The 72,089-nt window shown below is 41.6% G+C and overlaps 1 protein-coding gene across 2 annotated transcripts; it reads right to left on the bottom strand.

Moving 5' to 3' along the window:
* Positions 1–18,074: 18,074 nt before the first annotated feature.
* Positions 18,075–61,479, bottom strand: RAD23B (RAD23 homolog B, nucleotide excision repair protein). Of its 2 annotated transcripts, none has more exons than XM_065946547.1 (10): positions 61,010–61,479; positions 44,491–44,572; positions 41,328–41,407; positions 38,789–39,057; positions 35,179–35,234; positions 31,012–31,139; positions 28,058–28,190; positions 26,355–26,482; positions 25,477–25,647; positions 18,075–20,557 (listed from the first exon to the last, which is right to left on the bottom strand). In XM_065946547.1, exons 1-10 carry the CDS (start codon positions 61,073–61,075, stop codon positions 20,444–20,446), a joined length of 1,227 nt encoding a protein of 408 aa, XP_065802619.1. In that variant the 5' UTR covers positions 61,076–61,479; the 3' UTR covers positions 18,075–20,443. The 2 variants fall into 2 exon arrangements, with proteins under 2 accessions (XP_065802619.1, XP_065802620.1); XM_065946548.1 differs by lacking the exon at positions 61,010–61,479 and adding an exon at positions 45,215–45,266.
* Between the last annotated feature and the right edge of the window lie 10,610 nt (positions 61,480–72,089).

Genomic DNA, 72,089 nt, shown 5'->3' with positions numbered 1-72,089 from the left:
CAGATGTACCCAGGTGTGTATGCATTCCTGCTAAGGCCACAGAGATCCCCTTCCACGACCACAGAAGAGTTCCAGTTTTATTTCCCCACCTGCACCCTAACTCCTGCTTCTGCAAATCCTGAGGTCCTCCACCGTCAACTGGGCCATCACAGTGGATTTTTAGGGCCTACCAGCAGGGTAGAGCCACTGCGAAGCTTTACTCCCAGGGGCACGGGGACCCAACTGTCCCCACCTGCAGCAGCTGGGACACCCAGCAGAGAGGCCAGGTGTGTGCCCTCACAGACTCATTTGCCAAGGCAGCTCCTCTGGCAGTGAGATGCGGATGTGGCAGGAAGTAAACGCCATTGCGGACACCCCCCTCCCCCCACCCCATCACTAACGGAGCTTGCCCTCACCCCTGATGGCCAGCGAGAGCGGGCAGGGGTGACCCCTGCTGCCCCAGCCCCGGCCTCTCTGGAGGACCCCAGGTGCGCCTTCAGCTGACAAAGCAGAGTGGGAGAGCGGGGAGAGGAAGGGGTTTCCTGCGAGCTGGGCCGGGACCCGCCAATCAGACCCTGTCTCGGCAGCTGGGTCTCTCGTGGAGCTCATTTGCATAATTTGGCTCAATATTTACCGAGCCAACCTCATTTTCTGGGCTGTCTCTACGGCCGACAGCTGGGGAAGGCTGCAATTACGGCATTACAGGCGCACAGGGAAGCCTCCGCGAGCGCACACCGAGACGCAGCTTCCAAAGAAACGCGGCCCTGGGGAGCCCCCGCCGCGGCTACCCCACATCTCTGCAGCTGGGGCTCTGCCTGGGCCGCATCTGCAAGCCCGCTCCACCCAGACCCAGCCGACAACCACAGCGACGTGGGCCCCAGCGACAACAACTGTTACTTTTTATGAAGCTAATCCTAAGAGCTGACCGCGGCTGGGGCTTAGGTGCAGGCCCCGAGCTAGAGTGCCTCGGTGGAATTTCTCACTTAATCCTCACTGCCGCCCTGGGAGGCAATGAATCAGTGAGGACTGTTTCAGGCCACCGGGCAGACAACAGGAGACTTTGTTAGCCCAGGGGGAGCCCCCGCTTCAGGCACAGCCGGGTTCAAGATGAAGAAGACATCATCAAGACTCTTTTTCTCCAAGGAACTGCTGGCGTCACCCAAGAAGGCTCCCCACTGCGGCAACTCCAGACCTGCCCTTACCCAGTCCGGTGGGCTGGAAGTCTGAGCGCAGCTGCCAGAGTCCCTGAGACTCACTCGGACTGGACAGGCAGGGAAATTTACTTTTCAAGGGAGGCCCTCCGTGGTCCAGAGAGGAACAACGGGAGAACAGGGAAGGATCCAGGGCAGACAGGCAAAGGGCCGGCATATTGGTCCATAACTCACTGAACCTGCCCTGGAACGCGGGTTCTTTAGGGCAGGGAGGGGCCCATCATATTTACTCCCCATCACCTAGAAGTGTCTCTAGACAGGAGACGCTCTCAGTAAATATCAACTGATTGAGGTTGATTCCTGTTTCTTGAGGGACTGGAACATATTTGAGGCTTAGTTTAGACAGCCATTGTGTGGATAAAAATAGCCATTCAAGTTGGACTGCCATGATTAAATGAGAAAATATAAGCAAAGATGCCTAAAAATACAACACACAGGGGCTCCATAAAAGACTGTAGACTTCAAAGACTCATCGGTTTTCCAATTGTACTTGGCCACGGTAATCTGACTCAGATGGACAATGATTTCCTACAGGCTACTTGTGTCTCCTGATACAATAGTTTTAAAAAATAATAGCACTAGGGTTGGGGGGAAGAGAGAAATAGGTGAAGGAGATTAAGAGGCACACACACTTTCAGTTACTGAATAAGTGAATCAAGGAGATGAAATGTGGAAATATAGTCCATAATTATGTACTAATGTTTTTGTATGGTGACAGATGGTAGCAAGACTTATAGTGACCATTTTGAAATGTACAGAAATATCAGATCACTGTGTTGTGTACCAGGGACTAACACACTGTTGTAGCCCAATGATAATTCAAAAACAACAAACAAACTCATAGAAAAAGTGATCAGATTCATTGTCACCAGAGGTGGAGTTGGGGGTGGGGGAATTAAATGGAGGCGGTCAAAACGTACAAATTTTCAGCTATAAGATATCTAAGTACTGTGACATAATGAACAGCACGATAAATATAATTAACACTGCTGTATGTTATATATGAAAATTGTTAAGATAGTAAATCATAATAGTCCTCACCACAAAGAAAAATTTTTTTCTTTTCTAATTTAAAATTTTTTAAAAATTTAATTTTGTATCTACATGAGATGGTGTTCATTAAACTTATTGTGATAATCATTTCATGATGTCTATAAGCCAAATCATCATCATGCTATACACCTTAAACTTGTAAGTGCCATATGTCACTTATGTCAATAAAACTGAAAGGAAAATAATAGCACAAGTCATTTTTAGCATGCTTTGCCATTTACAATGCACCTTTACAATAATGTTCTCATTTGATTCTCTTGAAACATTCATGTTTAGATCCTGATGAAGGTGAAAGAGGAGAGTGAAAAAATTGGTTTAAAACTCAATATTCAAAAAACTTAGGTCATGGCTTCTGGTCCCATCGCAAACAGAAGGGGTAAAAGTAGAAGTGACAGACTTTATTTATTTATTTATTTTTTTGACAGACTTTATTTTCTTGGGCTCCAAAGTCGCTGCAGACAGTGACTGCATCCATGAAATTAAAAGATGTTTGATCCTTGGAAGGAAAGCTATGACAAACCTAGACAGCATATTAAAAAGCAAAGACATCACTTTGCCAACAAAGGTCTGTATAGTCAAAGCTATGGTTTTTCCAGTAATCATGTATACGTGTCAGAGTTGGATCACAAAAAAGGCTGAGCACCGAAGAACTGATGCTTTCAAATTGTGATGCTGGAGAAGGACTCTTGAGAGTCACTTGGACCACAAGGAGATCAAACCAGTCAACACTAAAGGAAATCAACCCTGAATATTCATTGGAAGGACTGATGTTGAAGCTGAAACTCCAATACTTTGGCCACCTGATGTGAAGAGCCAACTCATTGGAAAAGACCCTGATGATGGGAAAGATTGAAGGCAAAAAGGAGATGAGGGTGACAGAGAATGAGATGGTTAGATAGCATAACCAACTCAATGGACATGAATTTGAGCAAACTCTGGGTGATAGTGAAGGACAAGGAAGCCTGGCTTGCTTAGTCCATGGGTTCACAAAGAGTCTGGACACAACTTAGCGACTGAACAACGACAAACAAAACCTCCATGTGAAGACGATAACACCTAATATTTGTTGAGAGTTTATCCATGCCAAGCATGGTTCTAGGTGCATGGTTCTAGATGCTCTGCATTTGTCCATTCCCTTCATCTTCACAAGGGCCCTCTAAAGTGGGTGTTATTCTTCCCACATCACAGATGAGGAAAGTGAGGCACAGAGAGGTTAAGTAACATGACGATGGTCACACAGCTGATAAACAGCAGAGACTCATATCATCTGGCTTCGGCCTACCGTATTTAACCACTAAGCAAGATGCTGTTTTAGTGAGTTCCATGACAAAACTGGACCTGAAATAATGCAGTGGCCTCGCAAGCAGTAAGTAGCCAAGCTTGGAAGCGAGTGCAAGTAATCTGCACCTTTCCCACTTCCCAGTCAGTAAAGCTCAATCTCTTTCCTTCCATAGTATAAAGGTGGGTGCTCAGAGCACCCCAGTTCTCAGGGGGCAGCCACTGTGGGACTCCAGACCCAGAAGCGCCAGCCAGCAGGCACCCGGGAGGTCCGCGGGCTGGCTGAGTGGTGTGGGCAGGAGAACAGGGATCCCCTACTTCATTCCTTCTTGCTTCACACCAGACCTCAGGGCCAGGGAGGCCGGGTGCTGGGCACACCTGGAGCCAAGCCCGAAGCAGCTCTGGGCGCCCCGATAAGGCACCCACCCCCACACACACCGGAGAGCACCAGGAAGCATCCGAGGGGCAAATCACAACAAGCATCTCACCCAACTGGGCCTGGTGGGAGTTTTTTCCATTAGAAAACAGTGAACTAGTCAGCGTGCCCACACACACAGCTGGGGCGGCGAGCGGCACCTGAAGGGCTCGTGGCCACACAGCCTCTGTGGGAACAGCATGCAGGAGGGCCGCCGGGTCAAAAGTTTACACCGGAGAGTCCAAACCTCAGGGACGCTGAAGGCAAGGTGGCATCTCAGATCTGACCTGGGAGCCGTGAAAGGGTATCAGTGGAAATCCGCCTAAAGCCAGTGATTTAATCATTCGTGATGTGCTAATTCCTCAGCTGTGAAGATTGTACCGTGGTTGTGTACGATGTTGACATCAGGGAGCATTAAGAGGAGGATAGACAGGAGCTCTCTGAGTTACCATTTTCTGAAATTTTAAAATTATTCAAGTTTTGTCAAATTTAAAAAAAAAATTCTGCAGAGGGACTCTCAACCCCTTCGCATGCTCTGCAGCCTAAGTCATTTCCGCTTTTTGGGCCTCAGTTTCTTCATGAGCGCACACAAATATGGGGATAAGGATGGCCCCGCCCCAGAGTATAAAGAGCCCTGAGCCTCATCCGGCCCCGTAAATACGAACAAACGTGGGCTGTTGTAATTATGCACTCAGTCTGCCTTCAGCCACAGATGACATTTCCAGGACTGCCCCCAGATTCCCCTTCACGGAAGGACTTGCTGCCGAGCTGTAGAGAGCAGCCCTTCCTGGGGGCGGCCACACCTGCTGGCCGGTGATGCAGGGGGCTGCGGCCCAGGCACTCATCAGACGTGGGACAGCCCTGCCCAGCGAGGCTGGCTCCAGGCTCCCTGCGGACTGCTGCAGGCTTCCTCAGGCTGCTTCGCAGTTGCCTCCCTCCTCTGCTGATCCCCAACAAATCTCTCGCTCCCTGAACTCCACTTCAGTGCTTGCTTCTGGGAATCTTACCTGCGGCAGCTGGTCCCAGGAGTGGTCCAAGAAAGCAGGGAGATAAATGGGGCTCGGACTGCCTGAGTCCCCACTCCGCTGGCAAGGAGGAGCCCATCACTGGTGGAAGGAGAAGCATGGACAGGCGCCAACATAAGGTGGCTATCGACTGATGAATGGGTCCCGCACCTGTGGGTGGCGTGTGCGGGCAGGCCGTGAATGTAACGGGCATGTGAGATTGGGGGTGGGGTGGCGAGTAATCGTAACTTTAAAAATGACGGTAATCAGGGCTTCCCTGGTGGTCCAGGAGTTAAGAATCTGCCTGCCGATGCAGGAGACACGGGTTTGTCCCCTAATCTGGGATGATCCTACATGCCACGGGGCAACTAAGACTGTGTGCTGCAACTGTTAAGCCCATGCTCTAGAGCCGGGGAGCCGCAGTTGCTGAGTCCCACGTGCTGCAACCACTGAAGCGCGGATGCCCTGGAGCTGGCGTTCTGCAGAAAGAGCAGCCTCTGCGATGAGAAGCCTGCTCACCACAACGAGAGAAAGCCTGCCTCCAGCAAGGAAGACCCCGCGCAGCCACAAGGAAATAAATAATACAGAAAAAAACTTAAGGGGAAAAAAAAGATGACAGTATTAAGCGGCTATCACCAAGTATAAGTTGGCCCAAAGGTTGGTGTGGGTTTTTCTGGAATGTGTTTTGGAAAACCTGAATGAACCTTTGGGCCCAGCCAATACTATGGATTCTCCCACTGAAAGATAAGGAAGAGCTCAGGCCTCCTGGCAGCCAGTGGAAAGGCAGGAATGGAAGGGCTTCTGCAGTTGCACACAAGCCGAGGTGCATCTTCTATCCGGGAGATATAATAGTCTGAGCGCCTGAAATTCAAAGACAGTGCACTGCTCCACTAGGGCAAGTCCAGTTAGGCCGGGGTAAAGGCCTGGGATCCCGACCTTTGGGAGAGGCACACCTGCGGAGAGGCCCTGAATGTTTCAAGTCCCTAGACTCCACGTACCCTCCGGGCCAGAAGCCTGGTCCAGCCCACCGGCTCCACCCAAGGCAGTACATTGGCTCCTTCTTACAAGGCAACACATGCACCTCTATCCTTCTGGGATTGCCTTGTGAAGACGATGCTCACATTCCTTTTACCAGTGTTTTTTCCCCCTCGTAACATCCAAAATCTTTTTCATAACAAGGCAGGATCTGAGGTTAGTTCCTAGAGCCTTAGCTGGTGCATTGGCCTCCGGTGTTCTTGAACTTCTGGCCCTTGGAGCACTTGTTGGGTTTGGTGTGGCCGCATCGGTTCCCAGGGCCCTTGGAAGGACCAGGGAGTGGGGGGGGCTGCAATCCAGGGGCGCGTGGCGTCACCTCGGGTGACGGTGAAGATGGAGCCCCTCACCAGCCTCTTCCTGGGGGGTGCGGCTGCCCCCCATGAGGGGGCCAACCTTTGGTGTGGGTGCCTACACACATGCACAGCATCTGTCACAGTGGCTTGTCCTCCTGGCTGGAGAGCCTCATCTTCTGGATTATCTGCAACCAGGACAGTGGCAGCGAGTTGCTGCCACTCGTTAACAACCTCTAGCACAAGCTGGTTGAAGGTAGAGTTGGTTCCTCTGGAGCAGAAACTGCAGCTGGACGAGCTTTTTGGTTCTCCTTGGGCAGATGTCCACTCCCATGATGGCGTCTCTTGTTCAGACAGGTCCCTAAACCATCCTTTAATTAATTTTCAGCTTTCTCTTTTACATTTAAGTCTTAGTCAGCTGAAGATGGCTTCCCAGTTGGCACTAGTGGTAAAGAACCTGACCGCCAATGCAGGAGACATAAGAGTCCTGGGTTTCATCCCTGGGTTGAGAAGATCCCCTGGAAGAGGGCATGGCAACCCACTCCAGTGTTCTTGCCTGGAGAATCCCATGGACAGAGGAGCCTGGTGGGCTACAGTCCATGGGGTCACAAAGAGTCCAACGTGACTAAAGCAAGTGAGCACCCACGCAGCTGAAGACAGGTACGCATACATGTAAGATGACTTTATTTTTGTCCAGATAGAAGCCAGTCTCCCTAGAAGCATTCACTAAAGATTCCATCCTCTGTCCACTGATTTTGGTGTCTTCCCTCACATGCCAAGCTCTCCTGTGTTCCTAGATCTGCTGCAGGATTTCTGGCTTTGTTCCGTTTGTCTACTTTCTCCTGAGTTACTTCTTAGGCTGTGGCTTTGTAATACATCTTATCACTGTTAAGTGAGGTCGGTGTAAATAATAATTATTATCAATACATATGAGGGCACTTGGACTCAGAATATTTGAGTGAGTTGGCTAAGATCACAGGACTAATTAGTGGCCAAATTAGGATTCGAACCCACATTTGCTTTCCTGGTGGCTCAGCTGGTAAAGTATCTGCCTGCAGTGCGGGAGACCTGGGTTCCATCCCTGGGTTGAGAAGATCTCCCGGGGAAGGGAACGGCCACCACTCCAGTATTTGACCTGGAGAATTCCATGGCCTCTGTAGCCCATGGGGTCACAAAGAGTCAAACATGACTGAGTGACTTTTATTCACTTGGGTTATTTCAAAGACTGGGATCTTTTTACTCCACAAGGCTGTCCTCAGAGTTCCCAGGGAGCAGAAGGGGTTGGTTGGGATGGTGTTTTGACTACACTGATTTCATGCTTCCTACCTCAGAGAAGATTGTCTTCCTTCCCAGAAGCAACTGACATTTCCTTTTGCTCCTGGAACCAGAGACAAGCCACATTACCTGCCATTGTCTTCCCTTGGGAGCACCCAGCAGGGCAAAGAGGACCAGTTCCAAGCTCGGGACCCAGAGAAAGCTCCCACTTTAGTGGGCAGTGGGCTCCTGGCTTCCTGTACTGTGGCTGTAAGGAAGGGCTGAGAAGCCATATAATTATCTTTATTTCTTTGAAAATAGATCTGACCATAGCTGTCTCCTTTGCTAAAAACAAAATAAATAAATAACCCTCCCCCCCCACCCCCATTAAGAAAAAAACAAAACCTACAGTGGTTCAATGAAGCAAGAGGGCGCAGACTTGTTTTTTCTTTCTGTGTTTCTTTTTAGTTATTAACTCTATCTTTTTCCATAGTAGAATTATACAGAAGCCTCAAATGTAAAACATCAAAGTGTAGCTTTAGAGGCGGCTGGTCTGTTCAGCCTCCTCCTTGTGTCTGGCATACAGTAGGTGCTCGGTCAATACTTATGGCTGCAGGGGCATCAGGCTGAAGAATCCCCATGGTTAAGAGAGGGCCATCAGTTCAGCCAGAAAGTGACACGTAGACTGGGTCAGGGCCAGACAGAAGGGAGCAGAGGGCTTCAGGTGGTGTCACAGGTCAGCCTGGGATGTCTCCGTCACAGCGCCTAGGAGAAGGCTGGAAGATCTTGTCTGTGTGTGGCTGGGTTTTGAAGGTGAACAGGTTGATTCTTCTAAAGGGAGGATTTTTCTCCACCCTCACCCCACTCCATGTACTGACTGTAACATAAATCTGAAAGAGAAACAGACAAAAAAAAAAAAAAAAGAAAAACCATCTGACTCTAAATCCTAAGAGCTTTGCCTGGGTTCCTCCCTCTGGGCATGCCATAGGAGGGCAAGTTACAAGAGCATCTCAGATGAAGGCAATCACACTGTCTCCTCAACCCCAGTGCTCAGACAGACAGAAAATCAGCATGAAGGGGGACATGAGGGTGGCCTGGAGACAGGTCCCCATCCTCCCTGGGCTATGTTCTAGTTATGTCACCTTCTCTGAGCCTCAGCTTCTCATCCACATGGCAGGATTAAATGAGTCAATGTAGATAAAGCCTAGTGCCCATGGCCCTGTAGGTTTAGTTCCCTTCTGTCCTTTCCCCTACACAGAGAACCACAGCGTTCCTTGGGGCAACAGAGGGCCACTAGGGGATGCCTTTTCTAGACCAGCATCTCCCCTACTCCTCCCTTGAGCTGGATTCCCCACAGGTGACTTCATCTCTTCCAGGACACGGAGATGCAACCTGCGGGGTTCGTCTCCATCCTCCCACCTGAAACACTGCATAGCGCTCCCTCACCACAAGGGGGCGTGTCAGGGCACGGTGGAGAGCCCGTCCTGGCATCTCCCCATCACTCAACGTGGGCTTTCCATGTTACGTTCCCCCTCCAACGCCAGGGCATCCCTCCTTCCACCCCAAACCTGAAGCAGGGCTCCAAAGCACAGTTCCTTCCAGTTCCCAAGGTGTGGGTGCCGAGCTCCTACTGCTGCTGATTGACTTGGCAATTTTGCTTTGGCTTTGACGTGATGTCCATAAAACAATCGTGCAAATGAAGTTAGGGTCAGATAAGCAGTGAGCGCACTGCACGTTCAGAGAGTAGAACGAGTGAGCAGCCCTCTGCCGGCTCCTGGGCAAGTACGCCTTCCCAGAGCTTGTGCTACTGAAGCGGGTTTTAAAGGTGGGAAAGGAGTTCAGATGAGAAGAGAGGAATATGGAGAATTTCTAGGCAGAGTGACCAGCACGTGTAAGTGTGTGTTCAGGTGTGGAAAGCTTGGATAATGGAGTCGTGCTGCATGTGGTGGAGAGGCAGGGAGACGGGCTGGAGGCATCTGCTGAAGCCAGCCTGTAAAGGGCACGGAAAGCCAATCAGAGGAGTTCAGCCTGCATTACCCTGAGAGCGAATGGAAGGCAATTGGCAGACAGACAGCATACAAGCCTCAGGTATCAGCATCCCCACCATGTCTGCAGCAGACAGGAGGAAATCTTTCACCAACATGAAAGTGAGTATCCCATATAGTGTGTTTGGGGTCATTTAACAAGTCTAAAGTGGAAAAACCATTATCTAACACAGCAGTTCTCAAACTTTCTGGTCTTGAGACCTCTTCTCCCTCTTAAAAACTGAGAAACCCCAGAGTTTTTCTTTGTGTCGGTTAGATCTATCAATACTTAATAAGAAATTAAAATTGAGAAGTTCTAAAAGTTCATTCATTTTTTTAAAAAGATTTCTTTTGATGTGGACGATTTTTAAAGTCTTTCTTGAATTTGTTACAATATTGCTTCTGTAGTTTATGTTTTGGTTTTTTGGCCATCAAGGCATGTGGGATCCTAACTCTGTGACCACGGATCAAATCCACACCTCTTGCATTGGAAGGCAAAGTCTTAACCACTGGGCTGCCAGGGAAGTCTCCCAAAGTTAATTCATTTAAAATAAACCTACTACATGTTATTTTTAATCTTTGTGAAAAATAACGCTTTAAGACATCAGTGACAGGAATGGTGGTGTGTTTGATTTTTGCAAACCTCTCTGTTACCTGGCTTAGCGGAAGACAGCTGGCTTCCCACAACTTCTCCCTCATTCCATCTGCTGTTATGTCACATTCCATGCAACCCCTGGGAAACTCGACGATGTACCTGTGTGTGTCAATAGACGCCTGGAAAGCAGTCTTCAGGCCACATTTTAAGAACTGCTAAGCAAATCATCAGAGGAGCAAATTGCTGTCGAAACAGCAAGGAGGATTTTTTTTTTTAAATCACAGGAAGGAAAGAAGCTTAATTCAGGAGATAGGAAGAGGTCAGGATGAAAAGAAAGCAACATCACCCGTGTTTGCCTCCTGGCTCTGCACTTGGTAACTGTGTAGCTTTGGCCTGACTGAAACCTCAGTGAAAGTGAAAGTGAAGTCGCTCTCCCTGATTCTTTGCGACCTCATGGACTGTAGCCCACCAGGCTCCTCCATCCATGGAATTTTCTAGGCAAGAGTACTGGAGTGGGTTGCCCTTTCCTTCTCCAGGGGACCTTCCCGCGTCTCCCGCATTGCCGGCAGACGCTTTACCGTCTGAGCCACTAGGGAATCCCTGAAACCTCAGTTAATCCATCTGTAAATTGGCGATAACACTAGTATAGGTAAAGCATGCAGCACAGGGTGAGACACTTGGACTTGTAAAGGTTATCCACCTTCTCTTGGGCCTAAAGAGGACTCTCTGAAAACAGCTTTTGTTCAGTAGCTAGTAGTAGTATATACATATACACATATATATATACACACACATATATATAAGCCTGGGGTAGGCTGTTTATGCTTCTGTAACATGGGTCAGATGTGGACTCCAAGCACATGGGTATCTTGAAAACTTCGGTATTATTAACACAGCTGCCCAAACCAAGGCCACAGTGTACTGTGGCTGTCAAACCAGCAAGCTCAAATTCAGTCAGCATTAACGGAGATATCATGCACAGAACAAGGGAGGTAAGATCTCCTCTAGCAGTTTGCACCGCTTACACCCTCCCTCAAGTATTGTGTTTATCAGCATAACATCGTCATGTGTGCTGTGTTTAGTCGCTCAGTCACGTCCAATTCTTTGCGGCCTCATGGGCTGCAGCCCGCCAGGCTCCTCTGTCCGTGGGGATTCTCCAGGCGAGAATACTGGAGTGGGTTGCCATCCCCTTCTCCAGGGGCATCTTCTCAACCCAGGGATTGAACCCAGGTTTCCCACATTGCAGGCAGATTCTTTAACATTGGCATAACTCATTCCAAGTGAGGGATTCTTTTTTTTTTCAGCATGGAGGAGACTTGGCCAAAGGGCCAGGGTGGGAGGTGGTCTGGGAGACACGATCACTCTTCTCAAAGACCTGAGAGGCTGGCACATGGACTCAGGGTGACCCCTAGAAGTGAACCAGGCCCTGAGGATTGCCCACCCCCTGGACAGGTAGAGGGGTAGAGGGGAGAGGGGAGCTTGACAATCCTGGGGTGTCTGAAATGCAGAAGTCTGAGCTGGCAGTAGCGAGGGCCACACCGCTAGAAGTGTTCAAGTGGAGGCTGGAGATGAGGCATGACAGAGGCCCGGCTGCTTGGTCACTGGGTGGCACCTGCAGGCCCGTTCCTGAGGTCCTATGCCACTGGCAGGAGACAGTCAGAGGAAATCTAAAAGACACACAGTGTCCCTAGGGATGGGTGAGACGGGCAGTGGGCAATTTTTCTGGGTTCTCTGCCAAACTTGATTCAGAGATGAGACATAGCTGCCAATGCCTTGGCCTAGAAACGAACAGGAGAAAAGTCAGCATTGCTCAGAAACGGCGTGTAGACATGAACACCTTATGTGCATCTGTTGCCAATGGTTGCGCCACGTTGACCAGCTGAATGGGAAGGCCACCAGCCCCCCTGGGAACGCTGAGCTGCTAACAGTGGAGAGAGGACCCAGGCACCCCGGGATCAAGGAGGCGCACCTAGCACCATAATCACTCAGCCACTCTGTCCTCCAGGCGCCACGCCTCACGTTGCAGAAAGGCAAAAGAACTCCCAGCCTCCAGGACAGGCAGTCTGCAACCACATCAGAAAACAGCCCTGGCCTCGGGAAAGGTGTTCTCCCATGTACTCTCTCCCTTGACCCCTACTAGCAAGCTCTGAGGTGGGCTTTGCTTTACAGGAGGAAAGCGGGACCCATGGCTGAAGTCACAGAGCTGGCATGGGGTGTGAAGACAGAAATCCAGGCCTGACTCCAAGCCCAGATCTTCAGGTCCCTCTGACCTGCCCCAGCCTGGGATTCTTTGGACTGCAGCTGTCGGTCTGCTCTGTTTATGTCTCAGAGGCGGACCCATCTGGAATCTGTCAACTGAATCCTGCTGCCCCTACTACCAGCCAGCTCACTGTATTATGTGTCAGGTCTTCAGAATCTGGTGCCAAGTTCCCTGGGCTGAGGAGAGAAAAACAGAGCAGGCTCTGAGACTCTGTTCTTTGACCCTAAACTTCTTAAGTTAGCTTTTAGAACTGAAGGGATGACAGACCCGGTAAGGATGAACCTGGAGCCCTAGGAAAAACGACAAAGGTTGTCCCAGTTATTTGTACATTGCCTGTTTATCCATGCAGTGCTGACCGGCACCTCCACCCTTCACTCGTTCTGAGGATACAGAGATGAAAGACACAGGCACAGACTTGAAAGAGCTCGTCAGATGCCTGCTCATTCACTGTATAGTCTAATGGGTGACACAGACAATTTCAATCCAGGATCTCCACCTTCAGAGTAGATACAAGTTGCTGAAGGAATAGAGAGAAGAGTTCTCTGGCTCAAATTGAAGGGAAAAGGGGTTCGTGGGCAAATGGGGTCTTGTATGGTTTTGAACACTGAGGAATCAGTAAAAGAGGTGGGAACAATGCCAAACCAAAGGCTTGCCTGGCCTTAGGCAACTGCTCATTAGTTGCTGAATGAATGAATGAGGGTAGCAGCGTGTGCCAACACAAAGACACAACAGAGCACAATTCTGGGGGGAGCCATGAATAGCCCAGCCTGTGGCCGCACTCCCCTCCACTCGTCTGCCCCTCCTGCCGTCTCCCCGACCACCACTAGCACCTGAAACTCACACTTAGGCAGCTGAGTGGCTAAGCAGATTGTTTATATACAGAGGGGGTGACAAATAAGCAAACATACTGAACATAACAGCAGTTACGCCTCTCAGTGTCCAAGAAAGGAGTTGGGAATAATGAAAGGGAGAAGCCAGAATGAACCTTGTGGTGCTGGACCAGTATTAATGGTTACCGCTGTGGCCAGGCACAACATCCGTCATCAAGTCTACACATAAATGCTGGAGGCGGAGGAGAGTGAAGGGAACTCCGACTTTGTTGGTGGGAATATAAATCGGTGCAGCCACTATGGAAAACAGTAGGTAGTTTCCTTAAAAAAACTGAAAATAGAGTTGCTATATGATCCAGCAATCCCACTCCTGGGCATATACCAGAAAAAACTAATTAAAAAAGATACACACCACTGAAAAAAAAAAAAAAAAAAAAAAAGATACACACACCTCAATATTCATAGCAGCATTTACAATAGCCAAGACATGGAAGCAACTTAAATGTTTATCAACAGAGGAATGGATAAAGAAGATATGGTATACATACACACACAAATAAATATTACTCAGCCATAAAAAGAATGAAATAATGCCATTATACACAGAGATGACAAATTAGCAAACATACTGAACATAATGGCAGTTAAGAAAAGATAATGCCATTTGCAGCAACATGGATAAACCAAGAGATTATCATACTAAGTGAAGTCAGTCAGAAAGAAAAAGACATACTATTTATATGTGGAACCTAAAACATGATACAAATGAACTTACTCACAAAAAGAAAACCGACTCACAGACACAGAAAACAAATTTTTGGTTACCAAAAGTGAAGGGGTGGTGGGGTGGGGGGAGGGAGAAATTAAGAGTGTGGGATGAACAGATATGACTACTACATTTTGGAAAATAGTAGAATGGGAAATATGAAAAAGTATATATAAAATATATTACATGTATGTGTATACATATATTCCTGAATCATTTTGCTGCACACCAGAACATAACCCAACACTGTAAATCAACTGTACTTCAGTGAACTAAAGGGAGACGATAACGTGTTAAAAAAAGGCGGGGGAGGGGGAATACCAGTGTGAACTCATGTTCAATATCCGTATGTAGGCATAGGAATACAGATGTAATGTTTGCATATGTGTATTTATTTTCTACATGTCTACTGAAATGCTTAGGAGCAGTGAGACTCCAGTAACAATTAAGCACACCTGTAACAAAGTTTTGGTCTCTACATACAATCTGCATGAAAGGGAGCCAGAGCTTCTTGGAGAAAATGGCAAATTCCAGGGCTGGTGCAGAGAATACCCGGGTTGGTCAAAAAAAGTTCACTCAGGTTTTCCCAACTATCTGGCCAACCCAATACAAGAGCCTGAAATATATTATTGTGTGAGAAAGTAAGGAAGTACTCAAAAGAGTGATAAGGATATGCCAAACACAGACACTAGCTTTACGAACAAAAACAATGGGACAGTGACTTCCCTTGCAGTCCAGTGGTTGAGATTCATTTTCCAGTGCAGGTGGAGGGGGTTCAATCCCTGGTCGGGGAGCTAAAAGATCCCACAAGCCGCATGGCCCAAAACACCAAAGCATAAAACAGAAACAATATTATAACAAATTAAAGACTTTAAAAATGGTCCACATCCAAAAAAATAAATCTTAGGAAAAAACAGGATAATCTGAGCATCAATATAGTGACAGTTATGGACTATATACCAGTGAATAAAATAGGAATACAGTCCATACAGGAATGCAGATTACAAATGAGGTAAAGAGTACAGATGAGCCAGAATACAGGTGAATACTTATTAATAAAAAAAGAAATTATGTCATTTGGAAAGGGCATAGCAGCACTTTTTCCAAAAATGCATAATCTGAGTCTAGTCATGAGGAAACACCAAATGTAAATCGAGGGACATTGCATAAGACAAGCACCCTGTAATCTTAAAAAAAAAAAAAAAGTTAAGCTCCTAAACATCAAGGAAGGACTGTGAAAGAGTATAGACTGGAAACCAACTTAATGCAGTGTATCATTCTCGACTGAAGCCTTCTTCTATGGCAGATATTACTTGGACAACTGCAAAACTTAAGTGGGTTTGGGGAAGTAATGGGTGGGTTTAATTGGGAGCTTTTGTGCTATTCCCACAATTTTCTGTAAGTCTGAAACTGTGTAAGGATGAAGAAATTAAGGTTCTTTGCAAAAATGCAAACATAGCATAAAATTTATAACCCCAAAATTTAAGATACAAAATTATTTTAAAGTGGAGATAAATATTACCTTAAATGATATCAAACAAGTAGAAGCAACCTTATTGACCAAAAAGAAATTTGAAGACAAAAACGAAACCAAAGAAAACACCACAAAATGCCACCATCAACAAATAGGACTAAAATGCGAAAAAAAAAACTGCAAAGAAAAACAAAAAAATCACTTCAGGGTTCATAAAAGCATCCCCTGCCACACACACAAATTCTAACCTTAAGCAGTTCTAAGGCATAGACCCACCAGCCCCATTTCATTCTCATCCAATTTTTAACCAATTTTGAGGTAACTTATAGTGTTCTCATCTGCTATTGTTGGCAAATAAAACCCAGCTGACTTCTGTGATTTACTGCCAGACACTCTAAGAAGAATTTTGAGACCAATTTGGACTTTGTCATAGAGATGGTGGATGTAACAAAACTCAGGATGCACAGCAAATATCCTTTGAGACTTAAGGTTGCAGTCCAACAAGCAGTTCTGGCAGACACAGGCTTTAAGTGTGAAAGCCCATCTAGAGCTGGTCAAAATGTAGAAGTACTCGGTTTTCATCACAGAAAACCTAATAGTTGAAACACTGGAGAAAAATGGCGAGGCTCCTTGGGAGGCCAACCTCGCCAGGTACCTGAAGACCACCTCATGGTCTGAAGAGAAACACCATCTACAAACATCTGTAACTCATTGAGCCAGGTGAGGAGAGAGGATGAAAGCCTACTAGCGCAACAAGAATAGAAAATAAGTTTGCATGAGACAGGAGGCAGGTCTGTGCTCCAGCTATGCTGTACCTGTTGAAGGATCCATTAGTATTCAGTCTCTGTCATAGTAAACCGTGCTCAATGGCAAAGATCATCACGTTTCCATTCACTGTGGAATCCACAGCACCACATGAAACAAATTCGTCATCAGTGGTTTCTTTGGTCCTCCTAGCCTCCTCTTTACAGTGCAAATCCTTCTTGAGGGACCACGTTTGTCATATTAACTATACGATAGGGAAGGCCTTTTATAACCCATTTGTCATTATTTGGTGTGGCTCCCCAAACGTTGGTGCACGTTGCCGTCTCTTCCCTAGCGAGTCCAAGCTTTGCTCCCTGCCTCTGTCACTGCTGCCCCCACCCCCAAACCACCCACACAGTTCAGGTTCAACTGCTCACTCTCTCCCTCCAGGGTTTCATCCACTCTTCTAGCTGTAGTTATAAGATCCCCCCTTTCATGGACCCAAGTCTGATCCCAGGGCCCAAGCATTCCCAGATGCATTCATTTGACTTTTCTGTTCTGAATGAGTCATCACTATGCAAAGTGCTTCTGACACCGCTTAGTGCTGAATTTTGGACTTCTCTGGTGACTCAGATGGTTAAGAGTCTGCGTGCAATGCAGGAGACTCAGGATTGACCCCCTGGGTAGGGAAGATTCTCTTGGAGAAGGGAAGAGCTACCCACTCCAGTATGCCTGCCTGGAGAATTCCATGGTCAGAGGAAACTGGTGGGCTACAGGCCAGGGGGTAGCAAAGGGTTGGACACAACTGAGAATAGCACTTTCACTTACTCACTTGGTGCTTTATTTAGTTATCTTACTAAAGCACGAGAAATAGTATAGCAATAGCAAAGAATAATTTTAGACATCACATACACGCTAGACTAGCATACCAGGCGCTCCTCCCTGTGATAATGAATATGTGGGGGTGATATACACCTCTGAAAGACCCCATGACGGTCACCAACAAAGCAAACTGAAGTTAAGACCTCAAGAGGCCAAGAATGACACATAAAAGGGGGAAAAGCATCACAATTTAACATGTGATGGGCCCAGTTGCAATCTAAGACAAGGATGGAACTTTCTGTAAAGGGCCAGATGGTATTTAGGTTTTGCTGGTCAGTGTTTGTTGCAAAGTAGTCAACAGCAAAAACTTCTTTAGCGCAAAAAGTGGCTGCTTATAGATAAGATGTAAATAAAGGAGCATTGCTGTGTCCCAACAAAACTATTTACGGACACTGGGATTGGAATCTCAATTTTCACCTTTTTGTAAACAAAACACTAAAAACTGTAAAGGCCATTCTTAGCTCATGGCTCATACAACAGGCAACGAGCCAGATCTGGCTCATGAGACTGCAGTTTGCTGGTCCCTGGCTTAGAACAAAGTGGAACAAAATGGACAGTGGGAAGTCAACTGGAAGAACACATTGTACCTGAGCCGCACAGCTAGGCAGCTCAGCAGAACACAGATGTGGTCAGAAGGACTCCTGCAAACTGCTTGCTTTTGAATACTTTGTAGCCATCTCAGGCTGGCTGATGTTAACAAAAAAAAAAAAAAAAAGGTTTGGAAAAAAGAGAACTCCCTGAAATCTCTAAAGCCCCCATAAACTCTGTTATATACATTCTAGGAAGTGTCGATCTCTGTGTTGATGTTTTTTCACTGTGAACACAAACAGGAGACCCAATAAAATCGACCTAGTGCCGGGCATCCCACACCCTAATTCACCTGAAGAAAACAGAAGGTTCAGTGATGGGGCACTGTCACTTTCCAATCTAAGATTCTATACAGTAAAATCATTATAAGAAATGAGAAATGCCATGTTGGATATATTGAAAATATTTTATAATTAATTCTCTAGAATCCTAGCCATTGAATACAGGAGGAAAAACAAATCATATGGTGGAACACTTCAGTATTTTTAAACAATGTAAAAATATATTTGACTAGATGGCAATTAAGAATTTAACAAGTATAAACTTAAGCTTCTTCAGGTTTTCCACAGAGCAACTAAACAATCAATAGATTTCAAGAGACAGATGACAGAATACCTCAAACGCAAAATTCCAAAGTCATGTAGCCACTTAGATTAAGAGATTTACCAAATGTTTGTAAATTAAAAGATAACAGCAAAAGGTCACATAAAGCCTATTTCTTTCATGGTGTCATGGCTGATTCTTTCCGCAGATCAACAGAGCACTGTAAAGAATGGTCAGAACTTGGCCTGAATTGTCTTCTGGTAATTATTAATCCCACTATTTGTAGTTTTGCTGTCCAAGGACAAAAGCTCCATGTGATCGATCACCTCCTGTTGTCACTTTCCAGAGAAAAGAAGAGGTGGCTGCTGGTTGCTTTTTTCTCTCCTTTTCTAGTTTTCACTATGCTCTAAGCAATTAAGTAGCAGATAAAATATCATCTAAATAAATGAATACTCCATTATCTCACCAGAAATGCCATCCCACTTCCCAACTCATTGGTCTACCTTGAAAGATGAACATATTTACAAATCCTCATTTTATTCTGAGACATTTTTGCACAATCCATTATAAAACATACAGGTAATACAAAGTCCAAAGGTCTTGTTGTGTTTATGGAATAAACACATGAAGATTAAACTACATGATTAACATGGGAAAAAAATCATAATTCTGTTTATTTTCATAAGAGATAGGTTACGAGTGCATGGTGTAAAAGCTTAGAAGTCATCACCAAACTGTGCTAAGGATTATTAAGAGATTATGCAGGATGAAATCTGTGCAAATTCATCTTCTTAACTCAGTATATAGAAAAAAAATTATTTCTTTAGTCTTTTTAATATTCAGGAAAACAGAGCTCGGGAAAAAGAAAAAGTAGACACCTGCCCCCTCTTCATGATCAAATAACAATGCCAACAAAGGAGATTCCAAAGAAAAAAGCTGAGATGAAAAAAATCCAAATAAAAGCCAACACTGCTATTAAGATTTTTCTTTTAATATGCCATGAGATATCTTGATTGTATATTTTCCAAAGTACTATTCCAGCCGCATCTCCCAACCCTTCCAAAAGATTTCGTCAGTCTTTCCAATGCAATAATAGATGCTGGATTGTAGTTCTGTCCACCTTCTCTTTTCAAAAGCAAAATAATCCTAATGACTTTAATGGTCATACATTCTTATCTAATAAGGAAAAAACATTTACAAATATCAGAAACCCAGTTTTGAGACATTTGCATTAATCTTGAACTGAATCAGCATTCTGTGGGTTTTTAAAAAGGCAGCAGTTGGAATTCACGACTTGCTGACAAACACATTTCTGCTGAGGGAAGGGGAAGACAGGGAGAGTGGATGCTGCATTTCTTCATTGGCCCCAAAGTGCTAACTCCACAAAGGGATACATCAAAAGCAAACATGCAACCGTGGTTTTTATAACTTTTTACTGCAATATAACAATGAAGTAAACAGTAATTAGGCAGCTACCAATTTACCCCCCAAAATAAACCAAAAAAAAAAAAATGTAAACAGAAAATAACTCTGCCTAGACTTGTACAGCTTCGCAAATCATGTTAGAAGGGTCTCACATTCAATGATCAAGAAATTTAAAATAGCAGTTAATTATTTTCATCTTAAGAAAACGTTCCCCATCTCCCCCCTTCAACCCCAAGTATGTATCAGGAAAGAATGGCCTTTCTTACACATTAATTTTATACTTATTTGAAGCAGCAACAATAACCATCAATAATTTGGCATTTCCATTTACAGTCACTCCCATTTTTTTTTTTCCAATTTCACAAAGCCATTATCCAGTGTTGCCATAAAATAGGGACTGTAGATTCTAGGTAGCAAAGATTCTTTCTGAAACCAATGTTAAGTCAAAGAAATATAAAGCAGGGCATTACACTAAATTTCTGGATCTAGTACACTAAAAAGAGTGAAACCTAGGAAAAGTTACCTACTGTTTTATAGAAGAAATAAAGACCTGCAGAAGCTGATTTTTGGTTGTATTTTACACACTGTGTGGATCTGCGGCATCTGCTGACCGAAGCAGACATGCACTGTATATATCCCTGCCCGATATCCTAGGTCCCTCCCCCCAACCCCCGACAATCTACTACCTTATACCAAGTATTGTGGATATGAGCCCAAGTCATCCCAGACAATCCAGTGAACAAAGTTAGTGTAATGCACTGGTGTGAAGTGTGAGATAAAAAAAAAGTCCCTTTCAATCTTCATCAAAGTTTTGCTGTAGAAGAAAATTGGCAGCCAAGTTCTCATTCTTCTCACAAGCAAAATATGCTTGTATCACAAGTCCTTCAGGAAATCCTAATGCCTTTAACTGAAAGAAAAGAAAGAAAACATATTATGGAGTCATCATGTTTGAAAACATGCTATAGAGGATGCAACAAAGCTTAAGAATGTTACATGAACTCATTCCTTTCTGACAGTGGAGCTGCTGTACCATTCAAGGGGAGAGACAGGACTTGGGCCCTTTGCTGCAGCCACTCACAGACTCTCTGCTCCTGGTTAGAGCTTGAAGGCCAAACAGACACTCTGATAACACTCACTGCCAGTAACACCAGAAATCAGCCACTGTGGTAGTTTAAAAATAAATGACCCTACAGCAATCTGTAAATCAGATGGCGAAGCTATGGATGAGAGCAACCTGAAGTGGAGGTGAATTTAACTACCTAATCCAATTATTTGTTTAAAAAAAAAAAAAGCCACATTCTTATTTAGGGTCAAATATCACTCTTAACCTCCTTGCTTTATGAAACGCTTTATACTACAAAAATGGGTGGTCAATTATTAGTAATATTACACAACATACTTTTGAAATCAAGACATACAGTATTGTTTTTATCTGCTTAATTTTTCTAGCATTTTAAATGGTGATATGATCCATTTAATTTTATTTTCCGAGTCTATTGAAAATCACTTGTGACTCAACAATCACCGCTTTTAAAAGCTTTTCAACACTCAGGTGAATTAACCTAATCCCCCAGGTACCATACTTTTTTTCTTGCATTAGACTATATGAAGAAAGGGCCTTTAAAAACCGGGCGAAAGTCCTAATTCAAGAACGATTATGTTCATCCATGAAAGGAGAAGAAACTCAAAAATGATTTTGTTACTTAGGTCTTGTCCAGATTAAAGCTGGGCTAGCTGAAATAAAAGGCAGATAGGGCACAATCAAACCATATGCTTTACAGTAAGACACACAATTTAGATTCAAAGACACAAGTACGCTGAAAGTAAAGGATGGAAAAAGATACATACCATGCAAATAACTACACAAAAAGAGAGCTGAAGTGGCTATATTAATATCAGACATAATAGACTTTAAGATTAAAATTGTTACTAAAAGACATTTTATGATGATAAAACAATCAGAAAGACTTCAAATGCAACAACAGCTGGAGACTTCAATACCCCCAAGTTCTAAAATGGGTAAGAGAAGGCAGAAGACAAGCAAGTAGAAAATCTGAAAAAATACTATAAACCAACCAGACCTAACAGACACTTACAGAACACTGAACAACGGCAAATTACACACCCTTCTCAAGTATACACTGAACATCCTCCACAAAGATTGTGTCAGGTCGAAAAACAAGCCCCAATGAATTTATAAGGATTAAAATTACACAAATTACGTTCTCTGACCACAATGGAATGAACTTAGAAATCAATAAAAGAAGGATATTTGGGAAATTCATAAATATGGAAATTGATAAAACCCTAATCTACAGATCAAAAAAATGACAAAATTAGAAAATACTCTAAGATGAATGAAAATAAAACATCAATACACTAAAATTTATGGCATGTTGCTGTAGCTGTTCTTGCTGAAGTTTCTGGTTGTAAATACTTACAGGTATACCTCAGAGATACTGCAGGTTCGGTTACAAAATACTGCTATAAAGCAAATATGGCAATAAAACAGGTCACAAGAATTTTTGCTTTTCCAATGCATGTAAGTTATATTTACACTCTACTGTAGTCTGTTAGGTGTGCAGCAGCAGCATGTCTAAAAACCAATGTATATACCTTAATTTAAAAATACTTTATTGCCAGAAGATGCTAAACATCATCTTGACAGTCAAAAACCTTTAGTTGGTAAAAAAGGAATTAACTGCAAAATATAACGAAGTGAGGCACAATAAAACAAGGTATGTTATGTAATAAGAGATAGTAAATCAATAATCGAAGTTCACCTTAAGAAACTAAGGGGGAAAAAAAGAGGAAACTAAATCTAAAGCAAACAGAAGGAAATAAAATAGAGACTAGAAAAATACAGAATCAACAAAACCAAAAATTCTTGTTTTCCTTTAAATCAACAACACTGACAAACCTTTACTGAAATGACAAAAAAAGAAACCCCGAGAATTCAAATGACTAAAATCAGAAATAAATGTGGGAACATTATCATTACTTTTTATAGAAATGAAAGCAACAATAAGGGAATACTAAGAACAGCTGTATGCCAACAAATTAAGACAACGTGTATCAAACAGACAAATTTCTAAAAAAAAAAAAACCACCCTGACTCAAGGGGAAAAAAAAAACAGAAAACCTGAACAAATCCTATGACAAGAGGCTTAATTAATAATCACAAAACTTCCCCAAAAGCCAGGCCCAGATAACTTCACTGGTGAACTGTACCAGCAATTTAAAGAAGAATTAACACCAATTCTTCACTAACTCTTCCGAAGGAGAGAAAAGGAGGGAACACACTCCATAAGACCAGTACGAGCCTGACACCAAAACCAGACCAGGACACCACGAGGAAACTACAGGCCAGTACTCCTCCTTATGCATGAAGACGCAGAAATCCTCAACACACCACTGGCAGACCAACTCCAGCAACACGTAAGAGCATTAAACACCACGACCATAGAGGAGTCATCTCAGGAATGCAAGGTTGAGCCAACACAGAAAAATCAATCAGCACAGCAAAGGATACTGATAGAAAAAGGGACACAATCACATGATCATCTCAGTCAACACACAATCTGACAAAATCTCACATCCTTTGTGATAAAAACACCCACTGTAATAGAAATAGAAGAGAGCTTCCTCAACCTGATGAAAGGAATCTAATGAAACCCACAGCTAACATCAAACTTAATGGTGAAAGACTTAATACTTCATGTTCCTCTAGTATCTGGAACAAGATAAGGATGCTGGCTCTTATCACTGGTATTCAACAATAGAGGAGGTCCTAGCAGGACAATTAAGCAAATAAATATATATACATAATATGTAAATAATAACAAAGAAAGGACATCTGAATTGAAAAAGTAAAACTATGTCTACCTTCAAATGATCTTACATATAGAAAAACTAAGGAACACACACAAACTAAGAATTAACAAATGAGTTCAGGAAGGTACACAAAATTGTGTTTTGGTATACAAAACTGCACAAAACACAAAATTGCATCTCCATATAACAATGAACAATCCAAAAACTGAAATTAAGAAAACAATTCTAGGGACTTCCCCAATGGTCCAGTGGTTAAGACTCTGTGCTTCCAATGCAGGCGTCATGGGTTTGATTCCTGGTCAGTGAACTAAGATCCCACATGTGTTGGTGTGGCCAAAAATAAATAAATAAACAAAAAGAACACAATTCTGTTTATAACAGTGTCAAAGAATAAAAATACTTAGAAATAAATTTAGCAAAAGAAGTACAAACTGAAGATTAAAAAATTTCTGAAGGAAATTCAATATGGAAAGACATCCCATTCCATGTTCATGGCTTGGTAAAGACTTAATATTGCCAACACGGCAACATCCCCAAATTCATCCACTGAAAAAAAAAAAAAAAAAAACCCCAAAACACAAACACAATTATCTATCAAAATCCCATCTGGTTTTCTTTATGGAGAAATTGGGAAAGCTAGTATTAAAATTGATATGAAAATGCAAGGGATCCAGAATAAGCCAAAATATTGGGAAAGAAGAAAAAATATGGAGTGCTCACATTTCCCAATTTGAAAGCTTATAAAGGAATAATCAAGACAACAAAGGATTGGCATAAGGATAAACATACGACCAATGGAACAGAATTGAAAGTCCAGAAATAAACAATCATATTTATGGTCAACTTATTTTCAACAAGGATGCCAAGATAATTTAAAAAGCAATATTTTCAATAAACAGTGCTGGGCAACTGAATATTATACAGGCGAAACATATCAATCTAGACTCCTACACCTCACACTATAAACAAAAAGCTAATTCAAAATGGAGCATAGACATTTTTCATTATGTAAATTTAATAAGAGCTATAAAACTCTTTGGGGAAAACAGAGGCTCAAGTCTTCTGACCTTGGGTAAGGCAATGTTCTCTTGTACGACACCAAAAGCAAAAGCAACAAAAAGAAAATTTCTCCAACACAGAAATCAAGAACTAACAGTCTCAAAAAGAAAAAAAAAAAGTTACTATAGAACAAGTGAAGCAATTGTCTACTGTCACTTCTATTATTTGAGGGGGTAAAACAGCACAATATATAAAGTATCTTTTAAGAAATACTAGTTATAAACCTTGAACATTTATATGCTTATGTCATAAAGACAAATTAAAGTTCAGATGGTTTTCTAAGTATTAAGTTATTTAATATGCAATTTCTCTGATTTCTACCTCAAAACACTGTAAGGTAAGACAGGGCTAGTACTATGATTCTCTATTTACATGGGGCCCAGAGAAGATGACTGCCTAGTCACAGTATCATAAAAACTGGGCTATTGCAATGGCACAGCCTGTATGGGTTGACCTGATCGGGGTGAAGAGGGACTCAGAATATCAGATTCTGACATTCACTATACATATTTTATATAATCCACACACATATTTATATTTAGAAACAGTGAAATAAAATTTGAAATATAAATTTAAAAAAGGATAATCTTGAATTGAGCATATACTTTTTTCTTCTTAAATTTTAAAACATCAATGAAATCTTTAGCTTGATATATTTATAACAATTTCATGCTAGACTGGTATTCAATGGTGGTCCTTGGGCCTCACAAAGAACCTGATGGAGAGCAGGGCTGAGAAGAGACTGCCTCCACTGCAATCCCTACATGAGTAATGCTCTATTTGGCTCCGTGCAATAGGAGCTATCTTCCACGATGGAAATACTCTATATCTAGGCTACCCAATGCAGGAGCCACTAACCCCAGTGACTACTGAGCATTTGCAACATGGCGAGTGTGACCAGGAACTGAATTTTTAGGTTTCACTTAAACTCACCCTTTCTATAGCTTCTTTCTCCTGAGGCGTTACTTGAATGTAGTTCATGTGACCACTTCCAGCTTCTGCGATGCCGCCACTGCCACCTCCTCCCCCTCCTCCTTGACCACCAGCTTCCTGAACTGGTTCATTTAACATCTGAATAAAATGCTCCTGATGCTGGCTAATTTGCTGCAGTGATTTAAAGAACACAAGAACAACACATTGATATAAAGCCACCAGAGAAGCTCCTTCCAGGAAAATAAGAAGTCTAATACAAATAAGAGAGAAAGCTACAACTCTGCAATTGCATTATTTTAGAATGATTCTGGATTAGTCAGTCTTTGGAAGGATGTGATTTCTTGCACATTAAAGAAACTCAGTATTTCTGAGGGAGGTAAACAGTGAAGAATTAAAAGAATTCAAATTCTCTTTCATAAACACTCCACCTCCCATTACTATTAAAAAACTACTTGATGGCTAAAAGAAAAAACAAATTATATATGTCTATATATTTGCATCTTCCACAACTAGCAGGCAGTAGAATGCTACTCGAAATTCAAATACTTCATGACCTGAACAATAATATAAGCCCACAGGTATGTTTTCTAAGAGGCAGCGCACCTCTAGTGATAAACTTGAGAAAGAGAGATTTAGAAAATTAAACATTCCTTTTTGCGAGTTTCTGATATTCTTTAATAAAGTGTTTCCCAAACTTAGTATTTGACTAAATTAACCCCACCCCACCCCCAATTCTCTTTTTATGAGTACCTCTATAACATTCTCCTGAGGGTAGCTTGGAAGAAGAGTTTATACACCTGGCAGAGGCGAAGGAGTGCTCACTGACCTCTACAAAACTAATACATCCTAACCATTTTTGAAACTGATTAAACAGTCACCTGAAGTAACTGAGGATTTTCTCGACCTATCTGTTGTAGCAATGCTGGAAGCAGGGAAGGATTCTGTTGAATAATTTGTCTCATCTGTTGAAACTGAGGCTGATTCCGTAAAAATTCAAGAGGGTGTCCTAAAATAAACATGAACATTTTTAAACAAAAATAACAAACATAATTTAGACAGCAAACACTGTGAAGAAAAAAAATGATTTGGGTTCTAAGATGTACATAAAATGAAGTAAGTAATGACAATCTTCAAATTGTACCAACTTGCAAGTCTTATACTGCAGAAGTTATTCCTACTAGCTCAGGTAGAGAGTGGGTTTGCCAGGTGATACTAGTGGTAAAGAACCTGCCTGCCAATGCAAGAGACATAAGAGATGCAGGTTCAACCCTGGGTTGGGAAGATCCCCTGGAGGAAGGCATAGCAACTCACTCTAGTATTCCTGCCCGGAGCGTCCCATGGACAGAGGAGCCTGGCGCGCTACGGTCCATGGTGTTGCAAAGACATGCCTGAAGCGCCTCAGCCCAGCACAGCACACAATGCAGAGAGAACAGAATACTGAAAGAATGACGTTTTCCTACAAGTGCCTTGGGCACTCAACTTATCAAATAATACTGGGAACCTGTGCCGGGCATATACCCTATAAAAAGTATTAAAAGTTGTTTCTGATGCTCGAAAGTTCCTAAGAAATATACATACCAAAGCTAAGAAACACAAAAAAAACCCTACCATTTTTAATTGTATACAAAAGAATTATGCTTTTGAGGTTATGAAGATTAGTGGGAATTTGTACCTTGTCATCTCTTGAATTATTCAAGACAATCATTCAAATTAAAATGGCCACAGAGCATGGTTATTTACTCTTTTTTGTGTAACACTAGTTTTACAGAAGAAAACAAGACTCAGAAATTAAGTTATCCAATAAGTGCCACTGAACGGGACAGCACCCCAACCCTGAACCAAAGCTCTGCTTCCTCCATTTCCATGCTGAATCTCAGGAAATGAAAGCTTATCCTCTGGGAGACTGTACAGAAAGTGCCTAGGGATTTTTATCAACCAGAGCTGACTGCCATAAATAGAGCTAGGAAATATATAAAAGAATGATCTCTTCAAAATTAACAGTTTGAATTCTTTATCAATTTTACAGAAGAAAGAATGAAAAGAGAACATGCCCAGGCCTATCACAGGCTCTAGACTTTGCTTTCTAGTCAAACCTTTGCCAACGCCAAGTGTGGGTGCTGGTCAGTAAAGATACCTGAATTCAAGTTTTGCTTTCACCTCTAGATACAAGATATTAAATATACTAGGTTTTACTTTCTTGGTTCTATAATAACTATTGAGATCCTACTGGCTTTGGAATTATATTTTATGATATTTATAAGGAGAGAAAGAGACAAGGTGCGCAAACCATTCTGAATGCCTTCAGAATATAACACTAAATACAAGCCAGGAAGCACCTCTTCCTTAGAATGAGCTAAAGAGAATATGTCCTTTACCAAAACTGCAGCGATGAAGTTTAATATAAGAGCATCTTTTATATCCACGTAGTACAGTTTCTTCTGGGCCCTTCTCTAACACTAAAAGAGATGTTAAGAATTATGATGCTCTGAGAATGAACCTCACCTCAAAAGTATTTCAGGTTAAATTATTTTACACTGAAGATTCATAGCCGTTTCTTCCCCATCAAAAGATTCCCCTTTACCTCCAGAACTCGCGGTTGTAGTTGCTGCTGTCGTAGTCGCTGCGGCTGCAGCCACTGAAGACTGAGGGGCCCCAGTACCAGCTGCCGGAGGCGGGTCGGCCACAGCCTGGCTTTCTCTATCTCCAGGAATTCCCTGTGACATAGTTTCCAAGCTTTAGAACAGTTCATCATTCAAAGTTACTCAGCTAAATATTACACAGAATAAGGGACTATTCAATATCCTTGTCTAATTTCTAAAAGCATCAAACAGATGTCTGCTTCAATTCAAAGTAAAGGATAAAGACAAACAAAATCTGCACATATTCAAATTAGAAACGGCCTCAACGTGGTGTGGACGAATCCGTATTGCTGTTATACATAGCAGCACTGACCAACGGAACTCTTCATTACGGACACCTCTGTATTTATGTTGTCCAATAAAAACATCCATTAGCCACAAGCAGCTACTGAGATCTTGAAATGTGGCTAATGGTACTAAGACACTTAAAGAGTAAGTATTAACTTACTTGTACTTAAGAGTACTCAGTAGCTACCTGACTAGACAGTGTAGATCTAAGACATAAACTAGGGAATTTTATTAATTTAAAAAAAATAAATAAATCATGAAATGATGTTTATACAGCAACACATTAATATCTAACACCAAAGTATCAGGCAAGATCCTAAACTTGCATATAATACTGTCTAACATTAAAAAGCTAATTATTTAAATTTTCAAAATATCAACACAAATCTTATTAAGACATATCTGACTTTTTAGTTCAGTGGTTAAGACTCTGCACTTTCACTGCGAAGGGCATGGGTTCAATCCCTGGTCAGGAAACTAAAATCTCACAAGCTGTGTGGTATGGCCCAAAAGAAAGAAAGAAAGAAGTAAATGGGTATAAAAGACTCTAACTTTTGAGTGATAATTTTTCTAAGTTTGTGGCATTTATCTTCTGAAGTTATTACAACTTAAAACTGCACTAAGATTTTTGGAATATCCTATTTTGATAAAAATGATTTATAAGACTTCTCATATATAGCTTATCAGATCTTTATGCAATCTTTATAGGTTTTGGAAGAAGAATAGAGGAGAAAATATTGTATATGAATATGAGATGGTTACAGTAATCACTTCCATTTCCCAGTAAATCAGAAGCCAAAATCGTAAACATATAAAGAATGAAGGACAATAAATAGCAGGATAATAACTGCTGTATTATATGTTCCCTCTAGGTACTGCGAACCACCCACCAATTCAAACTCTTAAATGAGGAGCTATCAAGTGTGGTCAAACTACATACAGATCAAAGGTCCAAAAGCCTCCATCAAATTCTCAAACAAGTTAGTTAAAGTAAAAAGTTAATCACCACTGCTACAGATCTACCTCAAATTCTCACACACAGTATTTAGCTTTTTGTTAGGTCATTACTTCTTTCTATACGCTCACTTTCACTTACATAATCATCAAAAACTAGCAAGAGTTAAAAGCATCAAAACAGATGCCTGCTTCAATTGAAAGTAAAGAATAACTGTTTCATGAACCTCTCATCTATTCATTTGCATTTGATGCTAAATAGCAGCAACTGTGAAAATAGTAATTCATTTTTTAAACCTCAAGGTTTCAAACCTACTGGGTCAAAATATTTGATGACACCATTAAAATTATGCAGAATTCCAAAATCAGGTATAAATTAAAGCCATTCTATAAAAGGAAAGGCAATGCTTTTATGTAATACATGTTTTTTGGGGGAGGGATGAGGGGCAACCACAAACAGATCCACAATAACTATCAATCCAGTATGATTTCTCAATTTCAAACTGATAACTAAATGAACTGTCAGTATTTTACAGACTTTCAAGAGGACAATGGGAAAAAGAATTCAAAAGATAAAATGATATGTTAAGATTTTCTGAACCTCATGCCAATAAACAGGAAATGACTGGAGGAGAAGCAGTTATCTGCTCATGCCGGGGACTCTTCCGAAACTGCTCTCTGAAAAGGAGCTTCTACCAGAAGCACAACTAGAAACAAGGAATGGATTCAACTGTGAACGGTATTCTCCAAGGAGTTAGGATCTGAGATGATGTTTAGTGTAATTCAGACTTTTGATAATATTCTAACAGACCAAAGACAATTATAGACTAAAATCTTAAGACTAAAAGTTAATCCAATATTATTGCAAACTTTGCTTTTGGTCTGTGTCACATCTGTACAACAGACATTCATTGTCATAAATATCAAGGGTTTCAGTCCATGCCCTTAACAATCTATTTCTCAAAAACTTTTACTAGTAGAGGAGTCTACAACCTAAAATTTTCCCTAAATCCTTGTGAAAATCTGGGATCTGAGTTGTCCAGATAAATCAGATTATCTGAACTTTTCAGCAAAATCTCCCAATTTTCAAAAACTACCTAGAACTAATTACAAAAATTTACATAGTAAAAAATTTGACTTGGACTTTCAACTTGAAACTTTCACTCTACACAGTACATCCAGGATCATGTTTGGCAGGCCAAAAAGCTACTCAAATGCTGGATTCAATTAGTTTTAAAACCTGCTCCACCCCCAGCCCTTTAACACACAGCTCTCATCCTTACAGGATGGTGTAACTGGGTTAGACACTACTACTCCAACTGGATAGCCAATTTTAAAATTCATTTAGGTCACATTTTCTGATTCAAAGTCTTATCACCATCTTTTAGAAGACATTATACTTTATTAACAGAAAATGTTAATGCACTAAGAAAAGTACTGGGTTGACCAAAAAGTTTGCTCTGACTTTTGCATAAGATGTAACAGAAAATCCCAAAAGAACTTTTGGAAAACCCAATCAACGTCAAGAAAAGCATTATGCAAGTTAGCATACATCATTATTATCTTATGAACTGCTATTGTTTCTTTAAAATTTCTGTTTCTTTGAGATTTCATTCTTAAACAACTAGAACAAAGAAAGCAAAATGCTTCTCACCATTAAGAGATACTCCACGGCTCTGTCAGGGTTGTTGAAACTGGCTCTCAGGGCTGCAATTACTTGCTCTCGTTCATAGCCCATTGACATGATCTCAGTTACCATATTCTCGTAAGACTGACCTGTCACTAAAAAAAGATGTGTGTGTGTGGATGGAAGAAGGGAAAGGGGAAAAGAGAAAGAAAACTTAATAAACAAACATCCGCCACATAATTTCAGTGTGTATTATGTATACACTGTCAGGCACTACAATGTTAGGAATACATTGATGAGTAACTGAAACACATACACAACTACTACAACATGCATGCGGTAGGTAGAATAGCTCACCTCCTCCCATCCTCAGAAACTATAAATAAGTCAGGTTACAAGGCAAAGGGGAACTGAGGTTGCTAATCAGCTGACTTTAAGATAGGGAAATTATCCTGGATTACCTGGGTGGGTCCAATGTAGGGATAAGGGTCCTTAAAAGCAGGAGGGAAGCAGATGAGAGGGTCAGAGAAATAAGTGGGGGCAAGTTAGAGAAAAAAGCAGGGGCAGAGATGCTATGTGCTTCTCTGAAGACAGAGGAAGGAGCTATGGCCAAGGTATGTGGTCAGTCTCCTAGAAGTTGCAAAGGACACAGAGCAGATTCTCCCCTAGAGGCTCCAGCAAGGAATGCAGCTCTGGTTTCAGCCCAATGATTTAGTCCCTTTATTTTAGTCCAGTGAGCTCCACATCAGACTTCTAGCCTACAGTAAGGTAATATAATAAAAATATCAAGCACAAAGGTAACACAAACATAAAACAGAATTAGGAAGTCAAGGCTGGCATCCTGGAAGAGGACACAGATGAACTGATTTTTGAAATCGAGAAGCAGGGACATTTCAAGCAATCAATTGTACTGTAGTAAGTTGTTTTCCTTGACACCTTTTACTATCAAAGTGGAGGGGGAAAAGGGGTTGGAAGCGAGAAAGTCAGAATGTCTCATACCATATAAAATGGTACAATTATCTCTGTAAATCATTTCCCAGAGATCTCTCCAACCCCAACTCACTCTTCATGGAAATGTCAGACAACACTGATTTAAAGCAAGTTTTCCTAACACCTAGTGATGATGAGCATCTTTTTATACTTCCGTTGAACTTTTGTATATATCTTCTTTGTTGAAATATCTGTTCAAGTCCTTTGCCCATTTAAAATTTTTTTTTTTTTACTTTTTACTATTGAGTTGTATGAGTTCTTTATATATCAAGGATGTTAACCTATCATATACATATATATGGCTGCAAGTATTTTCTTGCCATTCCATAAGCTGTCTTTTTACTTTGTTGATGGCAAACTTTTCAATGAAGTTCTAACAGCTATGAAAGTATAGCTTAAAAAACTAAGTATCACTGAGCAAATTCAATATTTGGTATCTTGTTTAATGACTTTTCCCTTCCTATTCCATTAAGTACTTAAGCTATTTCAATTTTTTAATTACCCACTGATACAATTCTAGCACAAAGCATTCAAGTGTCAATATACTTTCAGTAATCTAGTTCTCAGATACAGAAAACAGTATCAATAATAAAATTAAGTGCTGTGGAGTATCAGAACTATACTATTTTAACATAGTATTTCTCACTCAATTCTCACAAGAACTCTGTAAGAAAAGTTTACTTTCCCCTCCTTTTAAACATAATGAGGCTAAGGCTTATTAGAAAGAGTAACAGTTTGATCAGCGGCTATTAAGGCATGGTGCAGACACAAACACAAGCTGTCTAGACCCTAGAGCTCCCACACCTAATCCGTAATGCCATGCCTTCTAATTAGTCAAGTTATAAAAACTCAAACAGAAGTGTCTACATGCACGCTGGGTACATTTTAGATCCTAAAGGTAAGAGATAAATGACTCCTAGGAAAATTAGGGATAATGGACAACATCAGACAGAGCTAATGAGACTGAAGAAATAGTGATGAAGAAAATGTGATTACGAATGAATTCTGAACTTATCATCTAGGATAGGAGGTGTTGTGAAAGGAACAATGACCTCATTAGACCTGGCTTTTTAGAAACTCCATTGTGGCAAGAAATAGACCAGTTGAGAGAATAATACTAGAATACTAGAGCATCAGGAAGGTAGGGACGTGTGAGCTGAGGCAATTAAGTGGTAGGAGAAACAAAGATTTCAAAGACTTTAGGAAGGAGGTCAACAGGACTCCTAGTCTCACTGGCCAAGAGAGAAAGAGGTCAAGGTTGATGCTAATACGTTGGCAGAGCGTGGATGACGATGGAAGCAAGAAAGGAACAAGAGAGAAGAATCAGAGGAATAAAAAATTTGTCAATTTTGAATCTAAGGAGTTTATGGAAGTTAAAGTTTTTCCAGCTGGCAGCTTAAAGAATGAGACTCGGAAGTCAAGAGGGATATACGTACTGGAGTTTTAATTTTGAGAATCCTTAAAAGTACAGTTGACCCTTGAACAATGTAGGCTTGAACTGTGTAGGTCCACAAATAATCGGATAACTGTATTTCTAGCATACTTTTATATGACCCATGGCTGGCTAAATCTGCAGATGCATAACTATGGATAGAGGCCTGTCCATAAAGTTATAGATGCATTTTTGACTACACAGAATTGATGGCCCTAACCCCTGTGTTATTCACGGGTCAACTGTGTGTGGGTGGTATTTACAATTCCCATGGTCTGAACTTTGAACTATGACCTAGAGCAGAATCCTAGAAAAAACCCCACACATTTAAGAGCCAGGTAAGACAGAAAGAGTTAACCAGGAAACCTGAGGAAGGAACAGTCAGAGATACAGTTCAGAAAAGAGAGGTGTCACAGAAGCCAAAGAGGCAACATTTAAAGAAGTAGGGTATCAACGTAAAGACTGGATGAATTAAAGATTAAAGGGTAAAGGGATCCTGAGACTGTAACGGCAGTTATAAGAGATGCAGATATGAAAAGGGAAGACACCACCACCAGAGACCACAGCAGGAGCAACTAGAGGTGTGCATTCCTGGGCTCCTGCCAGGCAGCGTCAACGCATTCCAACTGACGCATAACAGCAACAACCAGAGCCTCCAACAGCATCGGGGGAAGTGCAGGCCGGTTCCAGCTCTGAGGCTACAGAGCATTTTACACATCCCTGGGTAATCTTGAGCTGTTCCAGAACCTCTGTAACCATTTCCTAAGATTAAGCTTTTACTGTTTGAAATAGTGTGATTTCTGTTTTCCTGCTTGCTGGACACTAACCTCATACTCAGATGGTGGCAGAGTAATCCCAGAAAAGTCCTCACAGGTATGAAGGTGGGTTTGGTACATCCAGGTGATCTTAGGTTGATTAAACAACTATTTTGCACCTATGTGCTATGGGCAACTAGCCAGCTTTTTACATGGCAATCAGGGCATCACAGAGTTCAAGCTCAATTAGGTCAGAGGGCCAACCCCGTATCTTATGCGATACTACTGCTGTTGGAACCTTGCTGCTGCAGCAGCTACACAGGGAATCCAGAAGCCCACACTCTACGGACGCTACCATTCCCACCTGCTCCCAGTCCTCCACCTCCCTCCCACTGCCCGTAGTACAGAAGAGCACCAGAGGGCTGGAGCGGGGTTGCCAGCGAACAGACCAATAATGAGCGCTTACAGCAGGCACTGTACCAGGGACAGTCACAGCGGGAAAATGGGCAAAAAATCCAAAACTCATTTTGACAGATGTAAGTGTGAAGAGAAGATGGAAAGACATTACTCAACAGGTAAAAAGTCAGGATAAAAAGGCATTTTCACTGTAAGTACAATACAAGCAACAAGATGCGGATGGGGACCTACAGGGCTACAAATTGGAATAAAGGCTGGAGGAGAATAAAGACGAAATGTGAGACAGATTTCATAACATCTTACTCTCATTTCAAAGACACTTCATAATAAACCTATACACAGATTAAACTTCATTTTAAAACCCATATTTGGAAAATGGAAAATGTATCTGCTTTAAAGAAAGAAGTATGCTTAACTCTTAACAGCACAATTTAAATGATTCAATATATAGAACATTAACTTACAAAGTCTTCAGTAACACCAATTATCTAAATCATTTAACTACCTGACTATAAACAACCATGAACATGAATACTTTCATGATCTAGAGAAATGAAACCTCTTCCCTCTTACAAAGTAGTTTACTACGTAGACACTTACCAAGTGCACTTGTTGCATCTTCAAAAAGGTTTGACCGAGAAGAATCACCTGATGTACTGCAAAATGTTTTTAGAAAATCATGTATCAGAAAGTATGTAAAATTTACCTTAAAGCTTAGCAACTGTCCAATTTGTACAGACTCTTTGATTTTAATTAAATGTATAAGTCTGGCTATAGTGTTTAAAAAGGCTTCCAGATTAAAATCCAAAGCTTTATCCACAACATTTATGGCTTGGGAAGAATTTTAATACTCATTCTGCTCTGCAAATCCATCATTTAAAGAACTTACAAAAGTTAAATAATCTGTTTAAGTCAAAACAGTCAAAGAAATACCAAAAGTTGTATGTGATAAACAGCACATGTAGAAACTGCATTTGGTTGGAAAGGCCTGGGAAGGCTTTATACAGTAGAATTTCATTTAGCTCTTATAGTTAGGTTCTGAACACAGAAAAATACTGCAAGATAGTATTCAAACAAGGAACACAGCATTAAAAACATGCAGAGGTGGGACAGACCCGAGCTGTAACCAAGTTTTAAACCAGTTTAAAAGGACTAAGTTTCCATGGGACTTCCTCGGTGGCCCAGTGGCTAAGACTCCATGCCCCCAATGCAAGGGGCTGGGTTTGATCCCTGCCAGGGAACTAGATCCCACATGCCCTAGGATGCAACCAAATCATATTAAAAAAAAAAAAGCAACAGAGGCATTTTCTGATCTCCCAAATATATTAAAAAAACAAAAGGACTAAGTTTCTGTTAGGCAACTAAAGAAGATGAGCCTAGAAAACAAAGTAGACACAAATACAATAATGAAAAACCAGGAAGAGAAGGCCAAAGAAAAATGAGGTTCACAAAACTGGTAAAGACAGCAGTTAGCAATTTAAATTACAACATACACAAACACAATATATACATATACCTGTGTCCCAATTTTACAAACGAAACTCAGTAGACTTCAGTTCTGAGAAAACCCTACAGCACAGCAAGACAACGGAAATACCTAACTTTGAATTCACAAATTACTTTGTAAGCTTCAGTCAGTTCTTCCCCAATACAATGAGGTCCAGCAATAGTACCCTTGTATTCCCCGGGTGCTGTGGGCAGGGTTACTGCTGCCAAGTGCCTGGCATCCTAACACTCAACATGATTGGTAAGTGTAAAACAATCATTTGGTATAATTTTCAACGTACCTTCATTAACTAATGTGTAGAAGGCAAAACTTCAAAATGAAGTTTTTGAACTCTAGTTCAACACTATATACACATATACATATATGGGAAAAAACTCTCCTGCCCTGGACCCCTACCCAGAGACAACCACTACTAGTAGTTTCTATATATTCACTTGTGTCTTACTGTTGTGTTTTGGAATAAACGCATGTCAGAAGAACTACGATTGCCTCAGTTTTTCCCAGAGAGGCATGACATTCCATTTAATTGATCAAATCAAACTAGTAAGAATCTGTTTGGTTTCCAATCTTTAAATTCTTTCTGTACTCAAGATTTATTAATCATTTCTTTCATGACTTTTTTGCATTAACATTGTTTTTCCCATGGTCTCCTCTAGTTTATGATTTCACTTCTGCATTAAATCTTTCTCTATTTAAAATTTACTCTTTTTTCTTTGTGCCACACTGTGCAGTATATTCCCCCACCAGTTAATCAAACCCATGCTGCGTGCAGAGCCGTAATAACTAAACCACAAGGGAAGTCCCTAAAACTGATTTTTTATAAGATGATCTCCAGGTGGCTAGACATTTACCCCATCAGCATTTCCCAGAGTGGTCTGAAATTATTCTTATCTCATATTAAGTCCTTGTATGTATATGGGTCTGTTTCTAGACTACTATTTCACCAAGTAGCCCTTCTAATAAGAGCCATTCTAAATTTCTAATCACTACCATGCATAATACGTTTTATTATGTGGCAGAATTAATTAGACCCCTCATTATTCTTTTATAGAACAATTTGTGCTGTTTTTGCATATTTTTTTCTTTTTAAACCTTACAGATAACACTGATATACTGTTTACTGCCACTGCTAAGTCACTTCAGTTGTGTCTGACTCTGTGCGACCCCATCCCTGGGATTCTCCAGGCAAGAACACTGGAGTGGGTTGCCATTTCCTTCTCCAGTGCATAAAAGTGAAAAGTGAAAGTGAAGTCGCTCAGTCGTGTCCGACTCTTCGGGACCCCATGGACTGCAGCCTACCAGGCTCCTCTGTCCATGGGATTTTCCAGGCAAGAGCACTGGAGTGGGGTGCCATTGCCTTCTCCGAGATACTGTTTAACCACCATTCAAATCCTGATTCTGCCTCAGCACTCCTCCCCTTCCCCGCGGAAACCATCTCATCAGTTAGCGTGATGTCCCCCTGCCACTGTCTCTCTGCACATTAGCATGCTCACCTACAGAAAACATCAATGTTGTCACGTGGTTTTTGTTTGGTTTATGGTTACTGACTCTACTGGTCTGCAATCTGCTTTTCACTTGATAACAAAGCCTTGAAACCACATTCATTTAATATACATATATACTGCATACTTTACCTGGCCTACAGTACTGGATATTAGAGCTTCTTAAACTTTAGGAAGCCTAAGAATTCACCAGGGTTACTATTTAGTTGTTCAAGTCGTATCTGACTCTTTGAGACCCCATGGACTGCGGCATGCCAGACTTCCCTGTCTTTCACTATATCCCTAGGGGACTCTACTAGAATTCACTAGTAGAGCTTCTTAAAAACAGACTTCGAGGATCCACGAGTACAGAATCCTGATTTATAGAGGTCTGGGGTGGAGCCGAAGAATTAATTTCAGAGTAACTCCCAGTGATGTTGATGCTGCCTGTTTACTACCACACTATGGAGAATCCCATGGACAGAGGAGCCTGGCAAGCTATAATCCATGGGGTTGCAAAGAGTTGGACATGACTGAGCAACTATCACTCAATATGAATAAGCCCAGTTCTCTAATATGAACAAGTAACAAGTCAAGTCATGCTCTTACTAATGGAATTTAAGTTAGTTCCAATTTGTCCTCAATTACAAGCAATACAGTCCCTGTGCACAAATTTGATTTCTCTACAGTAGATATCAAGAAGTGGAATTTGCACTGTAATATGTAGTCTTTACTGTCATCCACACTTTACAGATGAGGAAAAATCCAAAGACGTTAATTTCTTTTCTAAGGTTGCTGCTGCTGCTAAGTCGCATCCGACCGTGTGCGACCCCATAGATGGCAGCCCACCAGGCTCCCCTGTCCCTGGGATTCTCCAGGCAAGAACACTGCAGTGGGCTGCCATTTCCTTCTCCATTTCTAAGGTTAAGACCAAACAAATATCAGACCCGAACACAATACTATGTAGCAACTGGAAAAACTTACTGATATTCAGGAAAGATGTTGATGACAAATGTGACAACAGTCAAATAATATACAACAAATAATGACCAAGGGACAATGTCAAGTTGTTTATATGTCAAGCTATAATATACTGTCAGGTTATTTTATAATTCTTATTCTTTTGCATCATTTGTATTTCCTAACTTTTCTATACAAAAGTTTTTTTCCTTTCTCCCTAGGAGAAAACAAAAATCCAATTGTCCTAGAGTCCAGTTCTTACCTGTCAGTTGATGTTGGGGTAGTGGCCACTGGCGTTTCTACCGGCCTCTCTGCAGGCTTCTCTTGTTTCGTTGCACTGGCAGGTGCAGGTTCAGAAGATGCTATCGTTGATGCTGGAGTGACAGACGCAGGCGTGGGAGTGGGAGCCAAAGTGGGGGCAGGGGCTGGGGCCTGAGTCACAGCCGGTGCTGTGGAGGAACTGACTGTGGTAGTGGTGGCAGAATTTGATTGCTGAGTTGGAGCTGGTGCTGGTGTTGTCACTGCTTTGGGCTAAACACATTACAAAGCAAAATGCATTATGATAAAATACTACATTATTACCTGACCTCTGGATGTTATAAACAAACATAACAATACTAATACAAATTTGTAGATTTAAAACAATTTTGTAAGGTGACATAATGAGTAATCAACAGCAGCAATCTGAATCACCATTTATGTTACACTTTCAAAGCTGGTAAGTGCATATATATCAACTATCAATCTCAATTAGTTCTAGTCAATGGTTTCAGTCTTAAGATCATTATGAAAAAGAACCAAAAAAGCAAATATTTTAAAACATAAAGAATGTATATATCCAAAATAACTAAATAAATAAACAAAAGAAACACATAATTCACCCCCAAACTTCATAATTAAAGTTTCTTGGTTACAACTTCAAAGTATTTATCATCATTTGAAAGCATTATGAAAATAACTTCCTTGAAATTAAAGTATAAACAGAAGTATGATTAATGAACATGCCAGATAATCTGCTGTATTTTAGAAGAGGGAAGAAAATCCCAATGTTGACCAGAAGCCAACGGATTTAAGTACAAAGAGACTAACACTACTTTTGAGATGTATACATAGTTAAACAGAGGCCCAATAAAGTTATAACTGCATGCTCAGTACTTTCTGAACTAAAATCAGAGCCGTAAGTATTCCCACCAAGCAAAAAGCCAGTTACATATGAGTAAAAATCATACTATATGAGTTTTATCTTTCTCCGAAGGCCTATTAATGCTCACAATCTACTTAGTTCATAACTTCCCTAAGGTAAAAAGGTAACTGATTTGCTGGAAGATGAGATTAAAATTCAACATAGTTGCCCCAAGTATAAATCAACAAACTGTAAATGAGTTGGATTTGTGTCTTACTCTAACTGAGCTAGTATAGAGTGTATTGGGAAAAAGTGTCTCGTGCAAGGTAGGGGGATGGGATGTAGCATTTGCTCCCGCCTTTCCCTGTATTAAGAGTCTGAATTTGGCTCTGTTAATTTTTACTGCCAACGTAATTCCCTGCAAATTATTAATGTTCTATAACTCCAACTAGATAAGAATGTAATTTAAATGCATTCTGCCCATTTACTGTTTCCCTTAAGATCAATATAATACTGTGACTATATATATATATTAGTTATATATATAGTGGGTCATATATGTATTATATAATTATGTTTTATATATTACATTATGTAATAGTTATATATTATATATAGTGATCAATATAATAGTACAATATACCATGTCCTCAAGGTCTCTGTTGCCACAAAGAACTTTTTAAACCTCACTCTAAATAGTACCAAACCTATCTGCTTTTCAAAGGTCCTCTGTTTAACTTTGATATTAATAGTTTTTTCTCTCTTCTTTGTAATAAGGGAATTTCTCACTGCTTCCAAAATGTTTAACTGTAGCAGTCTTCTTCCCCTTCTAAAAGCTGGCCTAAATAAAATAAAAATTTGCTTGGCTCCAAAGTGGCTGTTTTTCAAACACATACTGAGACCCAGCCTGCTGAACTCTTAGTTATGTTCTTAACAGTCAAGGTTACCATAATACTAAAAGAAATAAGACCATAACAAATACACACCCAAATGTCTGTGGCTACCGACATACTATGTATGATAAAATTAAATGAGGGAATATTATTCAGCCCTAAAAAGGACAAATTCTGGCACATGCTACAATATGGACAATTGAAGACATTTTATGAAGGAGAATATTAGTGAGCGTCATAAGTACTGCCACTCCTCTATTTGTCTTAACTCCCTACTGCATATTTATCTATCTTTCTATCTTTCCCTTTTTCTAGCTTCTAAAAATCTATCTTATTGATTAAAAAATATCACTGAAATTTTTAGTCTATATGCCTTTTTGGCCTTGAGGCATTTGTTAGGTCTAGTACATCATTTAGCCAAGTCCTTTTAAAGCATTCTTAATAAAAACTATAAAATAAGAAACAAGAATCACATTCTCTTATTACATAATTTGTGATTTTACTAATCTAACAATACCTAATAATGTTTAACATGACATTTCATATATCAACTCTTTCAACATATTTAAAATTATGCTCAAACTACAAATACATAAAACTATTAACTTTATGGTTGACTCAAAGCAAACTGTTAACATGCTTAATAACTATTAAGTGCATGCCACCATGGATGTATATATACTGTTTTCACTTAAAAATTAATATAAAGGAAGACTTGGAATTTTTTCTTTTTCTAAACTCACATGAATAAAGATATATATATATACAAGGAGACTGAAACTTACTTTTGTCACCATAACTACCACGAAGTTTTTCTCATCAATTTTATATTCTTTTAGAGCAGTATCATCATTGAGGATTTTGCCTAGTACATTAAGAAACAAACATATTATTAAAGGCACCATAAACTGTCTTACACTGAGGTTAAAACAATCATAAACATTAATTTTACCAATTAAAACTTTCCCCAAAGAAAAACATTAACCAATCAGCCAAGATAAACATAAATGGATACAAGATTAGTTAAGAAGGCACAAGCATCTGACTAAAGGACAGCAAACACAAACGTTGTCTGCAGATATCTGAAGCCAAAGCATTTCTTAAAAATTATTTATAACAATAAAAAAAAAAAAAAAAAAGACTTGCTGGGTAAGGAGACATTAACTAGGTCCTGAGAAATGGAAGATCATGAAAACAAATAAAATTCAATTCTGAGATGCTCAAAGATCCACCCTCAACCCGGCCTGGGAATAACCTATAAACCCTCTTAATGGAAGGAGAAAAGATCTTCTTACTCCCACAAATACTGGATACCTGCAACACAGAAATGTTTCACTGCCATAAAAAGTAAGATACTCATAATGACTTGGTACACAGAAATGGCAAGATACAGAACTGAGTAAGCCACATGGACTATGTAAGACTTCGGTCATGCAGAATGACAGATGTAAGGTCAGGATTCCTTCAGGCTTCCTTTTCCTTGAAATTAGTTATCCATTTTTAAAGTTATTGAATCAAAAGCTGCAAGCATTAAGACAAAATGGAACAGTGTCTCTGCCTAGGAATGAAAAACACAAGCCAAGAATAGGAACCAGAAATTCTAGTTTTCTATCTGCCACCAACTACCTATGCCTCTTCAGGCTTCTGAGTCCTCATCACAGGGCTGGTGTTTCCTCTAAACTACCTCAGTTAAGAAAGTACTACAAAATCTTTATCTAAAAACAGACAAGAATCCAGGGATAAGTCAAGATCCACCTTACTGACATCGGCAATCAAAGTGCTCAGTATTTCTTCTAAAGAACACAGAAAACAATTTTCACCACAAAATTCACCTATCAAGTCTATTTTTAACGTACATTTTCCTGGTTATTAGTGAGGCCAGTTAATTTGCAACTTCCTATTCATATCCTTTGTTGTTTTTTAATTGGGTCATCCTTTTCCCTATTGATTTGTCAAGAGCTCTTTATATAATCTGAATATTAATCTTTTTTTCCCTGTCACTTATTGTATTGTCTTTTGATATAAGGTTTTCTATAGTCTTCAGTCAATTTTGGTATTGTATTTGAAAACAGATAAACTTGTCGCTTCCCTGGTGGTTCAGTGGTTAAGAATCCACCTTTCAATGCAAGGGACACTAGTTCAATCCCTCGTCCCAGATGATCCGACATGCCACGGAGCAACTAAGCCAGCAAGCCGCAACTACTGAGCCCAAGTACTGCAACCACTGAAGCCCGTGTGCCTCAAGTCTGTCCTCCACAAGAGAAGCCACTGCAGTGAGAAGCCCACACACCACGAGGGACAGTGGCCCCTACTCCCGGCAACCAGAGAAAGCCCACGCGCCACAACTAAGACCTACCACAGCCAAAAAATAGAACAGTATTTCAACAGATTACAAAGGATGCTCAGCTTGATGAGAAAACTAAAGAAAACACATGCAGAACAGTAAGACTGGACGCCTATCTTGAACCACTCACAATGATTAACTTGAAATGGATCAAAGACTTAAACGTAAGGGCTGTTACCATAAAACTCCTGAAAGAAAATGTAAGGAAGAAAGCCAGCAACTGTGACTTTGCCAACAATTTTTTGGGTATCACGAAGAAAGCGCACACACACACAAAATTTGACAAATGGACTACATCAAAGTCAAAAGCTTCTGCACAGCAAAATAAACAATTAAAATAAAAAGAATTCTACAGAATGGGAGAAAAATTTCAAAAACTATGTATCAGTTATATGGCTAACATACAAAGTACATAAAGAACTCAATAATAAAAAACCCAAACAATCTGTTTAAAAATTGGCAGATTAGATATAAATCAACATTTCTCCAAAGAGGACGTGGAAATGGTCAACAGACAGATGAAAAGATGCTCCACATCACTAAGCATCAGGGAAATGTAAATCAAAACAAGATACTACCTTGCATCTGTTAGAATAGCTTCATCAAGGAGACAAGGGCGCCGGTGATGTTATGGTGGGGAAAAAACCTTTATTCACTGTTGGTGGGAATGCAAACTGGTCCAACCACCATGGAGAATATGGAGGTTTCTTAAGAAATTAAAACTAGACCCACCATATGACCCACTGTGTGTACGAGTTACGTCCTTTTTATTTATTCACCCCTTGGTGGCCATTTTGGATTGTTTCCATATCTTAGCTACTGTGAACAGTGCTGCTACAGACATGGGAGTGTATATGTCTTGTCAAAATCCTGTTTTCACTTCTTTAGGTACATACAGTATTATTCAACCACAAGAAAGACAGTAACTTCCTATCTGCAACAACATGAATGGACCTTGTGAACATTATACTAAGCAAGATAAGTCAAGCACAGTATGATATCACTTACATGTGGAAATGTATGTGGAATTTAAAACTCTGAACTTCAAAAAAAAGGTTATTTTACCTTGGTGGTTACCAAGGGTTTGGGGCATGGGAGAGATAAGAGTGATAGTGTTTAAGAGTACAAACTTGTAATGAGCATTAAATAAACCAGAGAGATCTAATGCACAGTATAATGAATACAGACAATAATATTGTTAACTCTGTAATGTGGTAAGTATCACTAGCACAGCAATCATATTACAATATGTATCAGAGTTAACACTTTGTACACTTTACACTTAAACAATGTCACACAAAGTAATTCAATAAAATTTTTTGATTCAAAAAACAAAGCAAAACAAATATAGCCAGTTACACAATGCTTACAAAAGAAAAAACGAACATCACTGGATGGAGAAATACATAAAGCAAATGTGAAAAATAGAGGACTGAATATTAATAACATTCAAATGACTGTTCATTCTCTGCTTTTATCTCTACAATGTTTCTAACAGAATCCATTTGTATATGCTACAATTCTTAAGATGGTGATTTCTAAAACTAAAAGAATGTCACAGCACACATGAAAATGGCATGTTAATTTCAGCACTGAATTCATACCTGCATAAATTAACTTCTGACCTGCTACAGGAAAGGCATCTTTACCCTTTTCGGATTCAATCTTCTCTTTCAGTGCTCTCACCTATGGGAAAAATTTTAAAATATTTGAAAAAATCTAAACAAAGGAATATCCAGAATCTGAACAAATGATGCAATATAAAAGTTTTATACATACTACTGATTCCAAAAACTTAAAAGATCATGTATTCATAATATTATGTAAAAAAATTCTATTGATAACCCACACTATTAGATATGGTTAAGTATAAACTGTTTTACCATCTATTACACAGGGTTTTTTTCTTAAAAGACTTTCTTAGTTGACTTTACAAATCTATTCAAAATAAATGTTTCAAAAGCAGAAACTATGATTCTCATATAAAGTTTATGGGTTTATTTCCCACAGAGTAGGAAAGTAAAGAAAAGCTCTCTAATCTAAAAGGTTTAAGAAATAAAGTGGTCTTGTCTACAATGATAAAAAGTAAGTTAAATGTGAAAGTCAAAAAGCAAAGCATTTACTTTGAAAGTGGCTAATGTTTCATTATAATCACTTGAGGGAGCTTTAGAAAGACCAATTAAAACATAATTTCTGAGTGTGGGTCTGGACATCAATATTCTGTAAAAGTTTTACAGCTGATTTCAAAGTCTGGCCAAGGTTGAGAGCCACTGTATTACTTAAACGATCTTGAACAAGTTGCTCAGTTTTTCTCAGCATCAGTCTCACCTATAAAGAGGAACTGGAACGGGTGATCTTTATGGTTTTCGATCTCTAAAATATGGTTTTCGATCTCTAAAATTACAGGACAACAGGTTCATTATGAAGTACTCAGAAAACAAATGTAAACTATTTCTGAAGTAGGGTGGCATAGAAGCTACAGAGAGGGAGAGAGATCATAAAACTAAATTTCACTTAATGCCGAAGAATCAAGGGGGAAAATCTCATTCCTTTCGTTTCCCAGAATACTTCTGAAAATTGTACAAGTTGATAGTTCTGAGCTTTATGTGGAAAATTGTCAAGGATAGAAAAGGAAGGGCTCCTCCCCAAATCACACTGTTACTATTAATGTAAGTAGTAGCTGAAATCCAAACCCAGATCTTCTGACTCCAAGCTTTAGAGCAGAGTATTTTGCAAATGTCACATAAATCACCCTTGCTATACTCATCATCTTCCTGAAGTGGGTCAGTAGCGTCACAGCTATTCTGTTATTTCCCAAAGTGGAAATCCATCACAAGAATCTCAACCAGTAAATATATACATTTACGAGAGGGTAAGTAGGACAAACAACAACAAAACACTCTTCCAATCATTTTATTACTAAATAACAGTGCTTCAAAGAAATCAAAACCGTGATTAACGAATATTAAGAAATAACAATGAGAACTTTATGTACATTAATACCTATATGATGTGATTAAAAAAGTAATCACAGACTAACACTAAACATTTATTATTGAAGGAAAATTAACAAACTAAGCAAGTAATTCAAACAGAAATAACAAGAAACATATCAAAAGGAAAATGCACATAAAACAAATTAAGAGAAGTAATAGAAAATGGTTCCTGTAGCAACAGAAAAACGGACAAATGACACAGCAGGCAAGTCACAATTATAGACCCAATAAAAAGAAAAGTTCAACCTCATTAATAACCAGAACCACAAATTTTAATGCAGATTATCATTAATCCAATAATGGTCACACTGGAAAAGACTGTCTTGAATAATTTTTGGTGTTAAGTGTGAACAGAGGGATATACTTTCAGAATGAGGGTATCAAATAATATAATGTTTTGTGGACAATATGCCAAAATGTCTCAGTATTTTGGCAGAGGGGGGGTGTGTGTGTGTAGATTCAACCTGGCAATACCACTTTAGGTCATGCATCAAAGAACACAGGAGAACTAGACTTTGGAACCAGGTTCACTGACCCGTCCAAGCTTCTGGCATTATTCCTTTACCTCAACCCAATGATCTTCACTTCCAATCCATTTAAGTCATCTACTCATAGTCATTAGACATCCCCAAAATGCTCTTTGAAATTATAATAAAAGTGCTAATCTCTTCCCATCAACTCTCTCAGTAACTGTTCACTACACCTGCTCTTGCATTTCATTACGACCTTGGTCCCATGAGCCTCTACTTTCATTCCAGCTCTATTCAGCGTAGTCAATAACGCCACTGCTTCTACGACTTCCTAACACACAGCTGTTTGTCTTCCTACTGCTTCTACCAGGCAAATTTCCACATATGGACCAACACAACTGAATTTGTCAGTACTCAAAATTTACTTCAACCATGCTGTGGTGTCATACTTTTCTACCTCACTTAGCTAACAAATCTCACCTTTAATACCTAACCAGCTACTGAGCCACATTCACAGTCTTCTTAATGTTACTGAAGAAAAGGAAAGACATCCCCAATCCTTCTGTTCCCCTGGTGAGCCCTCTCCCTCCATCCTCCAAGACGTTGTTGTTTCAAATCTGTACTCTCCTCTAAATCTGATTCCCAACACGTGCCCCCTCCCCACAGATGATCACTTTCTACTTCATTCAAGACACAGACAACACCCCAGGAACTCACACTCTCAACTTGCTGCTTCCAAACTGACACATGGTTTTTTTTTGGCATCCAGATTCACCTAATCTCCGTATTCTTCTCTACTAAATGAAAAGTATCCCTCTCTTCAAGTCTAATTCCTGTTGTCCCTCCAGTACCTTGCTAGATTCATTATGTTTCCTATCTCCCCATCCACTTTTATTTTCAACCTCTCTCTCAAGGCCAGTTCATTTCCATTCACACTTAAACAGACCTAATTCTCTATCATCTTAAAAACAACCCCCTCCCCCAATCTGTCTCCTGCTGGTTACACTCTCCTCCCCAAGCAATTTTCAAAAAGGTTAACTACACATTGCTTTTACTTACCCACAAATGCACCCTTACTACGCAAGAGTGCAGTACAATGGGATAAACTCAAGCATGGACTTGGTTCTCACTTTGCCGCTTACCGTCGGCAGCAGTGCCACTCCTACAATGACAGGAAGGTGGCCCTCCCCGGCACCCCTGAATTTAGCAGCATCAGCACCCGACCCGTCTTAATCCTTCTCTATAGTATTACCTGACCTCTCTGTCACAGCTGACAGTACTGACCCATTTCTCCCTTTCACACTGTCCTCCTTTGGATTCCATAACACTAAACTCTTCCAGTGTTCCTCCTACCTCTACCCCCTCCATTCTGAAATCCCCTTCCTTGCCCAGACCTTTAAGTGTTCTCAAGGCTCTGCTTCTGACTGCACTTTCTTTCACACACTCTTCCGGGATAATCCATCTCATCTACTTCTAGTCTTGAGAACCATTCGGACGTCACCTGTATCTAGCCCAGTCCTCCCTTGACCTTCAGTTTTGCATATCCAACTTTACTAGAAACCTTCACCGGATATCCCATAGGCATTTCAACCAGAATGTATTTCTGAAGGATGGTTTCTAGACTACTTTAAGTCTTCTCTAACCCAATCAAGCTGAGCACCATTTTGAAACAGCTTATACAGAAAAGTCTTCTTTCCAGACGCTGTGAAAAAGGAAAAGGTAGCAACTCTTGCACATGGCTTCTCCAGGAAGAAGCAGCCAATGTAGTTACAACTCCTCTAACACAGGCAACAAGAGAGTCCAAAATGCAGTACTTAAGTGCAACCTCAAAAACAACGACAAGAGTGATCTCTGTTCGTCTCCAAGGCAAACTATTCAGTATCACAGTAATCCAAGTCTATGACCCAGTCACTAATGCTGAAGAAGCAGAAGTGGAATGGTTTTATGAAGATCTACAAGGCCTTCTAGAACTAACACCAAAAAAAGGCGTCCATTTCATCATAGGGGACTGGAATGCAAAGTAGAAAGTCAAGAGATACCCAGAGTAACAGGCAAGCTTGGTCGTGGAGTACAAAATGAAGCAGGGCAAAGGCTAACAGAGTTTTGCCCAGAGAATGCACTGGTCACAGCAAACACCTTCTTCCAACAACACCTGAGACGACACTACACATGGACATCATCAGATGGTCAATGTCGAAACCAGATGGATTATATTCCTTGCAATTGAAGATGGAGAAGCTCTATACAGTCAGCAAAAAACAAGACCAAGAGCTGACTGTGGCTCAGATCATGAACTCCTTATTGCAAAATTCAGACTTAGATTGAAGAATGTAGGGAAAACCACTAGACTGTTCAGGTATGACCTAAATCAATTCCCTTACATTTATACAGTGGAAGTGACAGATTCGAGGGATTAGATCTGACAGACATAGTGCCTGAAGAACTGTGGACAGAGGTTCGCAACATTGTACAGGAGGCTGTGATTAAAATCATCCCCAAGAAAAAGAAATTCAAAAAGGCAAAATGCCTGAGGAGGCCTTACAAATAGCTGAGAAAAGAAGAGAAGCAAAAGGCAAAGGAGAAAAGGAAAGATATACCCATCTGAATGCAGAGTCTAAAGAATAGCAAGGAGAGATAAGAAAGCCTTCCTCAGCGATCAATGAAAAGAAATAGAGGAGAGCACCAGAATGGGAGAGACTTGAGATCTTTTCAAGAAAATTAGAGATACCAAGGGAACATTTCATGCAAAGATGGGCTCAATAAAGGACAGAAACGGTATGGACCTAACAGAAGAGACGATATTAAGAAGAGGTGGCAAGAATACACAGAAGAACTATACAAAAAAGATCTTCACGACCCAGATAATCACGATGGTGTGATCACTCACCTAGAGCCAGACATCCTCGAATGTGAAGTCAAGTGGGCTTTAGGAAGCATCACTATGAACAAAGTCAGTGGAGGTGATAGAATTCCAGCTGAGCTATTTCAAATCCTAAAAGATGATGCTGTGAAAGTGCTGCACTCAATATGCCAGCAAATTTGGAAAACTCAGCAGTGGCCACAGGACTGGAAAAGGTCAGTTTTCATTCCAATCCCAAAGAAAGGCAATGCCAAAGAATGTTTAAACTACCACACAATTGCACTCATCTCACACGCTAGCAAAGTTATGCTCAAAATTCTCCAAGCCAGGCTTCAACAGTACATGAACCATGAACTTCCAGATGTTCAAGTTGGATTTAGAAAAGGCAGAGGAACCAGAGATCAAATTGCCAATATCCATTTGATCATAGAAAAAGCAAGAGAATTCCAAAAAAAATATCTACTTCTGCTTCACTGACTACACTAAAAGCCTTTGTCTGTGTGGATCATAACAAACTGTGGAAAATTCTGAAAGAGATGGGAATACCAGACCACCTTATCTGCCTCCTGAGAAATCTGTATGCAGGTCAAGAAGCAACAGTTAAAATTGGACATGGAACAACACACTGGTTCCAAATAAGAAAAGAAGTACAGCCAGGCTGTATATTGTCACTCTGCTTATTTAACTGATATGCAGAGTACATCATGCAAAGTGTCGGGTTGGATGAAGCACAAGCTGGAATCAAGGCTGCCGGGAGAAATATCAATAACCTCAGATACACAGGCAACACCACTCTTATGGCAGAAAGCAAAGAAGAACTAAAGAGCCTCTTGATGAAAGTGAAAGAGGAAGAATGAAAAAGCTGGCTTAAAAGTCAACATTCAAAAAACTAAGATCATGGCATCGGGTCCCATCACTTCATGGCAAATAGATGGGGAAACAATGGAAACAGTGACAAATTGTATTTTCTTGGGCTCCAAAATCACTGCAGAGGGTGATTGTGGCCATGAAATTAATAGACACTTGCTCCTTCAAAGAAAAGCTATGATCAACCTAGACAGAATATTAAAAAGCAGAGACATTACTTTGCCAACAAAGGTCCATCTAGTCAAAGTTATGGTTTTTCCAATAGTCATGTATGAAAGTTGGACTATAAAGAAAGCTGAGTGCTGAAGAACTGATGCTTTTGAACTGTGGTGTTGGAGAAGACTCTTGAGAGTCCCTTGGACTGCAAGGAGATCCAAGCAGTTCATCCTGAAGGAAATCAGTCCTGAATATTCATTGAAAGAACTGATGTTGAAATTCAAACTCCAATTCTTTGGCCACCTGATGCAAAGAACTCACTCACTGGCAAAGACCCCGGTGCTGGGAAAGACTGAAGGCAGGAGGAGAAGGAGACGACATAGGATGAGATGGTTGGATGACATCACCGACTGGATGGACATGAATTTGAGGAAGCTCTGGGAGTTAGTGAAGGACAGAAAAGCCTGGCATGCTGCAGTTCATGGGGTCACAAAGAATAGGACATGACCAAGCAACTGAACTGAACTGAACTGTGCTGAGCCCCATGTCAATGCTTCCAATAAGTCATCTCGAAAGGATGGGCATAACACTAAGCACTACGATCAGAGTAAACAAGTTTCTCCTGGATGAAGCAGGAATATGGAACTATACTTTCATTTTGCTGTTTATTTTCCCCTAGATAAAGGATGGTAGTTTATCACTGATTAGAGACAGAACATAGTTAAGACTCAAGAAATCTATTTTTTTTCTAACCACATACTTCTCTTTCATGAAATCGTGCATTTTAAAAGAAAAACATAATCAACATCTTCCACTAAACATAGCTAACACCACTTTTTTTATCCAAAAGGGAGACAATCATAATAGTTTACTGAAAAAGGCCAACACAAAAGCAGATCAGTTATCCTTTTTATCCCATTCTGTTCTGAGGAAGTTGTCTCTCACTTCTCCAATATTCCTTACATTAAATCCAGTGGTTCCAACTTATCATCTAACTACTTTTCAATGTGAACACTATATTGTATCCCATGACACTATCTTAGTTCAGGCCAACCACCATTAAAAGTAGTTATTTCCACGAATTTAAGTTATATGTTTCAGATATAAAAGTAATGTCTTTTAAATCTTATCCATAGTAGTATGATGTTTTGCAAGTCAGTCTTCTCACACATCACTTAGTTCATGGGTGCTACATACTCACCATGTGTCAGGCAGTGTACAAAAAGCCTCACAATATTTAATTCATTTACTCTTTGTTAGATCTCTATTTGAAACCTGGCTGGTTATTCAGACAGACTTAATATTTGAGGACAAAGACTGTTGAGATTTGTGAACGCTGATGCAGGCATTTTTGAGGCAGTCTGCCATCCTTTGACCCAAAAATTGCATCTCTAAGAATCAGTACTAAAAGGATGTTCACAGAAATACTTCAAAGATACATGAACAAAATGTGTTCATGTGTAGTACACAACTTACTGTAATACTGCAAACAACCCTAAATATCCATCAACAGTGAAATGGTAAAAAAAATTATTGCTCATGCATACAGCTGTATAGTTATGCAATACATTAAGAACAGTGACTATATAAAGAAATGCAGAGAATGCATATACATTAAAATGACTGGATGAAATATTTACAATTTTCTTTAAGGGACAAAAGCAATGGATTTTAAAATATATAGTGTTGTTTTTATGTATTATATGCACACATTTTTCTGGGGAAAAAAAAAAGCAGCATATACAGAATTCAAAAGTGGTTACTTAAGATCAGGGGCCTAAAGCCTTTTGCTTTTTATTTTATACATTTTACTTACTATAACAAGTCTCAATTGTTTTTAGTAATGAGGGGAAATTTAAGTAGTTTAAAAGAAAAAACATCTCATTGTACCCTCTTCCAACCATTACTAATATTACACAAGAATACACTGCAATTTATGAGCTCTCACTAAAGCAGAAAATTCTGGATAGTAGTTCTAACACTATAAAGCCTAGCAAATTAAAAAATTAGTAACAGCAAATAAGTTTTAGTCATTAACCATTATGTATGTGTTAGTAGCTTAGTCAAGTCTGACTCTTTGCAACCCCAGGAACTGTAGCCTGCCAGGCTCCTCTGTCCATGGAATTCTCCAGGAAAGAATACTGGAATGGGTTGCCATTCCCTTCTCCAGGGTATCTTCCCAATCCAGGGATCGAACCTGGGTCTCCCACACTGCAGGCAGATTCTTTACTATCTGAGCCACCAGGAAAGCCCCCATTAGCAAATGGAAACAGAGACCTAAAGCAAAATATGTTTACAAAAGGATTTCATACATTTACACTATGGGCAAAACTTTTTCATTTTTGGTTCCTTGGGCGGTATCCTTCCATTTGAGAAACTGGTGCAGGCACCGAAGAGTATTTCCTGAATCTTGCCCACAAAGCAGGTTTCAGGTAATTCTAAAAACAGAACTGATTATAAAGATGTCAGCTGACATTAATGCAACAGAAAAAATCTTCCCACTGGACCAAAGGAATGAAAAAATGTGGCACAATCATTTTTGGTTTTTTTTAACTGAAAAAATAATTCAGATTACAGTATTAACAATGCGTGGATAACAGTAAACAAAGGCAGTAACCCTAATCTCAAATTAGGGTTATGGTCTAAAAGTTACTATTTTAAGTATAATTTGAAATTCATAATCCATTCTCCCCAACAGAAACTATGATAATTGGGCTCCTAAAGCCAAAGTACTGAAAGTGTTAGTCACTGAGTTGTGTTCAACTCTGCAACAGAGAACTGTTGAATTGTAGCCCGCCAGGCTCCTCTGTCCGTCGAATTCTCCAGGCAAGAATACTGAAGTGGGCAGCCATTCCCTTCTCCAGGGGAATCTTCCCAACCTGGGGATTGAATCTGGGTCTCCAGCATTGCAGGCAGAGTCTTAACCGTCTGAGTCATCAGGGAAGCCCCTGGTAACCAAGAGCAGCTACTAATTTCTTCTTCTTCTTCTTTTTAAATAAAAAAGCCTATCTATTTATGCCAGTTTAATCTATTCTACAATATTATAAATACATTTCTAACAGTATGGTGTCATCAAGATCAAAACAGACACAGACTTTGAAGACAGTAAAGCAGAAACTCCCAAGTTACTTGTAAATTTTGAAGTTTCTATATAGGCAGAGAACGGATCTAATACACAACAAAAAAAGCCACCCACCTAATACAACCAGACCCGTAAAGAACAGGACAGAGGGAGAGACAGCAACTGTTACCACCCGTTGATGCTCGCGGACCTATTCATACATATTAATCATTTGTAGCTGCTCTACTTCCTCTGCTGGAATAGGTATATATAATGCTAAAGGATTTATAAAGTTCATTTCACTAAAAATTCCATATACAAGAAACGTATTTATCCAAACTTATCAGGAACAGACACTGTGGTGTCCTTCAGCAGGATTCACTGTTCTATACCAAGTTTAAATTTATAACATTTCTTTCCAAAAGCAACAGAAATTTTATACATTATCTATGAAATAATCTCAATTTCCAAGCCTAAAATGGCAGAACACAGCTCTCAACACTGAAGTTGCTGACTACATAAACACTGATCACAATGAATGGAAAACTGATAAAAACAGGACTTGTTTTTTTAAAAAACTGTATAAGATTTATGACTTCACAATTTACCCAAATTTTCAGATCCATGATCTCATCTGATTTTCACACCAACTCTATGAGGATGGCAGGTAAATTACTATTCCTCCCATTTCACCCATGAGAAAACAGATTTAAGCACTATACCACATTCAAAGATACAAAGCAACTACAAAGTGGGAAAAAGCTCTCCTCTATCTTAGGAACAGTACGATGTATTTGAAAGAGCAAGACGTTTTAAAAAAAAAAAAAAGGCAAACAGATTCAAGAGCTACTCTTAAGTTCTGCTGTAAGGAAGAGGGGGAAACGGGACAGTAGACAAATGTGGAGACAAGGGAGGGTTCTACTAAAACAAGGACAATGTTAAGATAACTCTAGAAATGGAAAAATCAATGATGAGGAAAAGGAGAACTGATGGAGTGGTGTCTTTTACAAATGAGTTTAGGAAGTTGTGGGAAAGTGGAGGAAGCAGCCTTAGATAGTACTATCCACAAAACATAGCTATGTCCACAACAGAGAGGCTGTCGGGTAGGGCGCTCTGCTAGGATCTTGAGTAAGCTCTGTCCTAACAGTTTCTATATTCTCAATAAAATCTCAAATCTAGGGGTCATCAACCGAAAATAAAGAGTGGAGGTGGTATGAAATCTGCCTATGACACCGGAAAAATGAATTGACTAGTAAAATGTATGTCTGCCAGTACGAAGGACTTGATGACAATTATTGTTCAGCAACTTGAGACAAGGAGCCTATGTGTTCAGTTTCTAGTAGCACAGGTGCAAGCACAGACTGAATCGTATCTGGGGTTTTTCAAACAAGAACCACGGAGCAAGAGCGGGACCACGTTGTTAAGCACTGTCACTAAGCATGCTGTGTATTACCTCACACTCACATAAGCTTCAAAACAATCCTGAGCGGTTAGTACTTCTGTGGCTATATTCTCAACCTTACTGATGAGGAAACAGGCACAAAACTGGGTAAATGGCCAAAGGTCACATCACATGGCAAGTGCTATGGCCAGGATTGAAACTTAGGCAGCCCGGCTCAAGAGACATGCTACACTTGACCCTTGCAAGGGAGTGATTATAACCACTGCCTCTATTTTAGCTGGGCAAAAGTGGAAGCAACAACATGGGGGGGTGGGGGGGCAGAGAAAAGCAGTACGGATCAAACAGATTGTTAAGTCTCATAAAAACTGGAAACAGAGGAAAGTTAAAGTGAGGTACCAAAAACAGTCACTGTGGACAAGAGGAAGAGCTCCAGTTACTTGTTGTGATAAGAGCTAGTTACCACTCCTGGGTCTGAATAAATGAAGTAAGTAGAAGGAAAAGATCACCAGATGGGCAATTAATGAATTGAGATCAGACTGTGGTCAAGACCATTCAAAGACAGTGAAACTACCAAGGCCATTGACTGTGACTCCAGACAGGTTACTCATCATGCTGGTCTCCAATTCTTTTTAAAACACACGTTATTACATATTTTTCACAATTCTGGTTTATTTTTTTTTAAAAAACAATGCCTACCACAAACTGTGACACTCAGAATTATTGCGATTGTTTTCACATGTCTCCCATGCATTCCTCAATTCACTCAAATCTAACTTCTGGCCCCACCGCTTCAAGGAGACTACTCCCCCGGGTCACTTATGACCTCCAAGTTGCCAAAAACAAAAGTCATGTTCCTTGTTTTCATCTTAACTTTTCTGCAAGTAGCAGATACATTTGACCCTTTCCTTGTCTTTGAAACTTTTTTCTTCTCTTGGATTCTTCCTATTTCAAAGGTTGCTCCCTGACTGCCTGACCTCTTCACTATTCAGTCTTTGCATGGTACAGCGCACCAGGTTTCAGGCCTAAGCACCACTCCATTCCATTCTCACTAAGGTTCCTCAATTCTAGTAGCACACAAGGGGTAATTTAGGCACTTGGGCTCGATTTCATCAAGAACAGGCACTGAAAAAGGCTGAGGCAAGATGATCTCATCTATTTCCATGGACTGAGGTCAAATATACATGTGGCTTGTCATGTCTCTAACCCCAGCACAAATTTCCCTCTGGAATTGAAATTCATAGCAAATCTCCTTGTCATTTCCACCTGAATGTTTTTAGTAGGTGTCTTAAATGTAAGTCTTTGAGTTCCCGCCCCAATCCCTAAACCTGCTCCTCTCCCATCACTCCATGTCTTGGGAAAGAACATGGTATTCACACAAGTTATACAACTAAAACCTACACTTAATCTTTGATTTCTCAACTTCCCACGCCAACTCATCATCAGCTCTACCCTTCCAACCATATCTCAAATCCCTCCAACTCTCTTTATATCTCTACTCTTACTTACCTGGTCAAAGCTTCAACTCCCAAAACTGTTGTGCAAGCCTCACTGCTCTTCGTACTATCTGTTCTCCAGACAGCAAAGTAACCTTTCCAAATCATAAAAGAAATATTCTTTTCTGCTCTACTTAAAAGCCCCCATAGGCTTCCTATTTTACAATCAAAAGCTCCAGCTTATTACAAAGCCCTACAGGCCCTGGCCTCTTGCCTAACTCTAATCCCTCACCTCTCTTTCCCTTCACCTACTCGAACAACAAAACAGGCCTTTTTTGATTCCCAAAGCACACTCTTGAAAGTCTTTCCAAGAAAACACTCTCCCCATCTCTGAGTGCTTATTATTCAGATCTCAGTTTAAATGTCACCTTATTTAGAAAGGTCTTCTGTGACCAGTCAATTTAAAAGTAGCCACCTAGTCATGCACTATCACATTACCTCACCCTATTTCAATTCTCTGCATAACTCTTACCATTATCTGGTTTTGAAAACTTGTTTTTCAACTGATTTATCCCACTACAACGTATGCACCGTAACAGCAGGACCTGACATTTTTAGTAAGTATTCAACCAACAGTAAATAAATTAACATGCAAAGACTGAGGGATCACTGACTTGGCAATTCACCAAAAAATGTATTTAGTTCATTCAAAAGATCTTTATCAAATTCTTGTTGCTGTTGTCTAGTCTCCAAGTCATATCCAACTCTTTGCAACCCAAAGGACTGTAGGCTCCTCTGTCCATGGGATTTCCCAAGCAAGGATACTGGAGGGGGTTGCCATTTCCTTCTCCAGGGGATCTTCCCGACCCAGGGATCGAACCCACATCAGCTGCATTGGCAGATGGATTCTCTACCACTGAACCACCTGGAAAGCTCCCTTAAATGCTTCCTGCATGCTAAGTACAGAAACAGCAAAGGTCTGATACAAGCCATTACCAGGTTTCCCAGGTACTTCCAGTGTTTTGTTTTACCAAAATGCCAAGAAACCTGTGATATAGTATTTTAATATGTTAAATACTTAAAGGTTTTAATAATCTAGAAAACTTCCATTATAAGGCACTAACTCCAGCACAACTCTATTATAATACAATTAGCCATGATGGGAACAATGTGCTAAAAAATGATGGCTAGTAAATCTTATATACAAAACTAGTACTCAAGCAGTATTTTGTAGCACAAATGTATCACAAAGTGAGATAATTCTTTGCAGATTACTGTACAGAACATCAAATATACTGTCTAATCAAAACTACTGTACTTCAGCAACTGTCTTATCAAAAACTTTCAATGTATACACATAGCTTTGTTGTGACTTATGTAGTATTTTAGCTTGTGCATTTAATGTCTCACCTCAAACTTACTGTTGTTTTTTCCCCAGTTACTTTATAAGAGGAGATGAGTTATTATTGTAATAATAAAAAGACTTCTGTAATGGTTAACACTAAAGGCAGTGCAAGATAATGGTCAAGTAAATGGTACCAAATGGCAATGTTAAGAAAGTTTCACTGGTTTTTTTTAAAAAAAAAAAAAAAAAGGAGGGGAGGACTTTCAACATTCAAAAACTAAAGCAAATACAAACACCTTAAAAACAAATCCTCTTGCTTTTTCTACTGTGTCTGTCTCCTACGCTATAGCCACCGGCTGAGCTAAGACTATGTAAATATGCCTCCCCAAAAGACCCAGACTATGTCTCCCATGTCCTTGCATTCCTCTGGTTCTGCCAGTCAAAGCTTACTGAACATTTACTTGTTCAGCAAATGAATCACTCCCATGATTCCTCTTATCTCTGTCCTCTTTCACTCATTTTTGCTCCTACTCCTCTCAAGCTCACAAGAGTTTCTACCCCAGCCATTTCAAGTTACTTAAGTAATTTAAGGTTCCTTAGTTACTTCTAGGTAAAAAATCAAACCTCTGAGTGGTCAACATAGAGGTTTCAGAGACCAAAATCTGTTCATTTTATGTGAATCTCCCTAGAAGTCTCACTAAAATCCTATTTTTTCCCCTTTATTTTAGATTTATTTTCCTAATATCCTGGCTATCTAGTTTTCACAAACAGGATACTTACAGTCTGCCGATAATTATATAATTTTCATTGCTTCTTTTCTTACTGGAATGCTCTCAAATACAGTATTAAAAATAAATGTTAATTTAAAAATCACTATAAAGATGTAATTAAAATAGCTCTAATATTCCCCCATTTCTGAAATTTAAGTCCATTAAAGTAAAAACCCACAAGTCATTTTAAAATAAATGTTTCTGAATATCCCGACTGAATGTTTTCATTTCTTGTCCCAGACTAATATAAACAGCAACAAAAAACTGAAGAAGCAACTCTGTAACTAAGCTTTCTGAAAATCTACCTCCAGAAGTATATGTTTATACTTCATATAAATAAACTGGATAATACCTAATTATCTATACAAACACAAATAGCAACATAGCTAATTATCTATACAAACACAATATTGGCTCTAAGATAATGAATGCATAAAATGCCTGAAGAGCAATACAAATCTAGCAGACATAAATATTTCAGTGGAGCTGTAGAAAGTCACTGCATATCTTCAATAAACCCGGAAATATAAAACAAAAACACAACACACACAAATCCACTCCAAACCTTTAGGCTCCAATAATTCTGGAACTAATTGTGAATACCAAAATAAAGTTCCTGCGGCACCAACATTACAAAAAACCAAAGTCCATAAATACTTTATGGAAAATTTTGGCTGAAAACATTAAACAGCTGCATTTTCACTTCCATCCTTTAACTTATAAGTACCCACTAAGCAGTAAAGGAATATTCAGGAAGAATTTGATTTGCCAGTTAATAGCAATCCACAGGTGCTGTCAATTTTGAGGACACTGAATTTCTCATCAAAACTTGGTATCTCTTGTACCTTTTAAGAATTTATCATGTAGCATGTTTACACATATAATTAAGTACCTTGAACTAAAATCATTTTGTGCCACAATTTCAAACAGGTTGGGAACTACATTTTTAAATAATTCAAGACGTAGAAAACTTCCTCACTCAAAGGTACCCATTGACTAATAATTGATTCCATTTACTGACCAAAAATTAAATACTATTTAATCTTCACATCGTTGTAAAACAGATACATGGCAAATTAACTTAGAGCCGCAAATGGGCGCTCACGTTTATTTAATTAACCAACACTAAGTAGTCATGTATGGATGTGAGAGTTGGACTATAAAGAAAGCTGAGCATCCAAGAATTGATGCTTTTGAACTGTGGTGCTGCGGTGTTGGAGAAGACTCTTGAGAGTCCCTTGGACTGCAAGGAGATCCAACCAGTCCATCCTAAAGGAGATCAGCCCTGAATATCAGTGGATGGACTGATGCTGAAGCTGAAACTCCAATACTTGGCCACCGGATGCAAAGAAGTGACTCAATGGAAAAGACCCTGATGCTAAGAAAGATTGAGGACGGACGACAGAGGATAAGATGGTTGAATGGCATCACCGACTCAACAGACATGAGTTTAAATGAGTAAGTTCCAGGAGTTGGTGATGGACAGGGAGGCCTGGCGGCCAGCGGTCCACAAGGTAGCAAAGAGTCGGACACGACTGAGCGACTGAACTGAACTAAAGGTCCCCGACCTCCACCAAAATTGAATCAATCATTTTGAAAAATACAGACTGGCAGAAAGTTGCTGCCGTAAATACAGCACTGTGACAACCTCAAAGGTGTGCAGACGCACACTTCCAGAACACAAGAAGTAAGTTTACACTGAATGGCAATTTTTAGATCTTGGCATAAAGTTGTACTGATTTCAACACAGTGGCTTTTTGCGGTCACAAATACAGAGGATGACATGAGAATTTAACACGTGAAGTTTGAGTCGTTCAAGAGTTTACAGAAGAGATTCAGAGTTTTTATTTTCTTTATTTCTCCTCTGAAAGGTTATTACTTGGGGGTGCAGACTTCCGACTCCTACAATTTCAAGGCTTCTAACACAGGGAACTCGCTAATCTGGAGTTAAGTTTGCGCCTGGATTTACTGGAAGGGCTCTAATGCAACAATCTTCACCACCAAAGAGGCCTCGAAGTGCAATCAACGTATGGGTGTGGGCTGGGTGGCGGTAGAACTGCAGCGAGACGATTCGAGATTTATGCAAATAAAAAGGTCACCAATTCTGCGGCGAAGAGGGCAAAAAAAATGCATTTTCACCACCCCTCACACTCACACTCTGCGGCTGACAGAACCCGATACCATTTTATTTAAGGCTCATTATCTCCAGTTACCACCTCCAAGACTTCAGCGCCTAACCAGGTCCACGCAGGGACAGTGGCGACACCTACCTCTCCCTCCCCAATCTGTGCACCCACACCCGGGAGCCCAGCTCGACCGCCCAGGCCACCCTGACGTCCCCTCCCCCTCTAGCCCCTCCGCCGAGAGCGCCCAGGCCGAAGCCTCCGGTGCTCCGCTAGCGCGTGCTTCACGCCATATGCTACCCGAGCTTCGGTGTCCGACCACTGCTTCCCCTCACTCCTGCCACAAAGCCCGCAGCCCACCCTGAAGATCCAGTGGGCCGCGCGCCGCCGGGTCCCTGGCCCTACCCGCGCCCGGAGCCCAAAGGCCTCATAAGCGCCCGGGTCTCTAGACCCCCCGCTCGCCATGCCCTCTCGGGTGCACCGCGGCTCTACCCGCTCAGGCTCCGCTCGCAGCTGCGGTCGGGGCCCCGCACGCGGTCCCGCCGCGCCACCCCCCACCCCCCCAGCCCAGGCCCTCCCGGCTCCTCGCGCGGACCGCCCCCGAGCCGCGCCGGGCCCAGCGCGCTCCCGGCGCACTCACCGTCTCGTCGGGGTCGATGTCGATCTTGAAGGTCTGCTGCTGGAGGGTCTTCAGGGTGACCAGCATGGTGCCGTCGCGCAGCTCCGCTGCCGGGCCTGCTCCGGGTGCTGGCCGCTGGGCGGGGTCTGTGGCCTGGCGGGGCCCCGGGGTCGCCCGCGCTCCTCGCGCACTCGGGAGGAAGGCGGTGGGGGTGGGGGCTTGTCACATTCGCCCTGCAGAGCGGCCTCTCCCCCAGTCCTGGCCCCCGGCCGCGCCGCTCCCTCCGCGACTGCGGCCTTCCTCGCGAGCTCGGGCCACCGTGCTTCCTCACGCGCCCGGTTACCAGCCACTGGGTCTGCAGGAAGCGCGAGGAGCTCTGCGAGAGGAGCAGAGGATCCGCTAGCTCACCACAGGCTGGTGGCCGCCATCATCGTGACTCGCCGAGACGCGCCCTCCCCCCACCACCCTAAAAACCTGGGGGGATGGGGCCGGGCTGGCTGAGCGCGCAGGCGTAGGGTGCGGCGAGGCTGTGCGCAGGCGCAGCTAAGAACTCCGCCCCGGAATTGGGGCGGGGCGAATTGCCGCTCTGGAATGTCGGCCGTCTGGAAGGCGCGTGCGCAGGCGCAGTCAGTGGGCGTCGCGGGGGGTGGAGCTCCAGGGCTTCCTCGTCGCGTCTGTTTCTGGGGCCTTCTCCCGCCCGCTGTCGCTCCGCCTACGTGCAGACTCCGGTTGCCTCAGTTGCGCAATCCGTAGCCGGGAAAGCGCTACGTGGAGACAGGACAGAGTGGATGGCGATCCTTGGAACTGGGGAGCTAGAGGGCGGTAGGTCGGCGCGAGGTTTCAGTGAGAGGGTCGTGGGCAACCAGAATAGTGGGCCGGCGCTTGCTGTGAGGCTGAACCCTTGTGCTGGGGATTCATTTACCCTGAGAACACTGACTTCAGCGCCAGACCAAGTTAATGGACCTTGCGCCTAAATATAAGACCAAGTTATATCACTTCCCCAGGCAGATCTGTCCAATGGCACCTCATCTCATGAGTAAAAGTCAAAGTTCCTAGAGCTGGATACACAGCCCCTGCCTCTCACGTCCTATTCTCTCGGCTTGCACTAGACGTTGTTGGTGGATGTTCAGCAAATGCTCTCACCTGAGAGTCTACCTTCACCCTTGCCGTTTCCGCTCCGAGTCCTCTGTTCCTCGATACGTGCGTGGCTCGCCATCTCACTTCCTTCAAATCCTTGCTCAGATGTCGCCTTCTCAGGGAGATCGACTCTCATCTCAGGGAGATCAGCAACTTCCCTAGTTCCGTCACCCTGCTGTGTTTTCTATCGCACTTGAGTTCAGTTCAATTCAGACGCTCAGTCGTGTCCGACTCTCTGCGACCCCATAACTGCAGCACGCCAGGCTTCCCTGTCCATCACCAACTCCCGGAGCTTACTCAAAGTCAGGTCTGTCGGGTCGGTGATGCCATCCAACCATCTCATCCTTTGTCGTCCCCTTATATTAATACATATTTATCGGGTTTATCATCTTTCTCCCTTCAGTAAATCACAGGCAAGCTGCACAAAGGCAAAGATTTTGTTGTGTTGTGTGATGCACCCCTAGCACGAAGAAACATGCCTGGAGTGTAAATATTTTTGGAATCCATGAATGTGCTCTTGGTTTCTCATCAGTAAAATGGGGATAATAATAGCACTCAACTTCATTGATTATTGGAGGGGGGTGTTGAATAGTGTATGTAAAATCTTTGTACCAGGAACGCACAGAATTAGTAGCCCATAAGTAGATAGCTGTTTGTAGTATGCTCATTTCAACTAAGAAAACTGAAATATAGAGATAATGAGTAATGTACCTGGAGTCACCCACCTGCTAAGTGGCAGGTCCAGAATCTGAATCCAAGCAGAATGATTCCAAAGTCTATGCTCCTAGGTGCCTGACTTTCCTCTCTAATTACATACTCTGCTGCACATTTAGGGGCTTCCCTGATAGCTCAGGCGGTAAAGAATCCGCCCGCAATGCGGGAGACCAGGGTTCAATTCCTGGGTCGGGAAGATCCCCTGGAGAAGGGACAGGCTACCCACTCCAGTATTCTTGGGCTACCCTTTATGGCTTAGCTGGTAAAGAATCTGCCCGCAATGCGGGCACATTTAACTTAAAGTAATTCAAATGCAAAGTTACAGTTAGGTCACTAGCTGTATGACTAATTGCAAATTACCCGCACTGTACCAGCATCCTCACTGAAATAATGTCACTGCTTGGTTTTCTGTGGATTTTGGGAGCCCAGATCTTAATTCTTCCTTGGAACCAGCCTCCCTCTCGGCTAAACTGGTGTTGCCCTATTCAGAGCACATGTCTCCCTGTATTGTAATTCAGCATCCAACCCTCCACCCTCTGTTTTCCCGTATATCTATTGTTAGTCACCAGGTGATCTCATCTTATCCCTTGTTTTGAAATACTCTTGCCTGGACTTTTCCCCTTAGCTATCATTAGCTGATTACCTGCACGGTATCTTTTTAAAAAATACTTATATGTTTAGCTGTGCTGGGTCTTTGTTGCAGCACATAGGATCTTTCCCAGGGCACAGGCTTAGTTGCCCTGCAGCATGTGGGATCTAAGTTTCCCAGATCAGAGATTGAATTCACACCCCCTCATTTGGAAAGCAGATTCTTAACCACTGGCCCACCAGGGAAGTCCCAACACAATATCTTGACTTGAAATATAATTAGCGTCTGAGACTTAACATGGCCAAACAGAACCATTCACCCCCTCTGGGCCTCCCTCCCCATTGAAACCTGTTCTCCCAGTTTCCCCCCATCTTAGTTCATGGCACCACCATCAACCCACATGCTCAGACCAAAAATCTAGTCATCATGCCTGATAAGTTCTTCCCTTTCCTCTTCCCTGCACCAGCCACCACATCTAATCCATTATCAAGTCCTGTCAACTTTATTCTCCAAGTTATATACCCAAATCAGCCTTTTCTCACCATTTCGACTTCTAAAACCCTAGGCTAGTCCATCAACGTCTTTCATTTCAGTTCATCTTTCAAAGAGTCCTGTCCTTTTTGTGATCCCATGAACTGCAGCATACCAGGCTTCCCTGTCCATCACCAACTCCTGGAGCTTGCTCAGACTCATGCCATCCAACCGTCTCATCCTCTCATCCTCTTCTCCTCCTGCTCTCAACCTTTCCCAGCATCAGGGTCTTTTCAACATTTTTCACTTGCCTCCAAACTCTTCTCTCAGCTTCTGCTCTTTTTCAACCTCCTCAGCTGCAGAGTGGTCATTTTCAGATACAAATCATGTCACATCAGTCTTAATACCTAATTACATTTGAGAATAAAATTCAGACTCCTTACCTGACCTTGCAATTTAACTGACCTTGAACATTTCACGCAAAGATGGGCTCAATAAAGGACAGAAATGGCATGAACCTAACAGAAGCAGAAGATATTAAGAAGAGGTGGCAAGAATACACAGAAGAACTATACAAAAAAGATCTTCACGACCCAGATAATCACGATGGTGTGATCACTCACCTAGAGCCAGACATCCTAGAATATGAAGTCAGGTGGACCTTAGGAAGCATCATTATGAACAAAGCCAGTGGAGGTGATAGAATTCCAGCTGAGCTATTTCAAATCCTAAAAGATGATGCTGTGAAAGTGCTGCAGTCAGTATGCCAGCAAATTTGGAAAACTCAGCAGTGGCCACAGGACTGGAAAAGTTCAGTTTTCATTCCAGTTCCTAAGAAAGGCAATGCCAAAGAATGCTCAAACTACTACACAATTGCACTCATCTACACGCTAGCAAAGTTATGCTCAAAATTCTCCAAACCAGGCTTCAACAATACATGAACCATGAACTTCCAGATGTTCAAGCTGGTTTTAGAAAAGGCAGAGGAACCAGAGATCAAATTGCCAACATCTACTGGATCATCAAAAAAACATGAGAGTTCCAGAAAAACATATATTTCTGCTGTATTGACTATGCCAAAGCCTTTGACTGTGTGGATCACAATAAACTGTGGAAAATTCTGAAAGAGATGGAAATACCAGACCACCTGACCTGCCTCTTGAGAAATCTGTATGCAGGTCAGGAAGCAACAGTTAGAACTGGACATGGATCAACAGACTGGTTCCAAATAGGAAAAGGAGTACATCAAGGCTGAATATGGTTACCATGCTTACTTAACTTGTATGCAGAATACATCATGAGAAACGCTGGGCTGGATGAAGCACGAGCTGGAATCAAGATTGCCAGGAGAAATATCAATAACCTCAGATATGCAGATGACACCACCCTTATGGCAGAAAGTGAAAAACTAAACAGCCTCTTGATGAAAGTGAAAGAGGAGAGTGAAGAAATTGGCTTAAAGCTCAACATTCAAAAAACTAAGATCATGACATCTGGTCCCATCACTTCATGGCAAATGGAGAAACTGTGGAAACAGTGTCAGACTTTATTTTGGGGGGCTCAAAAATCACTGCAGATGGTGACTACAACCATGAAATTAAAGGACGCTTACTCCTTGGGAGAGAAGTTATGACCAACCTAGACAACATATTAAAAAGCAGAGACGCTACTTTGCCAACAAAAGTCCATCTAGTCCAGGCTCTGGTTTTTCCAGTAGTCATGTATGGATGTGAGAGTTGAACTATAAAGAAAGCTGAGTGCCGAAGAATTGGTGCTTTTGAACTGTGGTGTTGGAGAAGACTCTTTAGAAGTCCCTTGGGCTGCAAGGAGATCCAACCAGTCCATCCTAAAGGAAATCAGTCCTGAATACTCACTGAAAGGACTGATGCTGAAGTTGAAGCTCCAATAATTTGGTCACTTCATACAAAGAACTGACTCATTTGAAAAGACCCTGATGCTGGGAAAGATTGAAAGCAGGAGGAGAAGGGCACAACAGAGGATGAGATGGTTGGATGGCATCACTGACTCAATGGACATGAGTTTGAGGAAGCTCCGGAAGTTGCTGATGGACTAGAAAGTGTGGTGTGCTGCAGTCCCTGGGGTTGCAAAGAGTTGGACAGGACTGAGTGACTGCACTGAACTGACCCAACCTTGGGGAGCTCACATGATCTGCCAAACTCTCTGGCCTCATCTCTTCCCTTCTCCCTCTCATTCACCATCATCCCTCTGCACCACTTTTCTTTCATACCCCGAATAGGCCAGGCTGGTTCTAATTTCTTAGCCTTTGCATTTGAGTTTATTTCAGCTTGAAATTCTCTTCCCAGATCTTTGAATGACTAACTTTTCATCATTCAGGGTCCAAGTCATAATTTACTTCCCCAGATTTCTCCAGCAACTTTAATAATATATAATAAACATACATTAACCCTTTAGGCAAGGCACTATTCAAGGCACTTTCCATGGAACCTCATATCTGAGCCCCACCAAACTATGTGATATCTGCAACAGGAGTGCGTGCGTGTGAAGTCACTTCAGCCATGTCCGACTCTGTGCTACCCTATGGACTGTAGCCTGCCAGGCTTCTCTGTCCATGGGACTCTTCAGGCAAGAATACTGGAGTGGGTTGCCATGCTGTCATCCAGGGGATCTTCCCAACCCAGAGATTGACCCTGTGTCTCTTATGTATTCTGTATTGGCAGGTAGTTTCTTTATCACTAGGACCACCTGGGAAACCCATCTACAGTTCAGTTCAGTTCACTCAATCATGTCCAACTCTTTGCAACCCCAGGGACTGTAGCACACCACGCTTCCATGTCCATCACCAACTCCCGGAGCTTGCTCAAACTCATGTCCATTGAGTTAGTGATGCCATCCAACCATCTCATCCTCTGTCGTCCCCTTCTCCTCCCGCTTTCAATCTTTCCCAGCATCAATCTTTTCCAGTGAGTCAGTTCTTTGTATGAGGTGACCAAAGTATTGGGGCTTCAACTTTGGCATCAGTCCCTCTAATGACTATTCAGGACTGATTTTCTTTAGAATTGACTGGTTTGATCTCCTTGCGGTCCAAGGGACTCTCAAGAGTCTTCAACACCACAGTTCAAAAAAGCATCAGTTCTTCGGCGCTCAGCTTTCTTTATAGTCCAACTCTCACATCAGTACATGACTACTGGAAAAACCATAGCCTTGACTAGATGGACCTTTGTCGGCAAAGTGATGTCTCTGCTTTTTAATGCCATCTAGATTTGTTATAGCTTTTCTTCCAAAGAGTAAGCATCTTTTAATTTCATGGCTACAATCACCATCTGCAGTGATTTTGGAGCCTCCCCGCCCCCCCCAAAAACTAAAGTCAGCCACTGTTTCCACTGTATCCCCATCTGTTTGCCATGGAGTGATGAGACTAAATGCCATGATTTTAGTTTTCTGAATGTTGAGCTTTAAGCCAACTTTTTCACTTTCCTCTTTCACTTTCATCAAGAGGGTCTTTAAGTTCTTCTTCACTTTCTGTTTAAGGGTGGTGTCATCTGTGTATTTAAGGTTGTTGATGTTTCTCCCAGCTGTCTTGATTCCAGCCTGTGCTTCATCCAGCCTGGCATTTCACATTATGTACTCTTCATATAAGTTAAATAAGCAGGGTGACAATATGCAGCCTTGACGTACTCCCTTCCCGATTTGGAACCAGTCTATTGTTCCATGTCCAGTTCTAAGTGTTGCTTCTTGACCTGCATACAGATTTCTCAGGAGGCAGTTAAGGTGGTCTGGTATTCCCATCTCTTGAAGTATTTTCCACTTTGTTGTGATCCACACAGTCAAAGTCCATCTACAGTAGGACCCTTCTTTAAGTTTTTTCATGGCTCTACCTGAAATTATTATTTATTTAATTTTCTTGGCTAAATTGTACAGGTTGGGCAGGCTGTATGCCTCCTTGTCTGATGTAGGTGTGTTTGCCCAGAGTCCCCCAGTTTACATAATAGATGAAGGGACCCCCTCCAGCTCGCCAGTGCAAAGGCCACCAAGGCGATGGTGCTTATGAGCAAAGCCTTGTAGGATAGACCTTGAGCTTCTTCAGGAGCTATTGGGCCAAAATATAAAGATGGAAGGGTGTCATTAGTTCCAAATACTTGAGAACAAGCCAGGGAATATTACTTGTGTATCTGGAAGTCAGTCAAATGATTTCAAGGAAGAAGATGAGCAAGCAGAGATGCAACAGCTACTAACTTAGAAAATACTGGGGTAGAACATGCCAGAGTCCAAGCCATTCATTCATTCATCAAGTAATTCTTGAGACTTTTTCCATGCCAGGAACTGTTCTAGGTGCTGAGGATACAATAGGGAGCAAAGTCCCTGCCCTCATGGAGTTTGTATTCTAGTGGAATAATAGATAATAAACTAAAAATCAAAATTATAACAGATGGGAGTACTGATAAGTACTATTTTTTTTAAAAGCACATGAAGAAGATCAGTATTGCTAAGAAATGATATACTTGCTACAGAGATTGTGCCAGCTATTTTTCATTCCCCTCCCTCACCTTTTTAAAAAATATTTTTTCGGCTGCATCAGGTCTTAACTGCAGCACGCAGGATCTTCATTTCATCATGCAGGATCATTCACTGTAATGCAAGGACTCTAGTTGTAGCTCATGGACTCAGTAGTTGTAGCACGCAGACTTAGTTGAGGCATGTGGGATCTTAGTTCCCCAACCAGGGATCAGACCCACGTCCCCTGCATTGCAAGTCAGGCCGTGTCCATGTTAGTTGTTCAGTCATGTCTGACTCCTTGCGTCCCCGTGGACTATATAGTCCCCTAGGCTCTTCTGTCCATGGAATTCTCCAGACAAGAATACTGGAGTGGGATGCCGTTCCCTTCTCCAGGGGATCTTCCTGACCCAGGGATTGAACCCAGGTCTCCTGCATTGCAGGCAGATTCTTTACCATCTGAGCCCCTTGGGGAGCCCTCCTGCATGGCAAGGCAGAGTCTTAACCACTGAACTGCCAGGGAAGTCCCCCTCCCCCATCCTCTTTCTTACCCCTTCTTCACCCAGCAGTTGGTCCCAAGAGGACTGCCCTGGATGGGCTTCCACAGTTGGCTTCTCGGGGAGTCCTAGCAGGAGAGGACTGAGGGAGGAACGTGAAATTAGGTGTGTAGCTGGCAGTGCTCTTGATAGAGGATAATTGCTTCTGTGTGGCCTTCCGTGTGACTCTGTCCTTCCAGGTCCTGGTAGGTGCTCCCTAGAGGGCCCTGCTTCTCACTGCAGGGTGGGCCCTGTGCTTGTAGCGTGCCTGCACACTTCCCTATATCATTGTGAAGAGTCCCTGTATTGAATCTCCCTGGATTACATCTCGTTAGTTTCATAGGACTGCTAAAACAAAGTACCCTGAACTCAGTGGCTTAAAACAACAAGAAGTTATTGTCTCACACCTTTGGAGGCTAGAAGCCCAAAATTAAGATGTTGGTAAGGCAATGCTCTCTCTGATACCTAACACATGGATTCTTCGTTGCCTCTTCCTCGCTTTTGGTGGCTTGCTGGCAATCATTGGCAGCCTGTGGTTTCCTGCACCACCTCGATCTCTGCTTCCATCATCATCTGATGGTCTCCTCTTGTATGTCTGTCCCTCTGTCTCGTCTTACAAGGACAGGAACAGAATAGGAAAAACTCTTATTGCGTCTCCTCTACTCACCTCTATTACTACTTTTAATATTTACTTCTGATCACCAAATAGGTAGGTTTATTTTTCCCCATACCAAGTAATTCTCCAGTTCTCTGCAGACACCAGCTGGGTATCTTACAGTGTGATTCAGTCCTGGCACTACCTGGAGTTAGCATCTGATCCCACATGGCTTCCCTGGTTGCTCAGATGGTAAAGAATCCGCCTGCAATTCAGGAGACCTGGGTTCGATCCCTGGGTTGGGAAGATCCCCTGGAGAAGAGAATGGCAGCTCACTCCAGGATTCCCAGCTCACTCTGGGAAATCCCATGGACAGGGGAGCTGGGCAGACTACAGTCCATGGGATCACAAAGAGTCAGACACGACTGAGCAACCGAGCATGCAGGCATGCATGTAGCAGCTACAGCTTGTAGTTCATTGGGACCGTTGTAGTTCATTGGGACCCTCACAGAGAGCTCCCCCTTTGAAGACCAAGACTTCCAACCACACAGATTTCAGAGATATGGGACCAGAAAGGTCCTCAGTGGGTCCCTGGGAGTGGTAAATGGGCCCATTCCTGCTTTCCTGCCTTGATTTCTGGACCATCTGGTCTTCCTGCTAGGGACACAGTACCCTGTAGGACACTTTTATTCAGTCTGTAGGTTCTACCCTCGAGAATGAGACCCTGTTCTTGCACAGTATTGCCCCTGAAAGTGAAAATGAAAGTTGTTCAGTCGTGTCTCCTCTTTGAGACCCTATAGACTATACAGCCCATGGAATTCTCCAGGCCAGAATACTGAAGTGGGTTGCTTTTCCCATCTCCAGGGGATCTTCCCAACCCAGGGATCGAACCCAGGTCTCCCGCATTGCAGGCGGATTCTTTACCAACTGAGTCTCCTAGGATTGCCCCTGAGATGGTACTTCATCTGCACCACCAGCAACTTGTTCCATCACTCTCTCAGGTTGGCACTCTGGAGGAAGGTGGTGGTGGTAAGACCAATAGGTCCCGTGATCATGGGATCCCTCCCAAACCTCCTTCACTGTGAAGTGGGTCCCCTGGTTGGATGCTGTTATGGGTAGGGTTCTGGTCTACGGGTCAGGCACTCTGTAAACTGCAGAATGGTAGAGGCTGAAGTTCTTGTACTTCATAGTACAAACGTGTGCTCAGAATAATTATCTGTTCTTAAGTGAACAAATTGCTTGGCCTTCCAGGATGCAAAGGACCCAGTGAAGTCAACTTGTTACCATGTGACCAGTAGGTCCCTCAGAGAATAGTACCAGGTTGGGGATTCATCTCTGGCCTCTCTCTCTGGCACGTTGGACATTCAGAGGCGATCGTGGCTGGACCATCCTTACCAAGGATGGTCATGCCAAGAGGCCATGTGTCGTCTCCACCTCTGCCACCGCGGTCACTCCCCTCAAGTGCCTATCACGTTTCCACCCTTGCTTTCTCATAGTCTATTCTAGATATAATAGCCACATTCTTTTAAAATATAGATCAGTTCATTACTGCTCAAAACCCTGTACTAGCTTCCCACTTCCATCAGTAAAATCTCAAATCTTTCCGTCGCTCCCCTCCCTCCATCCTCTTTGTTACTTTTCTGATGTCATCAGCTATATATTTCCCCACGTGCAGTCTGCTACAGCCTCGCTGTCCCTTGAGTTCACCAGGTCCACTGTAACCCGGTCTTTTGATCTCTACTTCCCGAGACATTCTTGCACGGGTTCTTTCCCTCACATCCTCCAATCATTGCTCCAATTTTCAACTTCTCAATGAACCCTGCTCTGACCCCCTGACCGCCCTGTTTGCTATGACAATGTCCATTTCCCAGTCAACACTCCCTATACCCCTTACTCTGCTCTCCTCCTCTTCTAACACACTATATTGTTTATTTATTTATTATGTGTCTTTAGTGTCTATCTCCCATGCTAGGAGACAGGGATCTTTGTCTGTTTTACTTGTTCAGATTCTGTAAGCACCAGGAGGAGTGCCAAGAACAGAGAAAGAACTCAACGGTGAAAGGAAAATTCAGCCACCCATCAAAAAAAAGCATATTGAAACAAGGTGATATTGTTATGTGTTAAAATTAACAATTAAGACTAACCTCCAATGATATTAAAAACTGTATGACAAAAAATGTTTTCATAGTTTGCTGGTGACTTTACAGTTTGTTACAATCTTTTGGAAAGCCGGTTAGCCTTATGAAAGTGAAAGTGAAGTCACTCAGTCATGTCCAACTGTTTGTGATCCCATGGACTGTAGCCCACCAGGCTCCTCAGTCCATGGGATCTTCCAGGCATGAATACTGGAGTGGGTTGCCATTTCCTTCTCCAGGGGATCTTCCCAACCCAGGGATGGAAGCCAGGTCCCCTCATTATAGGCAGACGCTTTACCGTCTGAGCCACCAGGGTCACCCATTTAGCCTTATAGGTGGTTCTTTTTTTTTTTTTATTGTAGTGGTTTTTGTCATGACTCTTGGAATTTCAACTCTTGTGTGTGTGACTTTGCAACCCCATGGACTGTAGCCCGCCAGTCTCCTCTGTTCA

This window comes from Muntiacus reevesi, chromosome 10 (assembly GCF_963930625.1).
Source record: "Muntiacus reevesi chromosome 10, mMunRee1.1, whole genome shotgun sequence".
In the NCBI taxonomy this organism is placed as follows: domain Eukaryota; kingdom Metazoa; phylum Chordata; class Mammalia; order Artiodactyla; family Cervidae; genus Muntiacus; species Muntiacus reevesi.
The sequence above is the reverse complement of the archived record's forward strand: the minus strand, read 5'-3'. Positions and strand labels throughout refer to the sequence as shown.

Excerpts from the sequence above, each read along its gene's own strand:
- RAD23B (XM_065946547.1), bottom strand. The coding sequence starts at position 61,075 with ATGCTGGTCACCCTGAAGACCCTCCAGCAGCAGACCTTCAAGATCGAC. Across the intron at positions 44,573-61,009 it reads ACATCGACCCCGACGAGACG|GTGAGAGCACTGAAAGAGAA; the intron begins GTGAGTGCGCCG and ends TTTTTCCCATAG. Across the intron at positions 41,408-44,490 it reads TCAGAAGTTAATTTATGCAG|GCAAAATCCTCAATGATGAT; the intron begins GTATGAATTCAG and ends TTAATGTACTAG.